The sequence below is a fragment of the Abramis brama genome, assembly GCF_963993115.1.
Source record: "Abramis brama genome assembly, chromosome: 6".
In the NCBI taxonomy this organism is placed as follows: Eukaryota; Metazoa; Chordata; class Actinopteri; order Cypriniformes; family Leuciscidae; genus Abramis; species Abramis brama.
This window is the reverse complement of record NC_139968.1, coordinates 19,373,131-19,432,199: the sequence shown is the minus strand read 5'-3', so window position 1 is coordinate 19,432,199 and position 59,069 is coordinate 19,373,131. Positions and strand designations below refer to the sequence as shown.

General features: G+C 38.0%; 2 protein-coding genes across 3 annotated transcripts; one reads left to right on the top strand and one right to left on the bottom strand.

Moving 5' to 3' along the window:
* Positions 1-4,704: 4,704 nt before the first annotated feature.
* On the top strand, positions 4,705-33,977 carry shdb (Src homology 2 domain containing transforming protein D, b). 2 transcript variants are annotated; one of them, XM_084116256.1, is made up of 9 exons: positions 4,719-4,916; positions 5,512-5,643; positions 5,769-6,113; positions 10,870-11,020; positions 16,496-16,708; positions 25,755-25,832; positions 27,641-27,806; positions 30,483-30,602; positions 33,044-33,977. In XM_084116256.1, exons 3-9 carry the CDS (start codon positions 5,775-5,777, stop codon positions 33,228-33,230), a joined length of 1,254 nt encoding a protein of 417 aa, XP_083972382.1. In that variant the 5' UTR covers positions 4,719-4,916; positions 5,512-5,643; positions 5,769-5,774; the 3' UTR covers positions 33,231-33,977. The 2 variants fall into 2 exon arrangements, with proteins under 2 accessions (XP_083972383.1, XP_083972382.1); XM_084116257.1 differs by lacking the exon at positions 25,755-25,832 and having other exon boundaries at positions 4,705-4,916.
* A 5,777-nt stretch (positions 33,978-39,754) lies between these two features.
* s1pr3a (sphingosine-1-phosphate receptor 3a) lies at positions 39,755-43,936 on the bottom strand. The gene is made up of 2 exons (XM_084116700.1): positions 43,465-43,936; positions 39,755-42,652 (listed from the first exon to the last, which is right to left on the bottom strand). Exon 2 carries the CDS (start codon positions 42,540-42,542, stop codon positions 41,355-41,357), a length of 1,188 nt encoding a protein of 395 aa, XP_083972826.1. The 5' UTR covers positions 42,543-42,652; positions 43,465-43,936; the 3' UTR covers positions 39,755-41,354.
* Positions 43,937-59,069: the final 15,133 nt, after the last annotated feature.

Genomic DNA, 59,069 nt, shown 5'->3' with positions numbered 1-59,069 from the left:
ATATATATATATATATATATATATACATATATATATATATATATATATATATATATATATATATATATATATACACTCACCTAAAGGATTATTAGGAACACCATACTAATACTGTGTTTGACCCCCTTTCGCCTTCAGAACTGCCTTAATTCTACGTGGCATTGATTCAACAAGGTGCTGAAAGCACTTTATAAATGTTGGCCCATATTGATAGGATAGCATCTTGCAGTTGATGGAGATTTGTGGGATGCACATCCAGGGCACGAAGCTCCCGTTCCACCACATCCCAAAGATGCTCTATTGGGTTGAGATCTGGTGACTGTGGGGGCCATTTTAGTACAGTGAACTCATTGTCATGTTCAAGAAACCAATTTGAAATGATTCGAGCTTTGTGACATGGTGCATTATCCTGCTGGAAGTAGCCATCAGAGGATGGGTACATGGTGGTCATAAAGGGATGGACATGGTCAGAAACAATGCTCAGGTAGGCCGTGGCATTTAAACGATGCCCAATTGGCACTAAGGGGCCTAAAGTGTGCCAAGAAAACATCCCCCACACCATTACACCACCACCACCAGCCTGCACAGTGGTAACAAGGCATGATGGATCCATGTTCTCATTCTGTTTACGCCAAATTCTGACTCTACCATCTGAATGTCTCAACAGAAATCGAGACTCATCAGACCAGGCAACATTTTTCCAGTTTTCAACTGTCCAATTTTGGTGAGCTTGTGCAAATTGTAGCCTCTTTTTCCTATTTGTAGTGGAGATGAGTGGTACCCGGTGGGGTCTTCTGCTGTTGTAGCCCATCCGCCTCAAGGTTGTGCGTGTTGTGGCTTCACAAATGCTTTGCTGCATACCTCGGTTGTAACGAGTGGTTATTTCAGTCAAAGTTGCTCTTCTATCAGCTTGAATCAGTCGGCCCATTCTCCTCTGACCTCTAGCATCAACAAGGCATTTTCGCCCACAGGACTGCCGCATACTGGATGTTTTTCCCTTTTCACACCATTCTTTGTAAACCCTAGAAATGGTTGTGCGTGAAAATCCCAGTAACTGAGCAGATTGTGAAATACTCAGACCGGCCCGTCTGGCACCAACAACCATGCCACGCTCAAAATTGCTTAAATCACCTTTCTTTCCCATTCTGACATTCAGTTTGGCGTTCAGGAGATTGTCTTGACCAGGACCACACCCCTAAATGCATTGAAGCAACTGCCATGTGATTGGTTGATTAGATAATTGCATTAATGAGAAATTGAACAGGTGTTCCTAATAATCCTTTAGGTGAGTGTATATATATATATATATATATATATATATATATAATTATTATTATTATTATTGAGTAAAAGTGTTTAATAAGAGCCAACCATCCAGAGAAATATAACTTTCCTAACAGACTCTGATATATTATCCATCCATCATTGACTTTAGTAGCAGCAGAGACAGTTTCCCTGTGGACATCTGACCCAGACATGAGGCTCGAATGAAAGATAATATTAAAAACAAAGAGAAAACAAGCAGCTCACTTTCTCTCCCCTACAGTGGGTCATCTATCTGTTCATCCCAACACAACTTCAAATCTGATACACACACCACCTCAGCAGGGGGAAAACACACACACACATTTCGTCTTCACACAGTGTGATTACATCCAATAACATAATGTTTTATGAATATTAAAGAAGATGAAGAGCCATAAAAGCTTCCAATGCTAAATGAACACTCAAAACAACGAAGACCGCAGTATATACTCAGTCTGTGAGTGAGTGTGTATGAGTGTGTTTCAATAATTGAACACTATAGAGGTCTCTGGTTACAGGTGCCGTCTGCATGCTGGCCTCCTCTAATGCTAAAACACATTTACAGATACAAAGCAACAAGTCACCAAAATACTCAAGAGATTTAACAGCTTAGCTAATATAAAACAGTTTTGCAGACATAATGGCTCGGATTAATAGTCAACCATAAGAAATCTAGCATACTTAGTACGTGACAGGCTCTTACCTCAGTCTTCTTGAACTTTGCTTTTAAGGTTTTCATCTTGTTCTAAAGTAGTTCATGAGCTGTAATGAACAAAACAACACTTTTTTTTTTTATTAGGAAATTTAAATAGTCTACTGTTTTACACACACGTGCTTGTGAAAAGTATTATATAGGCCTATAAATAATTTCTGAAATATGTTCAGTAAGTCTCACATTGAATCGATAGCAACTTTGCGTCGTAGTTTATTTTGTATCATTATTTATTTTTTGAAAATAAAAGACTCTAAAGACTCAACTCTAGGAAGCATATAAATAAACAGAGAAGCTTTATAGAGTAGGCAGTGAATAAAGCAAGATAAATGCACAATGACTTACATTCAGTGTCTGATGTTATTCTTTTGCTTTCCTAAGGTCTGCAGTATGAGATCTATCCTGTGGTGGGATGCCCTGACGTCATTTGCAGAATACACGCCTGTTGGACTTGGCAGACTGGGCACGAAATCCGACCAATCAGCGACGAGGGGCGGGTAGTAGAGTCGTGATTGACAGTTTCGCGCACCGCATATTTCAAACTTCAGGTGTCATGTGCGATTCACCGATACGCGTCTCTCTTTTTTTTTTAATACAAAGCAGTGTTAAATAATTAAATAAGACGCTGAATTTAATTAAGAAAAATGTGAAATATATGTAGGCCCTAAGTATATATGCTGGCTATATGAAATAAAATGTTAAAAAATACCTAAAGCCAATCGTCTAAAGTTTAAAATCCTAATAGCCAATCAATCAGTGCTTAGAATGCATGTATCACCTGACGTTTCTTAAATATTGCACAGGGAATACTAATTTGAAGCAAATATGATTATTTTCTTTAGCCGGTGAGCCTCTCAACTCATTTATTATATTGTTGAGTATATAGTTAATTTAAAAATAGCCATAACACACTGTAATTATGTTAGTACTGTAAAGATGTATGTGTTAAAAAAAAAACCCAAATGGCTGAGGAGCACGTGGACATTCAGATGAGGCGATAGTTATGAATCACCACTTGGGGGCGATAAATACTAAATTAATGTGTTCATATTGGCTCTTCAAACATTTTTACAATGCAGTACAATACGACATATATGTGTATAGTGTATATGTACAATATATTTTATATTATAATATAAATACGTATTAATATTATATTATAGTATAAATTATATGTATATAATGTGGAATTATAAAATAAATAAACTAGTACAGCAAAGGGAGATGAAAATAGCAATATTTATAATTATTAAATGAATTAAAAATATTTTGTGATTTATTATATCGTTTTATTTTCACATTACTTCTTATATTCCATTAGAAAGCAGCACATATTGTGTATGTAAAGGTATTTTTTGGTCTATAGGTTAAAGGTCTATACATAAAAACCTACAAACAGTTTAAGAACAGTTACTGGAATACCTTAGGCAAAAATGCAAATCTATGCATGTATAATATTCAAACCATATTTTAACCTTTATCCTTTTCCCTTCGGTCTCTCTTTAAAAAAGGGCAATTTCCCTCTCTGTACTGTCATTTTCTTTGTCCCAGGAGGCCCTTCCTCTCTCTAACATGTCCCCGTTTGAAAGGGGCAATTTAGAAAAGTGAGGGGAAGATGTGTGTCGACACTGGCTGGTAATGGAGGGGGTGGTGGATGCCGTCTGCTATGACCTCATCCCTCGCTCCATGTGGGGAGGAAGAGAGAGTGAGATCATGGCTGTCGTAAAAAACAGCGTCTTTATATAGTGAGGCTTCCAGGTTCACATTTGAACGGCATGGAAAGTATATATGCTGGCAATGTCATCTGCTTCTTCTTTGAATTCAATTTGCATCTGAATGACGTTAAGACGTCTGCAACCTCGAGCTATGGCAAGCACAGATGTGCGTTTTTTTTATTTGTTGTGTTGTAAATAATTAGCCCTGGGCCAGGCTTTCTACCTCCATGCTGTCTCCAAATGTGTAACTGAGAGAGGATTCTGGTGTGCAAATCACTTACACACACCTTCACATCATTAACACTTTGGTGAGCCTGTCAAATCCTGTCATAGAGGTTCACAGGTGTGAAAGCTGCATTGAGGAGGTGTTTGTCTATCTATCTATCTATCTATCTATCTATCTATCTATCTATCTATCTATCTATCTATCTATCTATCTATCTATCTATCTGTCTATCTATCTGTCTGTCTGTCTGTCTGTCTGTCTATCTATGTAGACAATAGATTTTGACAATAGTTGCAGCTTTAGGGAGACCGGGCTAGTCACACGTGAACTATATCTCAGTAAAGTTACATGAGCCAAAAGTCCAATTACATAAATTTCATTATTTTATTTTTTTCTTTTTAAATTTGGCTGATAAGCCTATAACTGGCCATTTAATGTTGGGTTATACTGTGACAACTTACCCATTGTATCCCTTGAGAAATAATAGTGTGAAGAGTTTTTTTGTAGTCAAGACTTTAAGGTATGTGACCAAATAGAACTGTTTAAATACTGTATATTGTAATACTGTAAATACTGTAATACTGTATCGTTAACAGTATCCAATCTTAAACACAAGACACCTATAAAAAGCAGATTTTCAGATCTATGCCATACACAGCTACTAATAATAATCGGCTAAAGGGAAAATACAGCACCTCTGGATGTGAGGACCTCCCCTTTAAACGCCACAGCTCTCTCGCTCAGTTGCTCTCCCTCTCTCACTCACTTACAACCAGACGCGTTCAGACGAGCTTTACAGTTCTTCTCATATATTCTCCTTATATATTCTCCAGGAGCGAGCACGTTCTTCATCACATTATTGCCGCGTGTGTTGTTGTCCTCGTGCAACATTGTAACATTCGGAACGCGGGAACCGCGTCTGGAGTTCCACGATAATTTAACACTGTTATCAAAAAACGTGAGTATATCACAACTTGGTCTCTTCAGCGGCGTTTAATTTGATCTAAAATCATATACAGTGATATACTGGATTAAGTGTTCACCACGTCAGCTGTAAAATGTTTAACGTTGAATAAAAGTGCGACTGTTCATTGCAGACGCGCGTTCACGTTTAGTTTACAAGAGTTCTCAGCTGTTATCATAGAGAGTTGCTCAATTACATTTTTTCCTCGAAAGTGAATGAATGTCAGTGCTGGGGTTTTGTGAAATAATTTCTTCTGGTGGTTGAACTGAGATGGTTTATTGTGCGCATCACAAGCACGTGCGAAACCAGTTTGTTTGCTTTTGTTCTTAAACAGCTTGTTGCAGCTGCTCTTCGTCCATGCAGTTTTATTATCTACCAAAGTATATCTATCTATCTATCTATCTATCTATCTGTCTATCTAATTCTGACAGGTCTGTAGTAGTAGGACATATTATTGATCAGAAGATACATGCATGTATCATGAAAAAAATACTTTATATGGATATTTTGAGTTGCATTTATTCTTTTTTTGTGTGTTTCTTTTGCATGCATTTATCTCATTCCTGAATGTGTATTTCTGCTGTTCCAGAGGTGTTGAGAACCTCAAGATCATTGCCGTCCATGGACCACCTGTAATTCCAGGTCGGTATTCCCAAGGATTGACCTTGGATCACAGCCATGCCTTTGAACTGAAGCATGAATTCAGTGTATTCTCCCAAAGGTATTCATCTTAATTTCAGGATACACATCTAATTTTCTCCATAATCTAGTTCCTTGACATCAGATTATAGGTCATCATTGGACACTTACTCTTTGTGTTCTTCACTGTTGGACATTCACTAACAGATTAGAATGGCAAAGTGGTTAAAGGACTATTTAAGTTTTGGGAGCAAACGTGTTCCCCCGCAACCGCCGAAACCAGACTACACAGAGAGTGAGATATTGAAGGCGTATCGTGCACAGAAGAACCTAGACTTTGAAGACCCATATGAAGACTTCGAGAACAGGGCTAGAAATGACAATGGGTCAACTGAAGTGCCCCACATGAGCTTCGGATCCCCTTTGAAATCCACAAGTCTGGATATCAAAGTCGTTTCGCCGAAACATCGACTCATAAAGGTGGACTCGCAAGACCTGGGACGGAGCAAGATTCTCCTGAGCTCCGTGTCTTTAGAGGAAGCAACAGATCCGGTGAGTAATTTAAATATCAATATTAGTAATCAGTTCATTTTTGTCTGTTTTGAGATTATCTGCATTGGACGATTAACAGAAGTCTGAATATCTCAATGTAAATTTCCTGTTTTCAAATATTTTGGAGAACGTTTTTGCCGTGAATAATGTGTAGAATGTTCATTTAAAGTTGAAGTTTATAATATTTATTTTGTAGTTTAAAAACAACCAACCAACCCAACACAAAAACATTGGCTTAACCAATGGTGTGTGTCTGGAGGCGGGGCTATCTCTTTGACCATCCAATGTGATATGGGGTGTGTTTAAGCAACTTTGAACACAATCATAATTTTTGCTGGCAAATTTCACAAATAATTACAAACAAATTGCAAGTGACACATTGAATTAAATGTGAAATTTCGAAGTAGAAAGACTGAAATAGTGTTTTCATGTAAAACGTCCTCCATTAATCAGTTTTATTTACAAATAAAAATACATTTTTACAGTGTATGTGAATTTTTTTTTATCTTGTGTATTAAATTATTTATACTTAAACTCAATATACACAATTTATCGTGTCTCGAAACGTTAAGTAGTCGAAGATCTGAGGGGTTTTAGGGATACCTGAAGCCATCAGGTCATGAAATGCATAAAACAAACTGTCAAACAAGTGATTTGCGGTGTGAAACAATCTTTCATGTAAACCCCCTGTTAACCCTGCATTAGATTTAGTGTCTCGGAGCACCGTAGGTGTCAAAACCCCTTGATCCACCAAAGCTGAAGCTCCTGAATAATACATAGTTTAGTTAGGCTGGTAGGAATGGGGCAATCCCATAGAGAATACACATAAGAGCCAGAAAGGTTCCTGTGATCAGACATTGAGTAGAGACCCAATACTGGCAGACAGTTGAGGTATATGCACACACACACACAGACACACACGGACAGACAGCAGCCTTCAGTGGAGTTTCATTGATTGTAATCAGTACCAGTGATGAGCGAGCTGATTGGTTGGTCTTGAGGAACGACCCTGCCAATGCCGCGCCATCGATTTGAATCCCAATTTAATGGTGACCCTCTAAGTGCATTGTCTTGCAAGCATCGTTTCACATCATTCCCTGTTAACCTTCATTAATTTCCACCGTAATCCTAATTAAGTTTTTATAGCGTTCCTAATGAACATTTCAGATTTACTGTCCTCCTATTCTTCTTAAAGATCAACCAGACAATGGGCGATTTGCCTGGTGGGAAATCGGGGGATTGTTGCACGCCATAGTTTGCAGCCTGAATGGTGCCGCATGGAGCCGTTGGCTAAAGTCCTTGTTTGAGAGACCATATGGCCATCTTTGTAATTGACCCAGTGCCAACTGACTGAGGGCTTCCTCCCGAGCCTGGATTGGGAGACAAACGCACCTCCTAACATGCTCATCAACACTTCCCCTCAGCCTCCTTCTGCTTCACGGGGGAAGGTAGCACATTTTTTGCGAGTCTGCTGGTTTTCAGCGTCTTGTGCTTTATGAGGTGCTGTTTCTAAATGTACATGTTTTGAAAGTATGTGGAGACACTAGGGCTGCTTTGTTTGTGGAAAAAAATCAAATTTTCTGGTGTATATATATATATATATATATATATATATATATATATATATATATATATATATATATATATATATATATATATATATATATATATATATATAATTTTTTTTTTTTTTTTTTTTTTTTTTAAATAAACGTTACAGGTTTACTGTGCTTGTTTTGTAGAGCTGAACAATCTGACCTAAATATTTGTGATTATATATCAATATGACTCCTTAAAGGGACCTTTAAAGGTGCAGTAAGCGATTTCTGAGAAACACTGTTGATATTTGAAATCAGCCCAAACAAACACACCCCTCGCTTCATTGCTCCGCCCCTAAAATGGACAAACACGCAATGCAAGAGTGGATGTCTCTGTATCATAGCTGAAGCGAAGCAAAATAATGCTTTGTGAAAAATAAAACTAATATGACGAACGACAAGGTAAACAATACAATTAACATGCAGTACACAAGATTTTATTGTTATTCGCCAGCAGCTTCAGACAAACAATGACACTCACAACTGTTCTGTTACTATAGCTAACATCACAACAACAGCATGTCTTGCTTCTGTGAAACATAGCAAAACTATTGTTACTCGCGTATGGAGCAGAAACATTGCAACCTCAGCATCCGTTTTCAGGCCTTCCCACTTGGGTCTCTCCAGCGCTGGAAAGCTTTTCTAAAATTAACGCGGGTCCTAAAGCTTTTTCCAGGGATACTCCTCTGACCTTTTCTCTTTTGCTTGAAACTCCTCACTTCTCTCTGGGAAACTCCCTGAAAACTGAAAAAACTGCCCCTCCTGAAAAAGAGCAATCTGGATAAGACCATATCCAGACCAACTATAGACCGATCTCAAATCTTCCTTTCATAGGCAAGATCATTGAAAAAGTTGTCTTCAATCAGCTGAACAAATTCTTAAGCTCGAATGGATACTTTGACAATTTTCAATCTGGTTTCCGACCGCATCACAGCACAGAGACAGCGCTCATAAAGATAATAAACAATATTCGCTTAAATACTGATTCAGGCAAATTATCAGTGCTGGTACTACTCGACCTCAGTGCTGCATTTGACACTGTCGATCATAACATACTTCTTGACAGGCTGGAAAACTGGGTCGGGCTTTCTGGGATAGTCCTAAAATGGTTCAGGTCACACGTAGGAGGCAGAGGTTATTATGTGAGTATAGGAGACCATAAGTCTGAATGGACATCCAAGACAAGCGGAGTCCCTCAAGGCTCAATTCTTGTACCACTCCTGTTCAACCTATATATGCTCCCACTGAGCCAAATAATGAGAGAACCAAATTGCTTACCACAGCTATGCAGACGACACACAGCTCTACTTAGCCCTATCGCCTAACGATTACAGCCCCATTGACTCCCTGTGCCAATGCATTGATGAAGTCAACAGTTGGATGTGCCAAAACTTTCTTCAGTCAAACAAAGACAAAACTGAAGTCATTACGTTCGTTATGTTCTCAAGGTGAATGAATACCTTGACGCTAGGGGTCAAACAACTAAACATCAAGTCAGGAATCTTGGTGTGACACTAGAGTCAGACCTTAGTTTCAGTAGTCATGTCAAAGCAATAACTAAATCAGCATACTATCATCTGAAAAAATATTGCAAGAATTAGATGCTTTGTTTCCATTCAAGACTTAGAGAAACTTGTGCATGCTTTCATAACCAGCAGGGTGGATTATTGTAATGGACTCCTCACTGGCCTTCCCAAAAAGACCATAAGATAGTTGCAGCTCATAGAGAACGCTGAGCAGAACCAGAAAATACAAACATATCCTCAGGTCTTCACACTGGCTCCCAGTTACATTTAGGATCGATTTTTAAAGTATTATTACTGGTGTATAAATCATTCAATGGCCTAGGACCTCAGTAGATTGCAGATATGCTCACTGAATATAAACCCAACAGATCACTCGGATCATTAGGATCATATCAGCTAGAAATACCAAGGGTTCACTCTAAGCATGCGAGTCTGCTTTTAGCTATTATGCCAGCCGCAGCTGGAACCAGCTTCCAGAGGAGATCAGATGTGCTCCTACAGTGGTCACATTCAAATCCAGACTCAAAACACAACTGTTTAGCTGTGCATTTACTGAATGAGCACTGTGCCACTGTGCGTCCAACTGATTACACTGTATTTTATTTTATTTTTTATTCTAAACTGTTTTAATTATTCTTATTTCATTTGATTATTTTAATTTCTTCTCTGTAAAGCACTTTGAATTACCATTGTTTATGAAATGTGCTATATAAATAAACTTGCCTTGCCTTGCCTTTTGTAATGTCTCTCAGCCATCTCTCTCTACAGTCTTTCTTCAAATCTTTCTCTGTCTCATCCCCCATCATGAGTGGACACGCCCCCTACTGTTGATTTTACTCTCTCTCTCCTCCCTTATCATGAGTGGACACGCCCCCTACTGCTGATTGGCTACAAGTGTGTTGTGCTGCACGGTCCGATCCACTCTCAACAGTGTTTCCACTCTAAATCGCTTACTTGCCTTTTAAAGCTTCTCTTTTGATGACGACAGGCAGTTTATAAGCATTTCTAATTACAAGTGTGGGAAGATGGTTGGGACATTTTAAGTTTTCCGTGGCACAAACTCTGTGTGTAAATAAACGTGATGCTGCACTTCACTTGAAACATACAGCGCATATATTTATTTAATTAAATAGCAATTTTTTAAACATTTTGATAATCACACTAAGCCATGTCACGGTTTTATTTTTCGATTAATTTTACAGTCCTAGAATACACTAAAGCTGCAAAAATGCATCATTCAGAAATTGTCACATGACCAAATATGTTTACATAAAAACAATTAGCCAGTATTTAGCGACTTTCGTTGGCTGTTTATAATAGTCAGTTGAGACAAAAACTGATTTACGTGGCGCTGTTCGTATTGTCACAAAACTTTAGGGAATTTCTTTTTGTCGAGTGAAAAATTTTGGTGCTAACAAATAGTAGTGTAAAAAAACGAAAAAACGAGATGCCATCTATTTGACTGTAAATGAGTGTTTTTGTTTTCTTTGGGCTGCAGAATCATGTAAAAAATAATTATCTTCATTCATCCCTCAGCAAACTAAGATAATCTTCAATTTCTTTGCACCGAATTAAAGGGATTTCTTGTGTTCCCTCTCCTGGGTGAAGATCACATGACTGTTCTGGTTTCAGGTGGTTCCATCAGCTCCAGTTATGGGCGACACCGACTACTCCGACCCATTCGATGTTCGCTTGGACCCGCGTCCCGAAACCGCCCAGGGCCCAGTCACTCCTGAGAACAACGGCTACATGGAGCCCTACGAGGCTCAGAAAGTGATAACCGGTCAGTCAAACTTCTTCTCGTTTCTATTTTGGTGTCTGTGTGCTCATGCCCCAGGGGAGTTTGGTTTGCCCTTTGAGTCATATGGAGAGAATGAAGTACGAATGTTATAAGTGTGTCTTTCTCAGCGAGTCCCTCGGTCGCTGTCAGTAATCCAGTGCCGTCAGACGGTGACTCACTGCTGATTCCCTCTTGGAGTCTCACGGATTACAGTTCTGTGTTTATGTAATCTGTTTCATTGTTTTATTCCTTCCAAATTGTTGTTTGCCCCTTGCACTTGCTGTTTGGAGAGATATAATTTGGACAACATTTTAAGACAAGTTTCCAATGCGAAGACAGTTCCAAAATGTAGCCACTAACATTTTGCTGATTTCTAAGATACCTGGCCAAGTCTTAAGGCAGCATTTTATATATTGATTGCAGTTGAAGCAGTCCCACAATGCAATGGTAGTAGTGGCAGAGCCCAGAGAAATGATGATTATAACAAACTTGTCGAGTTATTTAGTCATGATGTCAATTTGTTGGATAGGAAGGTTAATTCAACATGGGTTCCCTCAGGAATTTCCTTTGGGTTTTTATTATAGCATTTTTTGATTTGAGAAAAAGAGGTTAGCATTAGTTGAAGAAACTTTCACATTTTGTTTGGTTCCTTAACATAAATGACAAACAATCATATCTTTTTAAAGGTTAAATTTAATTGCGACGCTCATTTCCTCTATTTTTCCATTACTTTGCCATCATCTAATGCTCATTTAATTGTTAATCTATAATTTAGTAACACTGTTAAATGTAATCTTTATCAAATCACAAAATGAATATCCTTTTTTCATACTGTACATTGTAATATTGTGATATCGAAATTCAGTTTAAAATGACTGATTTTAGTTTTTAGTGTTTTATTTTAGCGTTTTAGTTGGTTTATTTAGTCTTAATTGGTTTAGCAGTATCAGACAATTTGAATTCCAGTGCCTCTGGAATTACAACCGTTTAGCAAGTTATTTTTGGCTAAAAATGGAAGCATAATATTCCTCACAAATGTAAATAGGTCATATTTTGGCATTTTGTAGTTAATTTCAAATAGGCTTCTAATCGCCATTTCAAAATGTCAAATTACAAAACGTACAGTATGGATGAAAACGCAAAGTTGTCAGATTTGAAAGTTTGTAAACTCTATCCCTAACATTATTAATTAGCAACTTGTTAGCTACATGTTAAAGCAAAAAGTGGCTACATAAATAACTGTAACTTTGTGTAATTTATGTTTTATAGCAAAACACGGCCTTATTTTACTCAAACTGTTATTCTGAAAACCTATTACAACATTTCCTCAGGTAACCCATGGCTCAAAACTGTAAATGCTAACTCTTCTTGGGATATTAACTAAAGACCTTTGTTTAATTCACAATGTAGTATTTAGAAGAATTAGTTAAATAGATAAATATATTAAAGCGGTCATTCCAGGTTTTCTCAATGATACTTTTTTTACTCAAAACAATAAGCTCAGGGGTCTCTTTATAAAACTGTGCGTAGGATCCTTACTAAAAGTGTACGTGCGCCCGAAAGCCACAAATGGCGTACGGCAAAAATTATTTAGACTTCTAAAACCGTGCGTACGCCAGAACGCCAAATCCCTTCATAAATCCCAGTCCGCGGAAGATTGTGCGCACTTGAAATAACCATATTATGGAGCTTACAACGCCTAGTTTTACTATCCTCATCTGCATATCATTTGCATATGCATATTCATCCATGTGATACCATGTTTAACGGTACAAGACATTATGAAAATATGAGATACGGATGTGCCGTCACATTACATTGCTAAAAATCATTTAGTAGCCTATCCTTGCCTTGTTTTTGAATAAATAAATGAAATAGTATAAAATACATTTCAGAGAATAGTTTTTTCAATCTTTTCCACTGGCCAAACAGTATTTTTAATTTGCTTTATATTTTTAATGGAAACGGATAGGCCTTATTGTGCATTATTTTGCACAAATATTTTCTCAGACAATCTGCTATTATCACGATAAGCAATCCTCTCTATAGTCAAAACATTAAAAAACAGCATGCCACAGGAAAAGTGTTCAAAAGCATCGCATCCACTACAAATATTTCTATTTATTAGAATATAAAAAAACTTCTCAGTAATGATTTCATGTCATTTTAAGTGTTTAACTCCATTTGTAATGTCTGCTAAATTGGCAAATGGCCTGCTGTTGTAATGAAATAGGAATCACAATCTTACCAACCAAGTTTGGAAGTAGGGCTGGGTGGTATGACGACATTATTACCACGGTATAAATGTCTAGATATTTTGCTATATCTTTTATATTGCGATATGGAAATATATAGCACTATTGACACTTCAGAGTGATGAAATGCATGAATGCGAATATAAAGAGCGGGACATGCTTGATGTTAAATTCAGTTCTCTGTCACGTCTTGTTGCGCTTGAATGGTCGAATACACACACAATTATGTCAAAATGCCCATCGTGTGGAGTAATTATGTAAACGTCTCTGAGAGAATGCGCCATTAATGCAGCGACAAATGCCAAAAGCTCGGTCAGTTTGTGCTTTCACTTTTGAGGAATAAGTGAGCGTGTTTACCTTCACACCTTTATCAGAGTGATAAACGGCTTAAGCATAAACCAATCTACTTTTACCCTGATTTCTCTCGGCATGTAAACGTATTAACCTGCATTCTTTGGGCTTATTGAAGTGCGCATAGGCTATGTGATATGCTATATGACAGGAAAGTGTCCTTACTGTGCATTTACTGTGCTGAAATGTTGAAATACTCCATTTTAAATGCTTTATTTAACATCACAACAGTCATATTAAATGAAATACTGTGAGTCAGATACACAAATGATTAGGCTATGTTTTTACCTCACTACATTAAAAAAAAACAATGGAAAAGCAATGCAGTGGAATACAAAAATGCATTCCCGGGTTTTCAGGGAAATTTTGGCGTATTTTCTCGTCGTGAGACCCCAGCATCCACTTTAATTTCTCCTCAGATCGGTCTTGCCTTCAAGGCAGCCTCATTTAATTTTCAATCCATCTCTACAGGTTAATCTCTTCTCTCATTCTCCATCAGTTCTCAGGTATGGGGAATCTAGCTCACGCGTCACAAACACTTAACGTCAACACACACTCCCATAGCTCCCTCACTCCCTCCACCTCAGGGTCGGTCCCCCAGGGCCTCTCTGTCGCTATGGAGACGGTTAAGGAGCCCAATAGAAGCAGGATGTGTGAAGGTTAAAGTTTGTCTTTCTCTTTTTACTCTGGTTTCTTCTCAATCCTGCTTTTTTCTTTCTCTCTAAAGCGTACATCCATGCCAGTGCTTCTTTTACAGGTAGTCCGTTCCATGTCTGGTGTGATTTCACGATTGACATAATTGACAAAAATCAGCTATTATGAACAAGGGATGCACAATATATTGGTACCATATTGATTATAGGCCGATATTAGAGATTCTTTAAATTTATGATGGATATTTAATTGTGCATGCCAGTAGCTACGTTTACATGGGCACCTTTTGTCGGAATTCATTCCGATTGATGAATCCATTCTTATATTCTTGAATGAAACTCGTGTCAGTTATGACGCTTCGTTCAACAACTACAACAGCTCGTTCAGCGCGTCATACGTCATTATGCCATCTCTACGTCTTTGCACATGCGCGGTACTTTTTTGGTTTTCAATCCGATCTAAGTGTTTACACTTAGAAAAGGTTTAAACCACCTCTTACAATCCGAGTGAAATTTTAATCGGATTTGACCAATTCATTCTGGATGACATGGTTACATGTGATCATTTTTTTATTACGACTGTGCTAGTCGTTCGATTACAGTCGTATTAATAGGGTCCATGTAAGTTGTTATCATTACCTAAAACTATTAAACATTGTTTTAGTTATTTGAAAAAAACTCAAATATAATATTAGATGAAAAACTTGCCTTGCCAACTAACTGAAATAAAATAACTAAGTTTAAATAACTAAAACTGAACTAAAAAAAAATCATAATAAAATTACTAAAGTTTAAAATAAAAATGGAAAATATGAAAATAAAAGTACTATAATAAAGTATAAATGATATTACATTTAGATTACATTTGCTGTCATCTAATACTAGCTTAGTTAATATGTAAAAAAAAATATTAATAACAATGTTAAATGTAATCTTTAGCAAATCTCAAAATTAATATCTATTTTGTTTCATGCTGTACACATAATGTTGTGATGTTGAACTGTTATATTAGTATCATTAATATAATAATAGTTTTTATATTGTTAATTAATATTGCTAATATTTTTAATTCGTTTTTTTGTTTTAATTTGACTTTTTTGTCTTTTTATTTGTTTAAAAATAGTTTAATAGAGTAAAAAACTCATTTAAAAGTTTAAATGAGAAATGTTCAAAAGTTAGAAATGTTGCCTTCCCGACTAACTGAAATATAAGTTTTAAAATCTTTTTTTATTTTTTTATTAGACTTAATGTTTCATTTTATTTTAAGTGATGGATGTTTTTTATGGTTTTAGTTAACATTAATAACCCTGATCCCAAAATTCAGATATAGCATTTAAAATGTTTGATTTTAGTTTTTAGTGTTCTATTTTTAATTTATTCAGACAAAATAGTTTAGAATTTGTTGTTGTTTATCAGTTTATCGGTATCGACCAGAATTTAATACTGGTGCCTCCCTACTTCAAGTTCTTCTGCTGATTTAAGACAACAGTTTAGCAAGCTAACATTAGCTAAAATTGGAGATAACAAAAAAAATCCTCGAGCATCACATGTTGGCGTAGCATTTTGTATCTGCAGTTCATGTCATATAGGCTTTTAACCGACTGTTATGTTTTGTTGAAAAGCCCTTGAAGGTTATTCAGACGTCCTGTTGTTTGGTTCTTGCCGTTTGAGAGGTATGATAATGGAAATGAGAGAGAGACCCCAGTCCTTGAAATTGGACTCGATCTACAAACGCACACACATGTACGTCTCTTTCTCTCTTTGTTAAGCCCTCCCTTATGAAACCAGCAAGCTGTGCAAACACAATTTGTCTCTCCTTCAGATTCATACCCCGCCACTCTTCACCAGACATTTCCATAATTAATGTGGCCCAGGCGAGGGAGCCCAGCTGTGGAGCCAAGGCAACATATCGATTTATTGTTGTGTCTTGATTTAACAGTATGCCCTGTCTCGCACCATTTTAATGAATGTCACAACGAAACTCAGTCTAGAAGATGCCTGCTCGCAAACCCAACTGTTAATCTCTCAATAGTCTTTGGACCATCAACACAAAGTCTGACCACAATTGCCCACTTGTACAGGAAGAGACCATCTAATGGACATGTGAAGTGGGGTTTTGTTTTAAGGGGTCAGAACTGACTTTTCATAAGTGGAAATTTGCAGAATGGAGCAAGTTCAATGTGGATGAGAGGTTGTAATAGGTTTGTTTGGTGTTGCAGAGCTGCAGAGGAGAGCCGGTGGTGGAGCAGGAGTTTGGGGGAGAGGGGAGGTCCAACTCTACGACACCCCGTACGAGGAGCGCGTCCCAGGGCAGCCGGATCTGCCCGAGGAGGGCAGGGAGAGCAGGCTGCCGCAGGACGACGAGAGGCCCGCCGATGAATACGACCAACCGTGGGAGTGGAAGAAGGAACATATCTCTAAAGCTTTTGCAGGTACCTTAACTTGCTCGATTTTATGCGGGGGGGGGGGTGTTGTCATCAAAATTACGTATTGTGAGTTATATGTTTTTATTTTTAATTAATTTACTTTATCATCTTTTAAATTACATTTTAAATAAAATGTGCATATTAATACATTTATTTAAAAATGTAAAAAAAAAAAAAAAAGTCATTTTAAAAGTTAAGTAAAAGTTTAATATTTAAAGTAAATGTGAAAATTAAAAAAAAAAATCATCATTAAATTTGTTGCCACCTATTTATTAATCCTCAGTTGTATTAATTTGTTTCCTTTTTTTTTACATTTTTGAATGAATTAATTAATTTTGTTTAATTAATTTACTTTATTATCATCTTTTAAATTACATTTTACATTTTTAAATAAAATGTGCATATTAATACATTTATTTAAAAATGTAAAAAAAAGGTCATTTTAAAAGTTAAGTAAAAGTTTAATGTTTAAAGTAAATGTGAAAATTATTTTAAAAATTCATCATTAAATTTGTTGCCACCTATTTATTAATCCTCAATTGTATTAATTTGTTTCCTTTTTTTTTTTTTTACATTTTTGAATGAATTAATTGAATTAATAAATAAACAAATAAAGTCCAGGGGATTTGTTTGTAACAGTTAGGTTTATTTTTATTTTTAATTTATTACTTTTTTATACTTTTTTATATTAATAACGTAAATGCATTTTTAAAAAAAAGTATTAAATATATGGCCAGCATGTCTCTAGCCCCTATTTAATTATTAATTGTATTAATTTTCGAATGAATAAAATAATTAATAAATTAATAAAAACAACCATAGAAAATAAATATAATGTACTTGATTACATTTAAAATGAAGAAATAAGAAATGTTCATAAGTCAATTAATAAAGAATTCATTCATTAATTCTGTGGGCGGCACATCTCCACAGTGGCATCCAATGGATTCATCCAACATAATTGTGAGATTTAGGTGAGGGATTCAGTGGGAAAGTATGTTTCATTGTTGCCTGTGCCTAAAAGGGCGCAAAGGAAAATCAATTCGATCAAATCGTTTTATATTGTATTACACTTGGAAACACGTCACGTTATGGAAGTCAAACGGGTTGCGCTGGCTGTTTCATGTTAATTCTGTTTCATGTTCCACCACCGATCTGAGGCCAGTTTAATAGATCGCTGGATAATGATTTAAAGTGTTTTGGGAACAAATGCCTAGAACAGCAGTTAGGAACCACAGAAGAACCAATCCAGCCTGTAGGAATCATTTCTTAATGTTATTGCATTCATTTTTTATTTTGTTCTTTGGTTTATTTTGGTTGAGGTGATTACCATTTTTGTTTTTTGGTGGCAGAGGGAAGCGAAAAGCGCTCCATATGGATGTTATTGGGTCTTGTGAATCTGGCCCTGTGTGTGTGCGTGTTTTGCAGAACTCGCGGGCAGTAGATCAAAGCGGTGCCGTGGGGCCAATCCTGTTTAATTGAGCTGTATCTCAGCGTCAGGGGTCAAGGTGACACTGGAATAAATCATCCCCCGCCTCGCTCGCCACACACACCTCCAAAACACATACACACTTTTCCCCATTAATTAGAGCCTTTCTCAGCATGTCTAAGCTTCAGTATAGCAGACGCAGTGGTCAGCAGTGCAAAACATCCATACTGCAATGGGTTACTGCCGCAAAAGCACTCTGTATTTTTAGCTGAGAGAGAGAAAGCGAATGGAAGGCGTATGTGGTAACTACTGATCTGACAGCCTGCTTTTGTAGCACAGAAATAAAAATGGGAAGAAATTAATAAACTAAAAGAAAGCATATCTTGTGAGCCCCGCCTAATAAATCTGAATGATGTGGATCTGGTGGAACCTGATTATTTAGGGCTTCCTTAACACGGACTAGTCAAAGGTATTAGTCATACATACATAGTCTGTGTTGTAGTGTGGGAAAAAACGGGCCCTAAAATTCTCTGTTTATTTTTAATTTAATTTTTTGAGTTCTATCATTTTTTTCTTTATTATATTAAATCTCTTTAGTACTTTGATTTACCAATTAATTTAATCCTTTCGCACATACGATCACACCGGTGTGATTAGAGCGGTCAGTGCATCACGTGATCAACTGCTAAATTAAAATGTGTTAACGCGCGTTGGCTGGCGCTGAGCCAGAGACGAACACGCTCAGCGCTGTCATATATCACAACTTTTCAGTGTTTTCAACCACATAATGTTTATTTTAGGTTTCAGACATTTAAATTCACATAGGTACAAAAAAAACATACATTTACAGTTTGTAAAATACACACTGATGTCTATGGAAGAGGCAATAATAATCCTTTCCATTATAATTAGACACATTTTATTCATATCAGATACACATTGTGTAAGTAACTTTAAAGTTTACTCTATTCTTCTCCCAGTTCACTTACTTTCATGTATTTCGGGAGAAGCGGATGAATTCACGTGTTGTAAATCCAACAGATCCGATTCTCTGAACTGAGGCACAAACTAACATACGCATACAGCTCAACTAACGCGATCGTTATAAAGGTGTTTAAACAACAAAACACATCCACTTGCATATATTTGACAATCGGAATATCAGATATTTCATGCCATAGCTAACAAATTTGTGAATATTTTGAATAAAAAAGGAAAAATGACATAAAAGCAGATCATCATTCATTCAGCGCTGTTGTTGCTGCGGTGTCTCGCATGACAAGCAATGACGCGTCACCATGGAAACCATAAAGTGACATGTTCTAAATAACGGTCGCTTTGAAAAACTCACTGCAGAACACAAAATCCAGGTGGAGGAGTTGGATCTGGATCCCTAAACCCACCCCTAAACCTACCAATCTCCACCCCCTGATCCCTAAACCCACCCCTAAACCTACCATTCTCACCCCTTAGATCTGGATCCAACTCCGCCCCCTGGATCTCGTGTACTGCAGTGAGGTGCTACTGCGCTGGGGGGTCAGTCAGAATATTTTAAATTTACGTGTGAAAGGGTTAATAGTATAAGTTATACTAATGAAGGATATATTTTACATTGTGAATGCACCATCCATCCATCCATCCATCCATCCATCCATCCATCCATCCATCCATCCATCCATCCATCCATCCATCCATCCATCCATCCATCCATCCATCCATCCATCCATCCATCCATCCATCCATCCATCCATCCATCCATCCATCCATCCATCCATCCATCCATCCATCCATCCATCCATCCATCCATCCATCCATCCATCCATCCATCCATCCATCCAGGTTTATAAATCACTGGATAATAAATTAAACCAATGTTTTGGAAATGGAGAGCTTAGTTAAGACCAACTAGTCAACTAATTGTCCGGTATTTGTACTTTTGGAAATTTCTAGTAGTGACACTGCTCCACCACAGAATAGTGATGCTGAAAGCACTTGTGTGTGTGTGTTTCTTCTTGCGAGTGAAGAGATTTGTGTGCAGAGACGGGGGTGATGTGAGGAGGGGGCTAGCCTTGCGAGTGGAGGGCCGCAATCAGTCACACACTGACACCTCCGCTCTCTTCAACCTCCCTCCCTCTCTCACCCTTTCAGCTCTGACAGGTTTGTCCTCCTGCAGTGCTGACACACTCGGGCTGATAAACCACCGCAGGGGTTCAGGGGCATCTCGATCCACCTCCTCCCCCATCTACCCCTCCAGCAGTGCTGATTATCACACTCGGGGGAGAGAGGGTGTGAAAAAGACAACTGGACTGAGAGCGGGATGAGCTGAGGGGGACAGAGAGACCGAAGGACACATTAAAGCATCTTTAGCACGTATACAGCCGATTTCAATTTTAGAACTGCCCTGTGATTGGACCGTTTCAAAACTCAGCCATTTAGATGCTAGTTACTAAAGGTGAAGCATTCTTTTCATTTGCCAAAGTGTTATGGCCAAATTCAAAGGCAGCATCACATGTATTCTCATAAGAAAGGCATTCCCAGAATCCATCGCCCTGAGCTCAGTTGAAAAAATTCAGTTGTTTCCTCCTTCAACCCAGTTAAGCGGAAACCCGTCCCATACTGTTGCTGATTTAATTGGTAAACTTAATTATGCAGTCACCTATCAAGAAAGGTTCAGACAAAAACACGATGGCGAGAGAAATGAAAATATGCTAAAATGTATTAATCAAAGTTCATTTTATTTAATTAAACTACTATTTAATTCAAAACAGACTAGATAGTTTTACCCAAAATAAGTGTTATTTAAGCTTCTAAGAGTATTGCGTTATTAGCTTAGCAACATGCTCTATAATCTCTACTCCTAGTTCTAATCGCGCCGTTTTGCTTGTCAGGAGTCGTAAGATAAGCCTGTCAGAATAGTGGTCATTAGCATATAGTCTTAGGGTACGTTTACATGACAACAATGTACTACAAACAGAAATGTTTTTCCTTTATGTTTTTCGCGTACAGACAACAACGTTGTCAAAATGATCCGTTTACACAGAAAACGACTAAAAACGCTGTATTACTCATGCCAGGCCAGTAGTTGGCGAAGTGTCTAGTCTGAACACGTAATGTGCATGACGTCACCGTTTTCACAAATTCGTATTTTTGTAGTTTACACGGAGACGATAAAGCTATAGTTTTCAAAAACTTGCACTTTGAAACCCGTTTTCAAAATGTTGCTTTTCAGGCCATCAAAATGCCGTTGTCATGTAAATGAACGGCTAAGACGCATATAAAGTTTTCCGTTTTTAATTGAAAATGTCGTTCAAACAGCCCCTTGAAAGAAAAGTAGAAAAATGTGTATCTATCATAAGTGGCCCTAAGGGAAAAAATACCATTTTCCCAGCTGTTTGCGATACATTGAGTGATTGCACTAAATGTGACTGCAATGTCGCATAAAACATGTCCCAAACTCCTTTGCTTGTGTGTTGACATACCTTCACAACAGATGGCTTTGTTTTATTTGCATTTCAGCTTCGTTTTCCATCTCGGTTCGGTTGTTAAAAGTGTGACGATGACAGTAAAATCTTGGCCTCAGTCCAGTGAGTCTTAATTAGGCCATTGCAAAGCTGTCACTATCCACTCAATTACCACAATCACTTAAGCCACACGGCCGCCCGGCACGTCCCTCAAGCCTCTCTGCACTCATTACCACGCTAATCTACCACACAGATGCATTCAACAGCACGCCACCGACTGTAGATCACCCAGTCACACCAGTAGAGCATGTGAACGCTGGTTTAACTGTCTGGCATTTGGTCCATTTAGGGTTTGTTGGCTTGTGTGTTCTTGAGTTTGTTTTTGGGGTTAAAGGAAACATGAAGGATTGTGCATGCAATCTTTAAATGTAACATAGACTTGTTTTCGAATGTGTCCCCTTTAAAACTTCTCCCACACTTCTTTTGGAATGGCTTCGGCCCAAACCGAAGTGCAACTGGATCGGTTGTGTGGAGGATTTGGTCTGGCTGAAAGTCCTGACATGGTTTTTGTGTGTGAAATGGAGAGAGAAAGTGGTGGCTCGCTTGTCCCGGGTCTGTCAAGCCGCTGTAAGCAAGCCCGAGGGAAGCGAGAATGGCTCCTATATCAATTTATTTCTCTCTCTTTTTCTCTTTGTGACAGTAATGAAAAGGCATGTCCTGGTAACTCGCTCTCGCGCAAATACACTGAGGCAGGAGAGGGAGAAATGCATGTAGGGGAAGGGGGGGGTGTCATCTCACTTAGGAGGAAAAATGAAAGCGAGAGAGGAAAGAGGGCGGTAAGTGGTTTAAAGAAGATAAAAAGCTCAGACAGTGGAACTGAAACGGATGAATGTAATGAAAGGAGAGAAATGGGATTTTCTTAGCACTGTTTTCCGGTAATTACGTGAACAATAAGTGAGGTAAATAGCACATTAGCTTTATTTGTCATTGTGACCAGTATAATGGTCTCTTTGCGGTAAATAGAATTTAAAAATAATTCTCATATATCACTAGATCAGGGTGATGTACAAAATATTTCTGATTATTGTGAGGATGTAAAATGTTAATCAACACTGTTAATGGTTTCTTTATATATATATATATATATATATATATATATATATATATATATATACATACACACACACACACACACACACACACACACACACACACACATATATATGTACATGTATACACACATATATATGTACATATATACACATTGTATATATATGTAGATATGTACATATATACACACATATATATATATATATACACACACATATATATATATATATATATATATATATATATATATATATATATATATATATTTAATTAATATTTATCTACATATTGCACATTATATGCATGTGTGGAATATGTAGGTAGATGGAGATATATATATATATACACCACACACACACACACACACCCCAAATAAATAAAAAAGATGTATATATAAAATACTCTATATTATAATGTGCAGACGTGTATCCTTGGATGCCTTGATATTTTTTAACTAGATAGTTACTGTATTGAGAGAAAAATTGATTGTAAAATGGCTGAAAAATGTTGAGATTTACTTAGCTGTATCCCCCAGCCTTAATTGTCACCATTAGCAGTAAAATCTGTGCATTTTAGGTGCCACAACATGTTAATTGAATCCAGATACCAAAAAAAATCCTCTAGATGAGTTTTAACAGCGCACATAAAATGCTACCAAAGCATAAAGCGCATTAAGAGTTTGTTTGCACCTTCAGTAATAACATCTGTTGTGTAAATTGAGACTTAATCACAGATTTCCAGTGATGTAATATCGTATCTTTTTATGAGATGCTCAAATGAGGCTTTCATTATCCCAGATGGGCTCTCACACTTAGAGTAATATGCCGTCTCGGCACATTTCTAGCCATCTAGCATTTCTCTAAAGCCTTGTGCTTTAGTAGTAATGATGTACGAATGGTGTGGCCATCTGTCCCAGCGTGATGTATTATAGCCCAGAGATGACCTTTGTGGCGAGTGGCTGGAGCTCTTCGGTGTGGGTTTTTTGCAGGACTGTGGCTAACAGGCACTGATGTGCTGCCCTTTGTCAGCCTGACTGGGTCTGACAGGCATGCTGGAACCGCAGGAGTGATGGGACGGTTAATGTGGAGCATTAGAGTCATACAGGGAAGGGCCAGAGAGGTCTCAAACCAGAGTAGATGTTGGGCACCTGTAGGTCTATAGAGCTAGAGAATGAGGAGTCTGTATAGATTAGGTGTAAGCAGTGTATACATACAGTAGTCAACATTTGAAGTGGATCAAAAACTTTCATCAAAGTTATACATGAATTTTGAACAATAACCGTTCTTGTCTTAGGACAACTTTGAACTTATTTGATCCCCTTCAAATGTTGACTACTGTGTGTGTGTATATATATATATATATATATATATATATATATATATATATATATATATATATATATATATATATATATATATATATATATATATATATATATATATATATATATATATATCGGCTGTTACTGATAATTCTTTATATCTGAAAGCTGATAACCGATATATTGGCCGATAAATTAAGTTTTTATATAATTTTTGAGAGCCTGGTTACAAAAACAAGTCTCACCATCAAAAGCCATGTCCCAAGCACACATTAATAATGTTATTATTCAAATTTTTTGTAGCCTACAGTGTATGACAGACTTGCACTGCACATGTTGCGCTTCATATTTTACGCAATTCAAAACCATCATGGCGAACAGTGTCCATCTGAAGCGTCTCAGCTGAAGGAAATTATACATTATTTATCGGCTTTAATATATCGGGCAAATTTTCTTATCGGGCTGATAACGATCAAGTTAAAAATTAACGTATATCAGTCGATATTGAGATGGTGGCCGATATATCTTGCATCCATAATATTTATCAATACAAATTTTATATATATATATATATAATATAATATAATATAATATAATATAATATAATATAATATAATATATATATATATATATATATATATATATATATATATATATATATATATATATATACACAATGCTTACAAATATATTAAATTATTTTTGTCATTTTAAAATTTATTAATGGCATATTCCTTGATTTTTATATTAAATATTTGTTTTATCAGGGTTTTTTTTATATATATATGATCATTATTCAGTATATATTACTATGCATATAATTGGTTCATTAAGAATTACACTGGATTATTTGTGAAATCATCCGAATTATTGGTGGAATTAGGTGGATTATTTACAGGGTTAGGCAGGTTTGAAGGAGGGTGAGCGGGTCCACACTTTGATTCTGGTTCTCCAGATGGGACCATTGTACCGCACCAGGCATCAATAATGCACAGGGAACAGGGTGAAAGAGTCTGTGACATTCTGTCTTCAATAATTCACCAGTCAGCGGGGGACGTATGGGCCCGCCTGTTTCTTTTTCCAAACATCACCCCGTTGTGTTCTTTTCGAGAGGGCGCGATGAAGGGGGTGGAAGTGTCGGATGGTGGTCTGTTTATAAAGATGTCACACACCTCCCCTTTGGCCTATTCTTCATCTTGTAATCCTGTTTGAGAGTGTGATGTGCTTGTATGCGTTACAAGACGCCCCGTGTAAGTATGCGAGTTGCAATGGAGATGCTTAAAAATGGAATTTTGGGGCAAATATTTAGATTTTTTTAATAGCTAAATAGCTAATTAATTAAAAAGATTAATTAAAAATAAGATGAGAATAAGATGAATTATGGACCAGACCTTTTACTGTTTATTCTCAATGGAACGTACCTCATCAAGCTAAAGTTCTTTTGGGATTTCAGCACACATTGTGAAAGTATGGGATTTTGCAAGCAGCCAATCTGACTGAAATGAGTATCTCTAGCTTAAATGTGTCGCAACGGCCCCTGTTTGAGTGTGTATATATGTGGTGTTAATGAGATTTATGGGCTTGAGATGGTAATTAGATGTTGAGTCAGCTCTCACATTGCATTTCTGCCTGATAAGCACTGACATCGGTGGATTGTGTCTCTTTTCTCTGTTTCTCACCATTCTCTCTCTGTCTTTCACTGTCTGCATTACTCACTCTGCGCCGACATAGATATGAAAGATCTGACCGAGCTGCCGTGGCCTCCTCCGGTTGGACAGCTGGAGGAGGAGCCCGTCTGTGGCGAGCAAGGTGAACTTTGACCCCTCCTCCTCACTGCTGCCCCTCCAGTGTCCTGCATCTGCCGAGCTCGCTGAATCGCTGTATCGCTAGGAACCTCCCGTTTGCTTCCCGTTTGATTTCAGTCACTCCCGCTCAGAGCTGCTGTCATCACGGTAGCATGTGATGAGTGCATGAGGTCTTCACTGGGGATGCACCGATACTATAATTCTACTGATACCAGCGTTGTCATGTTAACTTAAACTATTAAAAAAAACTTTCAATTGAAATGAAAATTAGAAATGTAGCCTTGGCAATTGACTGAAATAAGTGCAAGTAGATGTATTAAAAATATTACAATTGAAATAAAAAAAAATCTAAATGGAAATATATGAAAAAAATTATAAAAACGCTCAACAAAATGACCAAAACCCTAGCTAAAATTAAAATATTACAAAATATCACTAAATATTATAATAGTATATAAATAATACTCAAATAACACTGGCCGATACAGATAAGCCGATTATTGTTCAGCCAATAAATGGCCGATATTGTAATTCTAAACTATTTTGTCTAAAAAATAGACTCAAATCAATTATTTTAAATGCGACAAGTGAATTTAGACATCACAATGCTATAAAGTATTGTTATAATTTCGGTTGAATATGTAAATGAACAATGTTTACTCATTCTCATGTTACTTGGACCGAGAAATTCACGTTTATTTATTAACAAAAGTCCGCCAGGATCACGCTTGATCCTTCATTGGAATCTGAAAGTAATTCAACTAAATGTTGACTCTTTGAATTCTTGCACCCAAGTTGACACCATTATGACAAAGTTTGCCAAGAAGTATTTCCTACTAAAGCAAGGTGGTATTTGACTCTGGTCAAGTGTATCCATAGCCGACTGGTCGGAGTGGCATTGGATGGCAACATGCCTAGTGCATTATGGGTGTTGAAGTTTTTCTACCTATTTGGCAAAAGGGAAGACACCAGCCTTTTTTCTGTTTTCTCTAGTCAGGTAGCACCGATTTCAAATATTTTTATCTTTCTATTGTATAGGTTGGCAATTTTAATTGAAAACCCATTTTGCCAGCTGTGAAGTGAGCCTTAGATGACGGCAAAGATAATCTAAATGTGAAAATACGAGAAATGAGCATTTCGAATTAAATGCCTACCTACTGATAAAACTAATTTAAAAAATATCAGATGATTACCAATAAGGTACCGATCAATTGTGCATCCCTAGCATTTACACTTGGTTTGATTGTTTGATCCAAACTTCAGTTCGATTAACCCCTTCTATGGATCAGCAGGTCTCTTTTCACATTGTATTGTTTGCGCTGAACCCTGGCACGTTTGCGTTATAAATGTGACACCTTAATTTCCAGCAACCCTCCTGTTTTATTACTCCTCGTTGCCCTGGTTTAGACTCCTCCTGCTCTGCATATCCACCTGTTTTTTGACCGTTTTAACCAGGTATAATGCGACAAGCTTATTTGTTTAATATCTGACATATGGAACAGGATTTACGACCAATCACATTTCACGATAGGTGGCGCAACTCAGCAACATGACAGTTGTCCGATTAAAGTCTTTTGCTGATCCTGTTGTATCCACACTACGCCACAAACCACATACATCATTTGAAGCATAAAACTAAGACTAACATGAAAGAGTTTTATCAATTGCCAGTTTGTTGCATCATTCCTGGTTAGGACTCGGAGGTAGAAAACCTACCGTGTTTTCGTTTTTCAAACAACTTTAATCACTTTTGTACTTCTGTTTGATGTTGAATTGAGTCTTTTTGTCTCTCTCGCCGTGTCCTTCATACAGTGCAGTTTGAGGGTGCAGAGTGGGACCGTTCCTGTTCTCCCACAGAACGCCTGAGGTGTTCCAGGCCTCTGCAGACCACAGGCAGCATGAAACTACGCAAGCCCAGCGATCCTCATTCCACGATCGGGGAGAGAGTGGATCCCAACCTTCCCCTGGAGAAACAAGTGTACGTCCAACACGTCGCCACAAACCATTAGAGGTTTGAAGAAAAAAATGAGAGAGGAAAAGAGACAGCTAAGCTAAAAAAAAATCTGCAATTAGAATGCTATCCTGTAATGCATCTTGTGATTTGCTGACCCTCTTGTCATTCCAATATTGTACGCGCTTTCTTTCTTCTGTGAAACATGAAAGAAGATATTTTGTTTTTGTCCACACAATGAAAGACCGTGAGATCCAGTGGGAGACATTTTCAAAATATTTTCTTTTGGGTTCCACAGACAAAATAAAATGTCATACGGGTTTGGAACGCTTTGAGGGTGAGTAAATGGTGACAGAATTTACAGTTTTGACATTTTCAAGATACTAGCATGATGGTTTCACAGTGTGACTCTTGGGCCTTTGGGAACGTCAACATAGTGTGTTATCATTTTATGACTGAGAATATGATTTTATATCTGCAGTGTGCATGGATACTCCATTAGAAAGATCAGTCAAGTGCGTCCAAAATATTGCTACGAATTAGTCAGCTGTTCAGGATACAAAATCCCCCTTACACATCAACCTCAGTTAGACAGCAGCTGTGGTCTCACGGGGGACATGCCACGACTGTCACAAACACACACGCTCACTTCTCAAAATATTTACAGGTGTCATATGCACACATTTGTATTGCACCAAAAGCACTGGTAATTTAGTTTAGGTGGACCCTTAGAATTAAACAACCTCTTTGTGAATGTTAAAAGTCCTCAAAATCTGAAAGATCGAAGTGCACAATAAATAAAGGTATTGTCTCCCAAACGAAAGAACCAATTCTGATCTTCCTGAAACAAGTCATCAATAATTCCAGTCTTACTTCCTGCTCAAACCTATGTAGGTTTGTAACAAATTTGCCTAATGCCAGCCAATGCTTTTCACTGGCTGCTCACGAACAACATCTACTTTGACCCGCCCTTAAACACTGTAGTTGTAGCCGAGGCCTTGAAGAGTTTGGTTTGTGTTGTCGACATGTAGAGAAGACTGTTTTCAGCACTGCCAGTTAGAATTGATGTGGTACAACTGACACCATTGTTACTGTTTGTATCACTGTGTATAAAATACTGAGGAAGATCTGGAGCTGAAATTCAGATATGGTAATGGACGTTACGTTTCCGACAAACGATGTAAGCGGTAGACCAATCACAACAGACTGGGCCATCTGACCAATCAGAGCAGAGTAGATCAATCACAACAGACTGGGCCATCTGACCAATCAGAGAAGAGTAGAACAATCACAACAGACTGGACCATCTGACCAATCAGAGAAGAAGAGTAGACCAATCACAACAAGGGGACGTTCAAGCTCAAACCGGTGCGCAACGTTTTGCTACGTTTTCCGGGTTGAACGACATGTTTCCTGGAAACGGTGTGCAACGGGGTTTGAGATGTGTTTTCTCTTGTTTGGTGGGTGTGTCAAAAATGTCAACCCAATCAGCAGCAGCATGTACAGTATATACACCACGCAGTATTAAAGAGACAGCTCGCACAATGGGTCAATGGGAAGTCGTTTACAAATGTGTTCGCTGCAGCTCGGTATACGCAACAATTGAAGATATCAGACGACATGTTTGTCGTAAGAGTTTTATAGTAAAAATATAGCATATCAACAGTAATCAGCAATAATGATATGCCTAATACTCACAATAAAAATAATAAAGTAATATAGATCATAACACAGTCTCGGAGGTAAGAAGTGGATTATCCTTCACCTGAAATGTTTATATTTTCATCATGAAATGTTTATATTATCATCATGAAATGTTTATATTTTCATCATGAAATGTTTATATTTTCATCATGAAATGTTTATATTTTAGGTAAATGTTGGATCACAATAATTAGGAACCGCAGTTTCCACAAATCCCTTCACCCTTCACATCTGCCATAGTTGCAACTCTTGCGTCATCAGAACAGGGTGTTCAACGCATCACCGTTTCCATTTAAAAAACGTTTTGCAACTTTTTGTTGGGGCTGAACGCAGACTTAATTAGGCCATCTGACCAATCAGAAAAGAGTAGACCAATCACAACAGACTGGGTCATCTGATCAATCAGAAAAGAGTAGACCAATCACAACAGACTGGGCCATCTGACCAATCAGAAAAGAGTAGACCAATCACAACAGACTGGGCCATCTGACCAATCAGAAAAGAGTAGACCAATCACAACAGACTGGGCCATCTGACCAATCAGAGCAGAGTAGACCAATCACTACAGACTGGATCATCTGACCAATCAGAAAAGAGTAGACCAGTCACAACAGACTGGGTCATCTGACCAATCAGAGAAGAAGAGTAGACCAATCACTACAGACTGGGCCGTCTGACCAATCAGAGCCAAGAAGAGTAGACCAATCACAACAAACTGGGCCATCTGACCAATCAGAGCAGAATAGCTGCAATGTATATTATGGGAAAATGTAAGTGTTTTTTGACCTTGGATGCATGTAAACCTTTTGTAGGAGACGTCCAAAACAAAATTAGGAGCCTTTAAAATAGCATAATACAGCCATTTTAAGACTTCTATATGGTAATAGTTTTTGTTATGATTTGCTAACCTCTTTGCCTTTGAAATGAGAATCAAAACTGCTGGATAGCTTTTGATGTGTAAATATCATGTTTTTGACATCACATCATGTTGTCCTTCAGATGGTATCACGGCTCTCTGTCGCGCTCAGAGGCTGAGTCTCTACTGACCCTCTGTAAGGAGTGCAGTTATTTGGTGCGAAACAGCGAGACCAGTCGCTTGGACTACTCCCTTTCTCTGAGGTACTGTACAGCCTCCCTCCAACACAGCCACTTTTTATTTCTCCATTCCCTCCATTACCGTTAAATGAAATGAGCAAATCTCATCCCCATTACCCCATTCCAGCTAATTGCCTTGTGTTTTGCTTCATTTGTGTCTAGTTGTCTGTATCTTAGTTGTTTTTGTTCTTCATTCTCACCTACAATTATGTTTTTCATCCATCAGAAGAGTTAATCTTTTCAAAGAAATTGCAATAAAATATATGAATATAATAATAATTCACTTTAATATAATTATAATAATCATTTTTTAAATTTGTGTATTTTATATATGCATAACTTATATTGATTTCCTTCATTTATTTAATATTATAATTTAATTTAAAACATGCTGTTTATTAAAAAGTCACATTTTAGATTCAAATTTGTGTTTTAAGCATATTATTGATTGCTTTAAACTAACTAGTAATACAGCATATTTTGAAATTGTATATATTACTGTTAACTGTTGTTTGCCTACAATTATTAATAATTAGAAAATTGTGGACACTTTGTCTGCTTTCATGTGACTTTTTCCCATCAGTGTTGGACAGTATTTCTTGAATTATCTATATATCTGCTCTTATCTCACATTTAAACATATTTGTTTTTCTATTGTTTTATCATACTGTTATTTTTCTCATAATTTTCTTTTGATTCAATTTTCTCCTTTTGCAAAACGGCCCCTGCCTCATTTGCACACTGATGTGCTTTTCGATTGGCTATCAGCTAGAGCGATAATGCTTATCTGGTCAAATCTCGCAGCTCTAATTACTGTGTTGATCCAGAGCCCCTGGTTCCCCTCCTCTTTCTTCTTTCCCTTTTATTCTCCCCGAGCTGTAATCAGGCAGGTGAACAGCTCTTCAGTTCACAAAAGCTGCTCCTGCCAGCATTAATGAATATGAATGACCCCGCAGAAAGCCGCAGACGCAAGCGGGGAGGCCTTTCACACACCTGAACACACTCCGTAATCACACACGCCTTGTAATGCAAGTGCACAACTGCACACTTCATAAGTCATGGGCAAAAACACGTTCAACAACACGCTGAGACTTTGTTCACATGAAATCTTATTTTTACAAACCGCATTCTTCGACAGCATCTGACAACTGTGGGAGTGGATGAATGAACAGCGCTGTCTGATGTCATAATGCTGTACGCCAGCGGCCTTTGAGGTCTGATCCAAATCAAAGTGACAGCAGCTCAACACCAAGAGCTTTGAACGAGCCGCCATTGAGATTCACAGGCTTTTTCTCGAGCCCAGATCCTTCTATAAGTGACTCTGTTCGTCACGTACCTGGTAGATAATACCTTTTTGGAGACGACAAGCTCCTTGAACATGTTAAGTCTTGAATTTTAATGTGCTGCTTCAGCGCTAGCTTGATTTTTAAAAGGGTGAGAGAGATACTCTCAGCCTCCTTGTGTTTTTATTCACTCTTATTAAAGTGAATTGTATAGTACAGTATAATGACAGCCTCAAACAAACCAATCACTTCCTGTTTCTATACATAGAAATCCAGCAGTTTGGACTGTCTTAAAGGGGAGGTCTAGAATATTGTTAACATCGGGCCGTGCTGAAGTTATTATATTCTTAAGCCGGGTGCACACTGTGCGATTTATATTAGTCCTTTACGATTGTTGCTTGTCAGACTGTACGAACATGATCATCGCTGTAAGCCATTTCACACTGTAACATCTCAGTTGTCATTAATGTCAGACTGTATGACAGTCAAGACACGTTAAAAACGGACGCATGCAAGTAAGCTTGTCTGGAGTTTTACATCATCAATCAATGACGCGTTCGGTGACGGTGAGCTGCATTACACGCGGGATTTAAATGGTGGATACAAAGAATACTTTAACGTTAATTTTGGTCATGGCTTGTCTTGATAAACGAAGACAATTTGACGGTCGTCGTAGGAGAAGTCACACTGCAGGACTGACGGTCAAATCTTTTAACACTGCCAGAATTTCATCTGAGGTAAAATTGGATCGCAACGTTTATTAATCGCCTATCGGTGAACATGTCGAACTAACGATCAAAGATTTCAGATTTTAGCCTAGGATCAGAGGAATCTTTTAGGATTTGCAAAATTTGTCTCAGACGGCCTAAACTGCACAGTGTGCACCAGGCTTTATACATTACTCAGATTGTCCTATTTATTGTGGGTAGTCTTTTGTTCACCAGTGACCTATATACGAGATTCACAGGCCCACCTAGGGATCATGTTATATTAAAGCTGTCAAGTCATGATAAAATTATTGGAATATATAGATTTTAACATATGACGCAAGTCTATGGCGCTATGGTTCAACGATGGTATAATACAATGGTACAAGTGGTGTTTTTGTTGAAAGCCTTTTCAGGTTATTTTGTTGCTCAACATGCCCAAAGAATAATAGTGGTTTTGTATGTTCTTTTTCAGGAGCTGCCAAGGTTTCATGCACATGAAGTTCAGCCAGTGCAAAGATGGCCGCTATATCCTGGGCCAGAACAGCCCTCCGTTTGACACCATCCCTGAAGTGATCCACTATTACACCACACATAAACTCCCCATCAAAGGAGCTGAACACTTGTCCCTGCTCTTCCCTGTGCTGGTTCAGACTCTCTGATTGGTCAGAGCACTGCAGTGAAAACAGACGGCAGAGGTATATGCCATTGGGAATGAACATTCAACAAATTCGATTGTACAAAGCATCTGGTTGAGGACACAAACATTTACATTAGATACTTCAAATCCATTTACAGTTAGATCTGTTCACATGCCATTTCACATACTTGTTATTAATTCTCTTCAATCTCACCAAATTAACCTTACGTGAACCGTACCGGACTGGTGGCAGCGAGACCTGTTGCTTGTCTTCAGTCGTCTGTCTGTGTTATTCTCCACTGGGATGGTGAATTTGCCACTGCTAATGTTTATTGATCGATTAGTAGCCTCTTAGGATGAGCGGACGAGCCTCCGCTCTTTCATAGCTGCTGTAAAAGACATTTCCACACGGCCGTTTATGACTATCGTCTCTTTAAAATTTGTAAAGCCTTTTGGTTCTAGTAAGACCCTTGAGACCACACACACAAATGTTGTTTGGCTGTAGTCCTTGGAAAACTTTCATTGTCTTTGTTTGACCTCACAGTGTGGCTGGTCGTAGATCAGTGAATGTTGAGGACAGTAGCTGAAACCAACTGATCAATTGATTGATGTGGTGTTTGAATCATGATCACTCACAGAGATGTTCCTGTAATTGGTATATTAGGTCACCGATACAGAAAAATGCTGAAATTGTGTTTCTTTAACTCCTGTTTGTAAACTGATTTACATGTGTTATATAATAAACTTCCTAAAGAGAATGCTAGTAGTTAATAACTGATGCTTCAAACTCTATTTTATGTCAGTTGCAGAGAGTTTGAGATTTGTATTTTACATATGCAAAACCCACCATCTTGTTGCTAGTTTATTCTAGATGGCTGCTAGGTAGTTCTGGGTGATTGCTTGGGATTTCTGGGTGATTGATAGGGAGTTCTGGGCGGTTGCTTGGTTGTTCTAAGTGGTTGCTAGGTTGTTGCACACTAGCCTAAGCCAAAAGATCCCATCCCCTTTGTCTCTATGATCTTCTGGTCTCTAAATATGGCTTGGGTCCATCCTTCAATTTTTGTCTGTTTTATTATCTGAGATAATGAAAAGTCTGATTGCTTAAGAAAGTAACCAGCATGAAGTAACCACAGATAGGCGGTAGCGCAAACCCTTAAACCCAAGAACGAGCTAGTCATTTGGTCAGCATTGTTGTTTTAATGTTCTTTTATAAATAAATTGGAATTTGAAAAGTCATACTGATGTCGTAGAAAGCACCAGTAGGCAATTTAATTGCTGTAGCTTGCCATGCATATTATTTTTATAGCTTCACATTGTTTATTATCAAGAGACAGAGAAAATGGTGTTGAGATTGACAGAAAGATGTGTAAATGGTTATTATACACGTGTTTTATCCTGGGACCACATGCCATGCACAAAAAGACTGCAAAGATTGAATGTTAAGCACGAGTGTGAACGTTTTTCTTTTCCCATTGCAGCCCACAGAAGGCCGTCTTCCTAAATCAGGCAGTGTTTATGTGTGTGTGTGCTTCCTCATTATCTCTGTTCTGCCGAAGCGAAGCGTTCTGGGATTGCTTTCATTACACTGCCAAATGAAATGGCGGAGAATGATTACTGGTGTGACGGGCGGAGAAGGAGGTTCAGATCAGTCCTCGTCCCTCCAACTACAGTAAGGAAGATGGTGAGATAAAGCGAGGGGGGAAATTAAGAGTTGTTTTTGACGCTTTTTAATGCAATAACATTTTGGTGTGCTTCGAGATGTCTATCACGATTTAGGATATGCCTCACCAATGTGCACATTTGGAAGCAGATGATGATCTATCAGATGCGCTCACTGAAAAAGACACCTGCGATCACAACGGAGCCAGAAATAATTTCACACTCTAACCACTCCAATCTCGACCAAGCCCAAAAACTCGCGATCCCACGGCGGATGGCATCTAATGCTCGTGGCTTCTGTGTTGGCTACTGGTAACGATTGTTCCCAGCTGCTCTGACACACATCCAGGCATGTCCACATGTGCGTCTCAAACGCCTCGTATCACATTGTCCGAGACAGACACATTAATCTCGCTCAGACATTCCACAAACAGGCACGCACTCACTCTTGGAGGGAAAGCCTTTTCGACAGGTGTGTCTGCTAGACTGTAACCAGAGATCGGTCAAAATTTAAACAGCTGAAACTGGGGGCTCATCTACTGTGTCAATACCTCAAAAGCCCTACGACGTCTTCCTCACAATGAACGCTGCGCTAATTCCTCTGGTAATTGAGCTCTTACTAGTCTTGGAATAATTAGGCCTTACAAAGAGAGGCATTTCTCAGCCGCAAGCTTAGACAAAAGCCCGGCAGTGAAAAGGGGGCCCAGATGTGCACTGAAGGGTGGAAAAAATCAACCGCATTCACAAGGGCTGCCGTCATTATCATGTTACCGTCGCTCAAGCAAGGTGTCATCTGGATTTCATTATGGTGAGGACTGGCAACTTATACCATCTGTTAATTTACTGACATCTGACCTTTGAACCCTCCTCCCGCCCTTGTGGGCAGCTGGCCCAGATAAAGTCCTCATCTTGGAGAGCTTATCTCCTAAAGCCCCGTCAGATGCAGCTCGCATACGGCTGCAGCTGAAGGCTATTGTAATGAATTGAAAAAGATGGCTCTGGGGTAGGACTGAATGTATCCTGGGCTCTACTTCAGAGGATAAGGATAGATGATCCTCAGATTTCCAGGTCTCATAATAGTAATTCAGGTGCACGTATGATGTGATTAGCCAAGTAGGAATGCTCCTTGGTTCGATATCCCTGGCCCTAAGCCAAGATTCATATCAAACGATCATACTTCATCAAACCTACCGCTAAAAGCAAAGGGGTAATGGTTCTTGCATGACTTGGTTAAAAGTCTAGGGTTCACAAGTTATACACCTTGTGATCTCACTGGTTGAAGAATACATAAGGGATAATGTATAGCGAGGCGGTTGTTATAGCGAATAACAACCCCGACAGGCTGAACTGGTCCGCCTCGCTATACATTATCCCGCTTATTACATGGCTACCTACAAAATAAATAAATAATTTGACACAAAATATTGATTTAAAAAGGAGTTTATTGATTTAAAAACGATTGTATTGCTTCCGCTAAAGAAAATAGTCCGTTCCGCGTCCATAGCAACGCTCTGTTTTTCATGGCAACGGTGTGTTATACTTCGCAGCGGTCTGTTATCAAGAAATAACAGACCACATTCTACATTGGAATTCAACCAAGCCATGTAATAAATACATTTAACACTGTTGTCAAATTTGCAAATAATTGTCTCTCGCTCAGAGGTGTCCAGTCCTGCTCCTAGAGGGCAACCATTTTGCAGTTTAGCTCCAACACAACTGCCTAGACTGCATTTGATTGGACAGAAAATCTGATGAGAAGTTTTGAAGACTGTCTTCTAAAAGCGAATTGTCATTGTTTTGGAGCACATTAGCTTATAGATGACAGTAAGGATAACATATTCATGTTAAAAGCCAAAATCTTCAATTTTGATTTCAAGGGGACTTGAAGACCTTGAAAAGCTGGTTCAGGTGGGTTTAATTACTGTAGGATTGGAGCTAAACTCTGCAGGAAAGTGCCCCTCCAGGAGGATTATATTTTTTTATATTTTTGTACCTTATCTACCTCATAAAGAACTTAAATGTAGATAAGTTGCAACGGTGTACCTTGGCAAGCCCCAAAGGCAAGCTAAAAGTACACTTTTTGCATTATTTCTGCCAATGAAGAACAGCCATGCATTTTAGTATTCCACCATTTAGTCGATTTTATTATTAATTTTGTAAATATAACCAACAAAATTTGGGCACCCCTTCATTAGTACTCGCCCTGTCAAAACAGACGACTGGGCTTGTCACAATAGTCAGGCACAAAGTCTGGCATCTTAGTCGAAGCATCTCATCTCCGCTTTTATATCCAATTTGGATTGGTCTTGAGGCAAGGGTGCTGGATCCTGCCTTGCATTAATAAGTGCTAGCAAATGGTACCAATAGTTTTGGCGTGATCAACGACAATTTACTCACTCTCATGTCATCCCAAAGCTGAATGTCTGTGTAGGACAAAATAATTTAAAAAAAATGTTTCCATGTCTTTGTTTGTACAATGAAAGGGGTGCGCTTGTTTTGGACCCCATTGACTTTCATTGTTTGGACCCAAAATGTTCTTCAAAATATCATCTTTTGTGTTCTCCAGAAGCAAATCAGTCATACAGGTTTGGAACGTACATGAGGGAGAGTAAATGGTGACACAGTTTTCATTTTTGGGTGAACTTTCCCTTTAAGACCAGGGCTCTAGCTAATGATTGTTCTACACCAATCCCAATCTCAGGTCTTGGGCTAGCAAGCCTGGTCACGGGATAATGAGGAGGTCCAATTCCAAACCTCGACCAGAAGTGAACCATGAAGAGATTATTATGGCTTCTATGTCTTGGTCCTGACGCATTTCCTAAGCAACACACGTACACACAAACACCTTCTACCTCAGTCAACCCTTGAAAGCTTGTTAAATGTGACCCCTGGTCCCAGAATGGGAGAAAATCAATTGAGTGCTCTCACATAGGCACATCCTGAGTCACTGGTCCAGATGGAGGCATTGTTCACACTGAGTGCAGAGCCAAGCAATGTGCCAGTCTGATGTATTCAGCCACAGAGTCTCCCCTCAGCTCTGACAAGCACACAGACAAATGAATATTCTCAATAGTGGCCATCCACAATAGCTCAGTGGTCCGTGCTTTGATCCATTGTGGCAAAAAGCCATTCATTACATGAGGTGCAGAGGCACATTGTGTGGCAAGTGTGTAATGCCTTACTTGAAAGGATTAATGTCCTCTATGTGGCGTGTGCTTATTTCAAGGACTTTGCATAAGGCTTATTGTCGTGTGTTGTGGGTTGATGTTTGTTTTTGCTCAAGGTTACGCATTATAGAATCACACTTAGCCATCATTGTTTTTTTGTTGATGTTGATTCTTCATGACACTTCAAACGTTTGGTGTGAAATCTCTTGACGAACGGATTCTGTGATACTAAATGACTTAGTTTTCAGCCACAAGATGCCAACAGACATGATTTAACCAAGGAAACTGCTTTGGCTCTTGTAAATGAGTTCGATTTGTTTACCATTCTATTTTTTTTCCCCATCAACCTGACTGCAAAGATCACGGTGATGGAGAGAGTGTCTACAGCTTAGGGTGGTAAATTACTTGAAATGTCACACTTGTCAAACGCTGTAAAAAACATTCTTCAACAAAATGTCACTCGTTCTCGCAATGTTCTCAATATGAACAAAAGTCATGTTGGACCTCTATTTTTTGTTCAAACAATGCAAGATGCAGCACGTCCTGCCTTTCAGTAATTGGTAGAATTACCCGACGCATGATGTATTACTATTGATGAACGCAGAAGTGCAGAGAATAGAGCAAAACCTTAAAAAAAAAAAAGACGTCTTGAGTTTGTTGCCCAGACGTTTTTGTTTGCGTCTACTCTCACTGTACGCTACTCCTACATTTTTATACGTTGGGTCAGAGGTCACTCTAATATAACTAACATTCACTAATATAACTGATTGTGTTTGGCTGAAAGAAGGCTTGAGGGTGAGTAAATTGTGGGAAAATTTTCATTTTTAGGTGAACTAACCCTTTAATGAGGGAAAATTCCTGGTTCAATTCAAGTTGAGCTCAATCAACGGCATTTTCAATGTATTTTCAATGAATCGCTTGTTTTCGTTAAAACAGCAAAAATCCAGGCTACAGTGAAGCACTTAAAGTCCCCCTGTAGTCAATAATTTTATCCCTTAAAATTCATATTTTATCACCAAAATTCCATATTTAAGATCGCCTAGATCATAGATTGCAGATCTATGAATATGTAAATTAGCCCTGTCTCCACTAACTCACACCAGCTCAGCCAACTTACTGAGGTAACCGCTGCACAATGGTATCACTCTTTACAAGAGTCGGACACATAACGGTAATGTCATGATATTAATATGACTAGCCTTTTGCTTGACTGTTATGAAACAGCTAATCGTGTGTTGCTAATATTACATGAACCATGTTCACGTTTGCCATCTGAGTCAGACCGCTGCCTCATTATCCTTAGAAATGCTTTGAACAACTCTGAACGTCTGTGGAGAAAGTTCATATGTAGTATATAGCATATAGTTCATTGTAATATACATCATACACCCGCTATATTGCTAAATATACCAGATTTTTTCATATCAACAGAAAAATATACCGGGATAAGCTGGCTTTTCTTTGAGATTTCACTGTTTCAGAGCGGTCATAGTTAATGATATGCTAAGGCCCGCCAGCAATTGTATTGTATTGACTTTTGAATTTACACATGGTTTGTCTTAAAGCACATTAAAAACACCACATAGATGTATAAACAACATTTAAATAAAACCTTGATTTTCACCACAGGGGGACTTTAAATTGAATGGGGCCAATCTTTAGGGTTTTAATGCAGAAATGTGAAGCTTATATTTTTATAAAAGCACTTACATTAATTCTTCTGTTCAAACTTTTTATTATTAGAGTTGTAAAGTTTGTCATCATTACGTTTGTTTTACTGTCATGGCAACAAAGTTGTCAAATCTAATATATAAACACACTGAAAAGGTTAAAAAGCGATTATTTCGCACTGAAATCTTCTTAACATGCATATTGTTTATGTCTTGTGGCAGTAATATTGAAACTACTTATTTTAATGTTTACAGATTGGCCTCCTTCACTTCCTTTGCGAGTGTCTCATTTTAACCCAGGTTTTGGCTCAAAATTTAGTCGAATTTCATTTTTGTGCTATTCGACAAGTGCTGTCGACTGAACTTAAAGGGATAGTTCACCCAAAAATTACAATTTTGTCATTACTTATTATTCACTCTTAATTTGTTCCAAACTTGTACGAGTTTCTTTCTTCTGTTGAACACAAAGAAGATATTTTGAAGAATGTTGGTAACCAGACAGTTGACGGCAGCCATTAACTTCCATAGTAGGAAAAATAATATTATGGAAGTTAATGGCTGCTGTAAACTGTTTGATTACCAACATTCTTTAAAATATCTTATTTTGTGTTCAGCAGAAGAAAGAAACTCATACAGGTTTGGAACAACATGAGGGTGAGTAAATTGACACAATTTAAATTTTTGGGTTAACTATCCCTTTAAAGCAAGTTGTCTATAATGATCTAAGATAAGCACTGCAATGGATAGTATTTACTGCAGTATAGCTCAAAGATTGATGGCATTGATCATGATTTTTTTTACAGGCAAAGCCATTTATAATGAGCTTACCAAGCGACTGTAAATTATAGTGCTTGACTGTATTCATAGACAAAATGTGTGTCCATTGCCTTCACATTATTTGCTCTGTGGCGCAGTCTGTTTGAATGTGATACTACAGCTCCCTCTAGTGGTTATACACAATGTTTACAAGGCAATCTTAACATTAGAGTGAGGTTTTTTTCACACTAACTTATATAAACACTTAAATTTTTTGACAGTTTTATGTAAGTTAGCAACAAAAAAAAATCGAGACATTCACAACGAAACCACCTCATTCTTCCATCTAAACCGATCCACAGAATATTAACCGTAAACATCCACAGTCTTTAAAACACTCACTTTATGTGTAATAAGAATAGCAAACTATTCAAAACGTTTTTGTCTAGTAATGAACTGTGAGAATATGTTAAAGGTCAGTCTTACACACAGAGTACTATAATAATATATATATAATACTGTTAAGGCGTTTTCCTTCATGAAAAGCTAATATACCGTTTTACAAATTGGGTTATTTTGATAGACAAAATTGCACACTTAAGCTTTTCGAGTGATTACATTCTGTAGTGGCTTTATGTGCTCATAGCACATGCTCAGTTTCATAAATATTAATACATGTAGAAGTCAATTCAGTTTGTGTTTCCTTTGGTCAGCATTTGTCCAATCATGCTTTAATAGTACCTTTAAAGTCTCATCGTCTTTTGTCTGAAAGCAAATCCAGGTTTTGTTCTCCTCCAGAGTGCTGTAAAAACAGGACATAATCACACAGGAACCGTGACCGAAACATCTTGGGAAATGACAAATTCCCGCTCTTTTGTGCCAACTCCCATAGTCTCAAAACTTCCCCAACGAGGGAAGCGCGCCAGCTTTAACCAGCACCGCGGACAGTAGGTCACCTGGCCCTGAGGGGTGTGTGACGGCTGGTTGAGACGTGTCCCCATGCTGATGATGGGAGTTTGACGGGGTAGGAACTTTACTTCCAATCAGGGAGGACTTGGCTGCCCCGGCCATGCTTGATTTGCTGTTCTCCGCGGTCGCGATAACTTTTCCTGGCAGCGCCGCCCCTGCCACCGTAGGCATAGAGTCCAGTGGCGTCTCGGAACAGCAGCAGCACAGCACTCGGATGAACGCGGTCCGCATCTCGCGGCTGGAGAACGTGTAGATTAGAGGGTTGAGGGCGGAGTTGAGCACGGCCAGAGCGATGAACCAGTCCACCTGGTACAGAACCGGACACCGCTCTGGACTGCATCCCACATCCAGCAGGAGTAGCAGAAAAAGAGGAGCCCAACAGGCCACAAAAACCCCTAGCACTATCACTACGGTGCGTAAAAGTGCGAGCGAGCGATCCGACGGGCGGGAGCTCACTCTACGCCCGCTGGACGTCACAAGCTGGTAAATGCGCACGTACAGCACCACGATCGCCGCTAGCAGGGCCGTGAAGACAGTGATGCAGAAGACTATGTAGCTTTTGTCGTACAGCGGTAGGACAGTGGAGCATCTGTGGAGTCGGCCCAAACAGTTCCAGCCGAAGCTGGGCAAAGCGCTCAGCAGGACCGAAACGGCCCAGCAGGCTCCCAGGAGAGCTAGCAACCTCCCCCGTCCCGCGGTCTCGCACGGACGCAAGCGAACCATCGTCATGTGGCGCTCGATCCCGATAGCGAGCAAGCTGAAGGTCGAAGCGCTAAGCGCCACAAACATGCTCCCCTCTCGCAGAAGCCACTGGTTGGGACTGAGGAAATAAGTATTGCTGCCAGAGGTGAAGATGTTGACCACGTACGCCACTCCAGCTAACAAGTCCGAAAGTGCCAGATTGCCGATAAGAAAGTACATGCGGCTGTGGAAACGCTTGTTGCGCCATAGCGCCAGTAGTACGGTGATGTTCTCCAATACAATCAGAGCACAGATGCAAATCAGGAAGACTGTCTTGCATGTAACGTCGCTTTTTGGTCTTCCCCACTTGCCCGAGTAGTTGTAGTGGTTAACTATAATTAAATTCATTCCAGGTTCAGGGTGGTCATCCATTTTCCACACACTCGCTCCACTCTTTTGAACAGCAGATGGCGTTTATGAGCAGCTTCCAGTGAGAAAGTTGGACAAGGGATCCACCACTTCACACATGATTCTTGTAGGACCTAATGCCAAAAACAGGGCAAAGAAAACGTCATCTGACTTGACAACGGATAGTAAGATCTGGAAATATGGTTTAAAATGCCTGTAGAAAACCTTTTTGCCCTGTTATATGAATGAAGTTATATGAATGAAGGGTACATGTTATGTGGTTTGTCTATGAAATTGTAGAGCTTTTCAGGTGTCTGGTCTGTGTGCTAATGCGAAAGGGTCATTAGTAATAAAGTATCTACCTATCTATCATATTATTAGGCTGTATTATATTATCAGTGACTATTTTTCAATAATTGTGTGTTCTTGTATAGCCTACTTGAACTTTGATTTAAACTTTACTACATGATTAATTTTAAGTTAACGTTAGCCATGTAAGTTAGACACACAAAAAGTCAATTTTACCACCAAACCGTCATATCACCATGAAGTGTTATGACTTCCACTTAAAATATAATGATACCTGTAGGTTATATTTGTATAATATTCGGTGTGGACGTTTGTTGCATTTTTTGTCTTTGCGACACTTATCCCGAACTAAAGCACGCTATTTTACGAAAATACAAAAACATACAGTACCTACATGGTAAATAGTTATCAAAATGGCAGTTTATAATCGTTTGGTAATTTGGTAGCCTATTAGTCGCTATACTGTCTTCATAAAAGAAAGTTAACCCAAATTTGCTTATTCAAATTTACTTTAATATGAGTTTGTAGTGATTTGATGCTATAGAATCAATAACGTTCTGTATTTAACAGTAAAATTATGCCAATAAGACAGCTTTCCTTTATAAGACTAACTTTTTGAATGATGAAACAGACTTACCTGTTATTTATCTCTGAGAGATGCACCTACATCTTGGGTTACTGGTTAATAAATAATACAATTTTATGGAGATGAAAGACTTCCAACATGTAGGCTCAACGATCAGACGTGTGGAATTTTTAATCCTTGAAGAAATGTATCCGCTTTTCCCGATTCGACTCCCGAACTATTTCCAGGTTTGTTTGTTTTTTTGTTGAACCAAATAGAAGTGCTGACAGATTATTTATGGAAAATAATTCACCTGCGAGTTCTGATCCTAAACTCTAAACTCGCCTTTCCTCAACATTCCCTCTCATGCTGGGCGGGAACTCAGCACTTCTTTCCAGGCAGCGAATGGACGTTCCGTCGTGTGTGTTTGGATTCTGAATTTGAGTTTGTTTGGAAAGGGCGCGCGCGCTAATATCAGACAGTGATGATGAAACGTGCACGTGCGCGAGCATCCTCTGATGTTTGTGGTTTTATTTTCACGTCTGTCATTACACTGGCATCCCGTTCTGAGGGAAATTACTGGGTTAAGTCACGCAGAATGACATAACCCCGTATAAGTCATCATAATGATGACCTCTGACACCTGACTTGTGTGTAAAGGAGTGTTTTACACGACAATTTCGAGAGTGAAAGAGCGCGCTAACAGGTTTGATTACACATTAAAATGTACACGCTTTTGATGATTTGGCCAATGACATGAAGTTTATATAAGTTATGAACAAGTCTTTGGTGTTAATGTAAAAAAAGTTTTGAATGGAGCTTACCACATTTAATTTCGCATTTACAATGTAAAAAAAAAAAGTTGCTATATATATATATATATATATATATATATATATATGTATGTGTGTGTGTGTGTGTGTGTGTGTGTGTGTGTTTGTTGTCATAACTTATTGACTTCACATGTTATGATTTTCTTTTTGACTTTTGCTAGGCATTTTTATATAGGCAAATTAGAGATAATTCGAGTATCATAAAAGTAATCCATACGATTCGGTGATCTATATTCCAAGTTTTCTCAAGTCATTATAATTGTTAGCACTGCCCAATTTGTGAATGAATCATTCTTTGGAGTCAGACTTTTTCAATGAATATTTGATCCAGTTCACAAAACCAGTCCAAATTATTCATTCATTAATACCTGCTACAACTCACTGATTCAGTGATCCCTACTCTTATGATAGTTTATGATGATTTTTGAAGTTTGAAACCAACTTCGGTCCACGCATGTGAAACAAACTTGTGTTCCACACCCAGAAGAAAAAATGTCAAACAAGTTCATAACGTCACAAAGTTAAGTAAATGACGACATTTCTGGACAAACTGTTCTTTTAATAGGGCATCCAAAATAACCTAAATATTTTTTTTTAAACCAGCCTCATTTGATATATTGCCTGATGACAAGCCAAGGCCCAAAACATTTCCACTTACAACATCTCATATCCATTCTTTGATCAAACATTGTTTTTCATGGTAAAATGGGAAAAGCCATTTTTTCCCCTTCCTTTGGGGTGACAGGTCATCACTCTCCCAGAGCCAGTCGATCCACTCAAGACACACATGCAAAACAAAATAAAAGTTCTGTCTGGTTTCATATGTGAGACAGTTGGCCTTAAAGTAGACCTTGGCTCTAAATAGCCATACATTCTCCACAATGATTAATAAATATAAAAACATCAAAGCTTAACTTAAGCGTTTCTCCCTTGCTGTGCACAAACCAGACTTCACATTCTCACAGTATTCCCAGAGGACAGTGTCCAATCTAGCGTTCCAGCTTGGGGATGGTGCATGGGCAAAAGAATGTTTGGGGAGGGGGGCGCTGCATGGACCACTATCACGTTCTCCTGGTTCTGATCTCCCCCATTTTACTCAGTCCAATCAGATGGAAGATCTCAAGTTGAATGAAGGAAATGTGGGGGGAACATTAAGTTACACTCTTAAAAATAAAGATTCTAAAAAGCAGTGGGTTTTTAGTGCTGCGCCCACATCAATCCAGATATAACTGAAAGCAGTGAAACTCTCTGTCCACTCTTGTGGACTTAAAGTGTTTTCCAAAAGTTGCTCGTCCGCACTGAAACATCTGAAAACACTTCAATCTTACTGCACCAGCTTAAAACATAATAAAAGCTCACTGAGATGATACCGAGAGACCATGTATAATAAAGTTTTCACACCATTCTTCTGACACAACCATTTTCTTAGCAAAATATCCCACCACAAAATAATTCAAATAGCCAATTAAAATAGCCAATCCCTTTATGGCATATTTTGAACAATTGTCATGGTTTGCCGTATTACTGCAATTGTGCGTACATTTTCTGTCATATTATTTGGAATGTGATAAGCAGTGTTGGGGAAAGTTACTTTTAAAAGTAATCCATTACAATATTGTGTTACTCCCTAAAAAGCAACTAATCACATTACGTATGTTACTTTACTTTTGTGTTAAGGCTGAGCTTGCTTGTCTGTTTTTAAATAACAAACAAAAAAGTTATATTTTTGGAAATTTTAAAGGCCCTTTAGCACCAAACATGAAATATATAAGCGTCAGGCTGAAGGAAATGCAAATTCACGCATGTACAGTATAGACAGCGCAGCCAGTGCTTAATTTGTGCCGGAACAAGCCGGATCTAGATCCGCCACCTCATTTGGGAGATCCCCCATCTCATACACCACTCAAAGATATTTATGTTATGACCTGTGTAGATATGTTCAGGAAAATAAGTATATTATAATGTTATCAATCACTTGCTATATCCTTTTCAAATGTATTAAAAATAAAGTATTAAAGTCCCCCTGTGGTGAAAATCAAGCTTTTAATGTTATATGTCTAAGTGGTGTTTTTAATATGCTTTAAGACAAACCATGTGCAAATTCATAAGTCAACACCATTGCTGAGTATTTTCTCCTTAAAACTGCAGTTAACCAAAGACAGTCTCAAAAAACGGGTTTGAAATCGCTGGTGTTTTTGACGTCACAATCTACCTAACTAATCAGGTCAACGTGATCATGAACGAGTTGATCTCTGAGTTGGTGTGAGTGAGTGGAGGCGGGGCTAATTTGCATATTCATAGAACCGCGTATACTAAATGAGGCGAGGGTGTAGAGTTACATTCAAGTTATTTTAAGGCATTTTTTCAATTTTTCAAGGAAAAAACGTTTAAATATGTAATTTTGGTAGCCTGGCAAGCCAGACCTACATCAAGATGTTAGGTCTGGCAACTCACCATATACACGGCTCAATCCGAGGGGCAGGATAAACGGCTGTCTTTCAAATTCCCTCTGCACGCAATAGGACAGCGCTTCAACCAACCAGAGCGTTTTCCCAACAGCGGAGCTAACGTTAGTTGATAGATTCAACTTTTGAATCTGGCCGGCAAAACTCCGAACACATCTTCCTTTTTTAAGAATGACTTAAGTGCCATTCTTTGCTCTTTTCTCAAAGAAAAACTTAACTCCAAGTCCTCCAGAGTCGCGGCCAAAGCCTATTCGAAAGACTGTTCTCCAGCAGCAGCAGCCATTCTTTGTTTTCAAGTAGGAACCGTCGCAACTCTGTCGTCATTATGTTAAGCCCGCCCCACCTACTCTATACACGATGTGATTGGCCTGCCCCAATTTAGGTTTTTACAGCTCCGAAAGTCAACGGAGAGTTGCTAGACTACCCTCGAAGCAAAATAAATTTTGCTGCCGCTAGGGTGCGTCTAGATTTCTAGGCTATAATTTTGGTGATTAAAGATGAGTTTTAAGGGATAAAATGATTGACTATTGGGGGACTTTAAGAAGTGGAAGAAATGGCGCTACAAAGTGGTCCATGCCATGTTTTGCCGATGATCTATTGGATTTGACCGCTATTTGCATTTCCAACAGATGACAATAGGCTAAAAAAACTTGAATGACCTTCTGTTATTTGTGAAGCGGTTTTCTGAAACATATGTATGGCATAATTGGCTTAATTTGGCTGTTGGAATAATGTAAGTATAGGCTAGTATTTTAAATGGGTCGCATAATAGGCCTACCCAACTTTAATGGTTTTATGAAAAACTCTATGCATATTTTTGGATCTCCAAAATGAAACTTGTACACTCGCTTGAGGTGGATCATTTAGCCTGTTATTCGACAAAAAGAAATGCACAAAGAAACATATATTTTGTTGTAAATTTAAAAGTAGTGTGTTACATACCAGTTACTTGAATAAAGTAATCTGATTACTTGTGCACTTGTTACAATGTAATGCATTGCCCCCAACACTAGTGATAATAAGATTATACAAGGTAACATTTAAGTGACGAGACTATGAATGTGAATAGCTGGCACAACAATGCCAGTACCACCATAGATATCTATGGGTATAATATGCATCACATGACTAATAAATAATTATTATTATTTATTATCTCTATATTTACAGTCCCAAAAACGATGTTTTCAAATGTATCCACTTGGTAGAGCAGCTTCAAAAAGTGGTTTTCACTGGACAAAATGCCATCTCAGTGTAGACGGAAGGTCAAAACAAAGAGAAATATGTATTTTTTTACTTATCTAGATTAATGTGGACGACGTATGAGTATAGATGCCATTAATTCTATCAAAAACATCCAGAAGACTTTGTAATGGCCTTTGTGTCCTACTTCCACATTTTGTTTAACTTGGACTTTGGGGAAAGGAGATGCCATAGACGTAAAGCCCCTTGCGATTTCTCTTCCAAGTAATCAGCCGGTCATTTTCGAGGTATGTTTTTAATTGCAATGTGTTAGATTTATTGTGCTAATGTTTGGGAATGCTTATGAGTACTGCTGTGAGTCAAGGCTTCCTGACACTGAACTTAATGGTGAGTTGGCTGGTTGGAATGTAAAGTTCAGTGGGAACTCAAGGGGTATGTGTTTATGAGTGTAGGAAAATGGAAAATCTCTCGGGCCTTCACCTTTCTGCCCCGGCCCATGCCTCCATCCTAACTGCCCCGAGCCCATACCCATACGCCTGCGCTCAGACACCAAACATCTGGCTTTTGCTTATACAGTAACTTACCACATTTTACTAGTTCCCATCAATAAAAGCTTCCTTTTCCATTAGTGGCACACCACATCAGAACATAACGGCATGTTCTCACATGCACGTTCTCATGATCCTTCAGGGATCCAATAACGTCTACTAAAATTCCTGTTTGTATACCAATCAGAGTCCTCTCAGACACATATCTGCTGATATGGGTGTGAAGACTATCTTATCTTGGCTTTTCCCATTGTCTTATCTACTGGCGTTTGGGGCTTTACGGTCCAGATGTTGCTCTAAGAATACTTTTGACATTTGTTGTACCTCCTACAGTCCTATTTAAACTGCTTTTTTCTCTACATTTTAAAATCGTGCACTTACCTGTACTTACAGTGTACTTACCTAAGAAAGTACTGGATAATATACGGTAACTACATGGGTTAAGGTTAGGTTTAGGGGTAGGTTCAGGGTTAGTATAGTTATTACATATATTGACATATATGTTCTTATAAACAACAAAGCTATACCTTTTTAATTGTAGGTCTAAATTTTTAATTTACTTTTCTAACCGTCATGATATAATGATAATGATCATATATAGTCATAATGACGCTATTTGAACGTAAAGGTCTTTTATCATTGTATGTGTATGGGGGTCATGTGTGGGATGTAATTTACAAGAGGAACTTTTTAACCATGTAGATTTATTTTGGCTTGCAAACACTTGCACTGGCTTGCACTAAATAAACTTCTGCCCTTAGATGTTGAAAATAACTTGTGAAAAACTTGGATGGCCGTCATGTAAACAACTCTAGCACTTTGAATCTACTCGGCACTTTTAAGACAACAGCAAGGCTGGGAATGCTTTTCTAATCCAAACGTTTGAGGGTGGGGATGTGCCTTCTAGATGTGTCCCTGTTAGATGTCGAGTGTAGAAAGAGGTCATCTATTAAATCAATCCATCTCTGTCCCCACGGATTGGACCAAAGCATTTGTCTTCTCTGGAATTCAAAAAATATGCATTTTGGCTCCATATGTCCAAACAAAAGCTATTCTATGTTTAGTGATAGTGTGAGACAAGGTCAAAATGAGACTCCCTCAAGGGTGTCACAGAAGGCTGGAGTGATTCTGAAAGTGTTATTTTGACCTTGTCTCACACTATCAAACATCTGGACCAGTATGTCTTCAAACAGCCTGAAAAACATCTTGGGTCCAATCATCATCCAGTCCTCACTCTTCTTAACACTTAACCACATCCTCATTTTCAGCATTCTGTAAGTTGTCAAAACTATTTTAAGTGAAGAAGACATTCCAAGAAATGTTATTATTCAACTCCCTCCTTCTTGATGTGCATCTGCTGGAAATCCGACAACTGAAGATTGCAAATGGACCCTGGATGCATTAATATGTGACTATGGGAAATTCTGATGAAGACACTTTGAAAATTACATATATACATGTAATAAATAATATACATATATAATAAAGTTATATACTAGTAATATTTTAATTGTATAGTTATTTAATATTGTGTGTGTGTGTGCACTGTAAAAAATTGTTGTTTCAACTTAGTGTTCATGCTGCCTTAAAATGTTAAGTTTAGTCAACTTGAAATGTGAATGTGAAGTTGTACTAAATGACAACTTGAATATTTGAGTTGACCAAACTTAATATTTTAAGGCACACGAAACACATCATTTTTTAAATTAAAACTGTCGATTAATCGCGTCTAACATAAAAGTTTGTAAATATACACACAAACATACACACAAATATATTAAAATTATTAACACATTTGACACACCTGTCCCAGAACTAGCTATAGGTCACCTGACATTTCAACTCACTCGAGATGGAGCCAATTAGAATGCAGTTATGCCCCCAAAATTCAAGATATTGGGGCAAAAATGCCCCTGTATGAATTTTTGTCTCATATTTATATCATATGTGATATAGTTGAGAAATATCACACGAGTGCTGTTTTTATTTCCGAATAGCACAAGTGCAAATGTGATACTGATTTTATACAACGTTTCAGTACATAAGAAGTTAATATTTTTGTAATATTTTAGACGCAATATTGTCCGTTTTTGTCAACGAAAATGATTAAACAATTGTGCATCTCTAAGCAACACAGCAGTGTCTCTCAATGAATTCACGTTATGAGCGAATCAATCGGGTGAACCAATGATTCAATGGCCGATTCATAAAGAGAGTCATTGACTTCATTCGAAAATGAATCAGCCATTTAAACGAATGAATGAATGATCCACTGGCAGTTTTAGTTTCTTATTTAGAGTATTATTTGATTAAAAAAATTATTTCATATTCCATATATTAATAAAAAATGAAAATTCTGTCTTGATTCTCACCCTAATGGCCTCATGACCGTTGTAGCCTAAAAGTTTGTCTAATAAATTCTTGTTGTAATGTTTTAATTTTATGCTATTCTCATTTAACACAATCATGACTTTAAATGATCATTTGGTGGTTATTTCTCAGCTAAATTTGATGTGCGATTAATTTGCATGAGAAAGTTGCAATAACATTGTCAAATAAGTTTTTTATTTATTGTAAAAAGTAAAAAATAAATATGAACAATTTTCACATTTTATAAATCATTAAGAAACTAAAAACTTAAGCATTAAGTCTCTGGGAATCAAACCCATGACTATGACATTGCTAGCATTATACCAGTTGAGCTACAGGACATATTATATTGAATATTTTGTTTAAAAAGTCTAGTTAGTTAATTATATAAAAGCCACAAAAGACTTAAAGGTTTAGTTTACATGAGTTCAATCTCAACAGAGGGAGAAATTGAGAAGTATCTTCCAAAACGCTAAACCTTTTGAAATGTATTGTGTGATAATTTGTAACATATCCTCTCATTATTATTTCTGTCCAGCAGAAGAATTCAGTGCCACTATTCCACTATACAGACAGAAGAGAGGATGAATAGAGGAGTGACGACATAAAGAGCGGAGATAGAGATCTGCAGAGGTAGCACGTGCCCTGTTGACCTTCTCACCGTATCCAATGAAGAACAAGACTGTCTAACTATTGAACCAACCTTCCCAAAGCTCCATGGCTCCATGAATGTGCCTCACCAACCAAAGTGCTAAAAACAACATTTCACGCCGTATTACCCTCAATAACTTTAAAACCCCGTCACTAGAGAACGCCGCCTGATAGTAAATCCTTATTACCCAAATAAGGGTTCTTTTTCTCCCTGTGTTTCTGCAGTTCAGTGCGCTTTAGCTTCATAAACATAGACATGAGATATTTTTGTACAGATGATACCATAATTTTCCATCATTGATATTTCCCTTAAACTAAGGTATTCTTGAAATGCCACAGATAGCCAGGTTATGATAGTAATCATCACTATTAGTTCTGCTAATGATGCACTTAAGTGTTTTAGTCCAAAATTAGCCATACTTTTTGAAATATGTTAAGAAAAAAGTTTTACGCACTTAAGGGAGCCGCCATGTTGAGATCACATACTATAGCTTTGGTAACCACAAACTTCTGCTTTTGCAGAAGTGTTACTGACATTGAGTGTTATTGATAGGGCTGTGGATGTACTTAAAATGTTCTCAGGCTTTGTCGATCACTGATATAAACAATTGCATTTTACTAACCATGAAATTCCTCGTAGGTTATGATCTGTTGCATTTCAAGCTGCATTAAGATAACAAAGTCTGGCGCGGTGACGTTGCCCGCTGGTCTTGAATCAGCCTACACACAACCAGGGCAACAGACTTTAAAAAAACAACAACTAATTTTGGACCACTCCTGAGATCTTTAAAGCGCATCTGTCTGGCACATTTTCTCCTTACCGCCCTGCATCAGCACCTGTGTTTATACACCTCTGAGACTGAGCGTGTTTTTAGAACTGGGCTCTTTTTGTGGGGGGTCTGCAGGCGGACATAGCGTATGGCTAACGCTACTACGGCGCACTTGAATGGATCCTTAGAGTGACCTGCGGTGAGGTGAAGGTGTGGAGGTTGAAGATGCTGGAAGGTCATGTGGTTCTGGCTGGGAAGCTTCCTTTACGAGAATGTGGTGTGAAAATAAACTTAGCATGAAGCTGGGCGTGGGGAAGGAAAGACACCAAGAAAGAATTGAATTGATGTGGAATTATCTCTCTAGTCTCTAATGAGCTCATCCTTTCCTCTACCTCCTCCCAACTGACAGACTGGATTAAACGCAGTCTCTTTTTGAAGTAAAACACAGTTTGAATTAGGTTTCAGTGAAGAGTCTAGTTAGCCATTAGCTAAGTAAGATTTGGCGTAGGCCTATGTCTTTTTTTGCCAAGTATTAAAATTGTTAATCCAGGGTATTTTTAACATATTTCTGGGTTATATTGTTGTATGTCACATTGTATGTTAGCAGTTCAGTATACATTTCTATTTGCAATAACTTTAGCTCTGTTAGGGGTCATTCACACAGAACACGTTATTGCGGTTAGAGACGCAGGAAAAGGAAAGGAAAAAACACAATGTGAGACGCAATGGTCAAGCACATCCGTCTAGCACGTTTAAGAAAAAGAATGGAAAAGTAACGCAGTAGAATGGAAAACGTGTTCTTGGCCTTGCTCTGGAATGTTGCTTCCTACCTTAGACTTAAAAGTGATTCTAAAAATTGTTTCCGTGAAATTTTCACAATTTTATCTTGCGTTAAAGTTAAAATTATATATTGAAAACACAATGCCCATGTTAACAAGGTCTCAAATGCGAAACTGTTTCAATGATGTGGCATAGTCGTGGCCAATCAGAACGTGATGTTTATCACACAGTTATGAGGAGCCAGTGAGATTCCGCAGGGGGCGGGGCTACCAAGTCAGCAACAGAAATAGAAAGCAAGTGTTGCAGCTGGTTTGGACGAAAACGTTCAGTGTTTTGTCACTTTGTTGTGCCTGGGTTGAACTGTCAGAAATTTGAGTATGAATTTTGTTTTAAATAGAAAATAAATTTGTTTCAATATAAATTCACAAATTTTAATTAACTTTAAATGTTTAAGATTCACAACTTTTAAACATAGCTACATTTTCAAGATTTGAGTGATTTAAAGGGGTATTATGCCCATATACAAAGACTTGACTTTGTTTTTGGGGTGTATTAGAATATGCTTTCATGCTTATTACAGCACCTCTCTCCCCAGTCTGGCTTGAACTCTTCATTAGTTCCTGTTTCGATGAAGCCCCTCCTTCTAAATACGAAATGTGCTGTGATTGGTTAGCTGGCCCAGTGTGTTGGGATTGGCACCACGTCTTCGGGAAATGTCACGCCCCTTACCATAACTGCGAGTTTCTTCTGCTCAGGTGTAAATATTAAGGATGGCGTCAATTTCAAAACAATTCAAGCCTGATTCAGACTTAAAAATGTTTTAAAAAACAAGAGGATCGCCCAGAACGGATTTCATGTCCAGACTTTGCAAGCACGGATTTCACAGGACGTTTCAGAGTGGTATGTTTTTGTTTTTTTTGTAATTCTTTGTTATACATTTTAAATACTGTAAGATGTTATTCACCATTTAATCAAAAACTATGGTAATACAAACAGTAATCGATCACAAAACCATGATTAATTTTCCTAACACTGAACAGCCTTACAAAAGCAAGAGCTTACAAAAGCTACAGTAAACACTACATCAATACTGTAATAACGTTAGTTAGCAGGCGAGCGGAGGCAAAGCTTTGCCCTTTGTTTACATCGTAGCAACAACATAAAACTTATAACTGGAACTGTTAATAGAAAACGCAACTAACAAATTAGTTTTGGAAACGGGGTGGACAAAACACTGTCTTCTCTAATGCAGCTCAACCAGGCCTCCTCCCCTTTTTTGCGCATTCTGTCGGCTGAGATTATTAAAAATGAGTAACATTATGACTTCACAAAGCCCGGAAAATTCGGGTTGTAGTCCAAATGAGCCGTTCATTGTAGATCTTGGAAAGTGGATTCTGTTAAATAAAATATCTCCATTTGAAGTGCACTTTGAGCTTTGTAACCTCACAGATCTTTTTATGCTCAGACAGCAACATTACACACCAACTAAAGTTAAAAAAGTGAAATAGCATAATAGGACCCTTTTAAGGTCTATTTATTCCAAGGATGATAACCATAGCGATACCTACTGTACAACTATAAAGAATAGTGAAGTACATACCACGAATACAACGATAATAACACGGAGGAACAATATTGTTAGAATCACTTTCAGAACGATTTTTTTTCCAGGTGATAAGCAATAAAAAGCCAATCAGAATCCACCCGACTTGGTGTGGACTCTTAAGATTGTTATGTTTATTGTCATCGTTATTGTTCTTGGTGTGAACGGACCTTTAGTCATATCCCCTTCAGTATCTATTAAATTGTAGAAAGGGTCTGTACCGTTCAACAGCAGTTTTCCAAAGTATTTTTCGCTGTGGGTCAACACGCCCATAAATGGTTCATGTTGAGGTGCCTCCTGGGAAGGAGTTTTATCAGTAATAAAGTGCCTCATATCAAATCACGGCTTCGCAAAAGGGTTGTTGATTCTCATGGCATCCATTCCACATCAGCTCTGAAGAATTGTTTTCTATGGACTGGAACCAAAAGATTAAAACAGAACCCTCTGAGGAGGCAGACAGTCACGACTAGTGTTAAAGGCTAAGCCTTTTTTTCTTCATTTGGAAAGAGTGACAACACATTATTAGTATTTGATGGCTTACAATTTGTCCTCAAATGACATTTTAAGTTTTGTTTAGGGTATCGAATGAAGTATATTTTGCTATAATACATGTTTATGCAAATGAAAAAGAAATATGTTCAAATGCTAGTTGGTGTCCAAGGCTATATTTACATTGGAAAGCGCTAGGCACTGAATGTTTAGCTTAACACTCAGTATCTGTCAGCCAATGCTTTTCAAGATGTTGCTTTTTCATATAAGACCTTTGGAAATAGCCGTTGAATGATTCCACAACACTTCGAGTAAATCAACAATGTTGTATAGCGTGTTAGTCCTAACCGTTTTGAGTTGAATTCCTACACAAGAGAGGAATTGTGTTGGATATCTAAGGCACTTGTGTGTACCTGAGTCAGAGCGTGAATGCGCTGTGTGTCTGGCCGGTTTAATGACACCACTCATGGCCCAAATTACACTCAACTTGCTGTGTATGTTTGGAAAAATAACACTTAAAGTCCTGCAACACTGAATCTCTTGTGTCACATCAAGAGGTTAAATTAGCGATACAGCTAGCTAATCCTGTTGACATCCTTGGTTATTTTTTTGCCTCTTAATCTCACTTTTTTGAACTCTGTGATACACTGAAGGCAAAACTATTTAAGTTAACTATACTGAAGAAGAAAAAAAACAGCAGAAAGTGAGGAAAGAGAGGGATATTTGTAAAGGTAAACAGAGAGGCTGCCCTGGGTAAAATTGTCAACTTTAATTGCTGCTTACAGGAAACTCTCCTCCGAATTACCACCTCTGGCTTTACTAGAACTGCCTCCAGCTATAGTCTACAATGACCTGAGAGAAAACTATTTAAAAAACTGCAATAAATACCATACTAATTTACAATTTAGGAGGCGTTTTATTATTACTGTCACATTTTTGTATCAAATTGTCGCAAAAAGAGACATATAATCTTTTCACAAAACTCAGTGCTACAAAGGTGGTTATTAGCATGTTGCGTCGCAAGGTGGTTTCTAATTGGTCCGCCTCCAAGATTCCTGATGGGAAAAAAACAGCTAAAACCAGCCTATGCTGGTCTTAGCTGGTTTAAGCTGGTCTCCCAGTCTGGTCAAGCTGGTGTTCAGCTGGTGTTTTTGGCTGGACCAGCTAAGACCAGCTCTCTAAACCGGGTAGCCTAGCCAAGACCAGCTAAAACCAGTAAACCAGCTTAGGCTGTTTTTTTCCCAGCAGGGATATTGTGGTCTCTTGTCCGTTTAATCATTCGCATATAATCATCCAAATATAATCATATATTTTTTTAGTGTAAACGTAAAAGCAATATATTACATTACTTTAAAATTCCTCTGGCTAAGTCACGTGATAAATCCGTAATGCTCAGGCACAACGCATGAACATCATTTGTTATCCCAGACTGGTTTGTGACATCCACAAACAGGACCACAAAAACATGGACCACAAATATTCTTCCTCATTCCGTTTAATCATTCGCAAGTTGAGTCTAATCGCTCATAAAAGTAAATAGCATGTTTTGAGTTGTTATTATGCCTGTACATCTGCGAACATAACTTTGCATGTTTACTTTCGGATAATCCTATTTTTTTGAGAACTCAGACGGTGTGTTGCTGTTATGAAAAGAAACCCAGGCTCAGTGAAATAAGCACAGGCAATTGGGATCCGATCCTAAAACACGTCGCCTGCCGCTACAGGAAAAGCTTCAGCCCTGCGGCAGTCTAAACTAAACAGAATGGAGGTTTTAATCCCAGTTAATCTAGATTGAAGAATGAGGTTTACTCTGGGAACTCACTGGGCTATCTGACCATCAGCTTTGGGTTTGTCTACGTCCCTTAAACTGGCATAAACATCCTGTTTATACTGTGAGAGAGAAAGAGAGTGATACATGTTAGTGTAACACAATGTTTTTGTCCACATGTTTTACCATAAGCAAGAAAAATGAATGATCTTTTTCAATATACAGGTATATATATATATATATATATATATATATATATATATATATATATATAGTGTGTGTGTGTGTGTGTGTGTGTGTGTGTGTGTGTGAAAATAGTAGAATTAGTAGTATTAGTATTAATAGAAGTATTGCCTTACATTTTTAAGTACAATCAACTTGGATGTTTTAGTCAGTTCAACTTAAATTACATTAAACTGACTTAAAAATATTAGTTGAATCTTGTATTATATATATATTTTTAAAAGTTTAAAATAACTTATAACTTGATGAGTTAAAGCAATGTAAAAACATATGTTGTCATAACTTATTGATCATATATCTTTTTTAGTGTAAACGTAAAAGCAATAAATTACATTAGGCTACTTTAAAATTCCTCTGGCTAAGTCATATGATAAATCCGTAATGCTCAGGCACAACGCATGGACATCATGTTATCCCAGACTGGTTGTGACATCCACAAACAGGACCACAAAAACATGGACCACAAATATTCTTCCTCATTCTGTTTACATTAACAAACGTTTATTATTTCCCTTAAACACCAACACAGCTGACCTGACCACTGTCAGCCTGTGTCCGCCTGAACCTGTGCATGAGACAGGCAAAAGTGACTTGGCTGGATATATCAATGCTGTCACGATGCGGGACAACCTTCATGAATAACTGCTATTTCTAGAAGACTGATATGACTGAAGACTTCATCTTGTGTCAGTGTATAATTTTAGATATTACTGTCAAAAGTTCGATTAATTTATTGTCTACCTATAGAAAGAACACTTTTAAGAAAGTCTTGAGGTGATGTTGCCCCCTTCTGGTGGTTTGTTGGTACCACTGCCAAACCACAGATCATTTTGATGGTGTCTGCTTTAAAAATAATCAAAACAAATAATGATAAAATTAAATATCTCGAATACTGCACAAAAAGAAAATATATTATTATACTATCAGTGACAAACTGTGCAAACATTCTAAAATGAGCTGTTTTCAGCTTATCTGCATTTCAATGTCTGTAATGCTTTCATTGCGATAGAAAATTTGGCAAATGGCAGGAAATGGTGTTTATGTTTATAAAGGCCTGAGTAACTCATTAATTTAAACTGTCAGTACTTCTATTTTAGATGTTTCAGCGGAAATTAGCCTATATCATGTTTTTTTTTATTCGGTTCACCAGAAGAACATGCTTTCCAACATCCTATCCACTGGAAAAATATATGAATCAAAATATCTCAAAAGATTACATAAAGATTACATTTTTAACAATATGATTCGAATTTCAATTCTTCGTTTTAATAACGTGTCGTCGTTTTTAATTTTTCAAAAGTTTTAAGTTTGATCCTAAATCTGATTCTGAAGTTCACAAATTTGAGAAGAAAAGCCTGAGTTCTGAATTAAACATAAAAATGTTGTTTTAGTCCATGCTTCCAGACATTAGTTAGGCTAAATGGCCGAGTTAATATTTTTGCCTAATCATGTGTTCGATATTCTGCTATTGTTTTGGCGCTTTGGCGATTTCATAGAAAGGAACACATTAATAAAGTAAGATAACTGATGAAATTACAAGTGAGTACAGTGATTTGTACAGTGATAAATCAGTTTCAGATGACTGAAACATGAGAAAATAATTTTTGATTGTCCAGGACATTTGAGCTATAACGAAGGATTATTCTCAAAATGAGTGTCTGCTTTCATTTTAACAGCTCATAGAAAAGGGAACAATATGATATAGGCTCACAGTTAAAGAGAAGTGATGACTGGAGAAGGACTCATGTGAATGGTTGAAGCCTTGTGTATGCACATGGACATTCATATGGTTTATTAGTAAGTTAAAGTTGGAAGCGATTTCTGAAAAATACTGCTGATAAATGAAATCACCAAAACAAACACGCCCCTACCCAAAAGGATCAAACCCCTATCTTGATAGCTCCGCCCCCCCTATACGCCCTTTACTGCTGATTGGCTAAAAGTGTCTTTTGGC

Bases quoted from the DNA above. Each gene is read 5' to 3' on its own strand.
- s1pr3a (XM_084116700.1), bottom strand. From the start codon at position 42,542: ATGGATGACCACCCTGAACCTGGAATGAATTTAATTATAGTTAACCAC.
- shdb (XM_084116256.1), top strand. From the start codon at position 5,775: ATGGCAAAGTGGTTAAAGGACTATTTAAGTTTTGGGAGCAAACGTGTT. The intron at 27,807-30,482 runs GTACGTCCAACA...GTTGTCCTTCAG, and splicing joins CTTCCCCTGGAGAAACAAGT to ATGGTATCACGGCTCTCTGT. The intron at 30,603-33,043 runs GTACTGTACAGC...GTTCTTTTTCAG, and splicing joins GACTACTCCCTTTCTCTGAG to GAGCTGCCAAGGTTTCATGC.